Source organism: Pelodiscus sinensis, chromosome 4 (genome assembly GCF_052426305.1).
Source record: "Pelodiscus sinensis isolate ZL-2025 chromosome 4, ASM5242630v1, whole genome shotgun sequence".
NCBI lineage: Eukaryota > Metazoa > Chordata > Testudines > Trionychidae > Pelodiscus > Pelodiscus sinensis.
In genome coordinates, this window is record NC_143055.1 from 91,257,303 (window position 1) to 91,318,250 (window position 60,948).

Consider the following 60,948-nt stretch of genomic DNA (forward strand, 5'->3'; position numbering starts at 1 on the left):
ACTTGTTTTCTGAAAACACACATGTATTTTCAAATAAAATTTGCAATAATGTCAGAAAATTCACATTTTTGTCAAAATAAAATTCCAAGATTTTCCTTTGCAACATTTGCCCTACTCTATTCACTATTCAGAAACAATGAGGTAAACACTGAATGATACATTATACCATGAAATCCATGGGAATACATATGGAATAAGCTATTGATCACTGTGAATAGGGTTCTGCAAAATATCCATATGAATTTAGAGACAATTTCTATTGACCTCTCAAGTGCAGCACATAATGCACTGGCCATCCATTCTGCTGCCCAGCTCCTTCTCACAGATCAGATGGGTATATTTACTCAAGTATTCACTGCAGTAACTTTACCTCATCAAAAAATCAAAGGCCTTCGTCTATAACTCAAAAGCTCTACCGGTGTAACTGAACAAAAATTAGAATTTTCAAACTGCAGCAAATTCCAATATTTTGACATTTGATTTCATCTCAGATTGGAACGACTACTCGAAATCATGAATTTTCCTTTTGAAAATGGAAAAACAATTTCTTTTGACAGTTTCAATTGAAATGAAATAGTTCAAACAATACTCTCTGAAACAAAAGGATTCAATTTGTTGAACTGACCTAAAATGTTTCATTTCAAGTCACTTCAACATTCAGTTACATTTTCTTAGGGTGCCAAATTCCTTCAGAAGAGCTATAGTTTGGGAGCCTGAGACCTCATCATGCTCTAGGGATCAGGCTCTGTGACTGAACTGTATCTGCCATGACATAGTCCAGAGGGGAGATCATGATGGGAGATGTAGTCTGGCCAATAAGCCTGGAGACCATGGAAGCCCATGCTATAACTCCAGTGAGGCCATGTGGCACAATAGGAAAATGCAATTTAATGTTGAATCCAACTGAAATAAAATGTTTCATTATTGGTTTTCCTGACCAAAAAAAAAGTTAAAATTAGAATCACTGACATTTTTCTAGATAAAATATTTTGATTGGACAAACACCGTTATAATAAAATAATAATAATTCCAGTAGAAAATACCAGACCCGCTCTACTCCTCATAAGTACAGTTATACTACATGCCTACACTAGGACTTTTGATTAATTTGATAGATGCAAGCATTGTAGAATTGGAGAGCTTATACTTCTAGGAAACTACTCTTTCCAACCTCATCCTAGCTTTCTCTGACTCTTGGGAGAAGAATGTTAGAGTTCATCTTAATAGCAAGCCTCCTGCTTTATCAACACAGACGGAGTCTGAAATGTTACCTCTTTCAAACTTCTTAACTGAGCAACAAGCTCTCAACCCCTTTCTTCCTTCAAATGATTTGACCAATTGAAATTACAACAGCTCTCTTTCCTTTGGGCAGCAATAGGCTACTGCTTTTAACATACTTACTTTGATGATTTCCAGCTTATTTGATTATATCAAAGTCAGTCCCTAATTATTTGTTTCTCTGGGATAGAGAACTTTTTCATTTTTGCCCTGCTGGGTCAGAGGTTCCCTGCTCCCCCCTGCCTACATAATAAGATCCCATGGTTCTCTGCCCCCTAGACCTATGGCAAAGATCTCCATGATGTTTCTATTCCATTATCTTGGGGCCATAGTCATTACCAGTTGTGGACAGTGGTTTTTTTAGGGGCACTGACATCCTCCTTTCTCTTCCCCCACAAGTAAGTCATTAGCCCGGCTTACTAACCACTTGACTTGGCTTATCTAGTTTGCAAATAGGATTTGATTTCCCTCTGTCACCGCAGATTTACACCAGTGTAGGCCCTCAGACCTCTGTAGAGTTACTCCTGATTTGCAGACATGTTGCTCATCACAGTACACCTTCGCTGCTGGAGCACACATGCGGGAACCATTGATTTGTGCCATTGACCACATTACTAAAATAAATAATGCACGTTAGCCAAGCAATAGCTGTGCTTGTAAAGCAGCTGCATTTCAAGTAACAAAAGCAAAGTGTTACAAATACTGTACAAGAATTACAGCCACTAATTTCATTCCTCATTCTTATTCCTCTAAAGTTTTATCAAAAGGTAAGAGAAAACCAGTCTCACAATGCAGCCTGTCTCAGGGGTATATTGGACAGCAGATCTTTTTGGCTGGTTGTTGTTAGAAGTCCTTGACGTTCACAGGTTTCAGATCACATTAGCTCACATTGGAGTGATGGGGAAGAAAAAGCTGTAGTTTTGCCCAGGTGTTTACACTTTGATGATCCCCATAAACACCCCAGGTTCTGGCTGCCACTGGTTATTTGTCAGAACTGGAAGTCATTTGGTGTTTTTTTGGGTAGGATAATCTTTATGTCGGCACATGGATGCTTTTGTTTAGTGACATTTCCCCTATAGGTTTATAATTGGCCTTTAAGTAGTAGAATTGTGAACTCTCTACCTCAAAGAATGAAAACTTGGGCTCATGGGCAGCATGTAATGGGGGCTGGGGAAGCTAAACCTCCACAAACCTCTGCTAAATCTTCCTACCAAAGCTCCAGAACCAAGCTATAGAGAGGTACAGCGCTCCTCCCAGTTGCTGGGGTGGTTCAGGAAGGCAAGTGGGCCAGAGCTGCTTGGGCAAGCAGGCTAGTGGGTGAGCCACTGCTCAGGGCTGCTAGAGCAGATGGGTGGGCCAGCTGGGGCTGCTCATGTAGGTCAGGGCAGGCCAGCTGTCAGGGCTGGTACAGAGGGCCAGTATGTAGGGGACTTCAGTCAAGTGGCTGGGGGTCATGATGGCTGGAGTGTGCAGGCCTGTGGGCCTCCTCCAGAAGATGAGAGGGACTGTAGGGTGGGGAGGAAGAGTGAAGGCAGAACCTCAGGCAACAGGATTATCCTCATAGGATGAGTGGTTCATATTCTTCCCAGGCTTGAAATGAATTTTGAAGTGCCAAAAGCCGGCATAGAGCCAGCATGATAGGAGCCAGCATCAAGTGCCAAGTGAGAATAAGTGACTGTTGCTGAAACCCATCTGAGAGGTGGCTTTGGAGCATGAGCAGCACCAGCACATCTTGGAGTCAAACACCCAGGTGCTGTTTGAATCATCCTCACTTCATCCCCTAAGAAACAGCTTGCTGCAGAGCCTGGAGCAGACACAAAGGATAGAAGCTAGCCCTCATCCTGGCTGGGACTGGCTCCTCTTCTTCCCCGGTTCCCACCATGTGGAGTCAGAAATGACATCTGGAAATGCACACAAAGGAAGTGCTTTGAAGTGAATTTTTATTTTAGGAGGCCCAGTTTTTTGCTAGAGCCTTGCTATGTCTTAAAACCAATAATCTTATATTGTCATGCCTTTAAGCCCACTGCTCTGTAGCCACGCAGTGGTATAACAAGCCGCTTGGAATCAGAGGAGGTGGAAATGTTTTCCCCTTTACAAATCTAGTTAAATTCAGTTAAAGGTAGCTCACAAAGTCCAAACTGTCAAATCATTTGTGCCAAGTTCAACTGCGGCTTAAAGTTTTGTCCAGAAATGAGGAAGAATGGAAGCTATGGATTTCCATCTCCCCTATGGAGTTCTGTATTTTTGCACACAGCCATAACAGCCTGCTGATTCTCTCATGAATTCTGGCCCGATCCTGAGTGCTGATAGCTTCAAACTTCTCCTGAAGCAGGAACTCCAAATAAGTAGTCACATTTTGGGAAAGGGCAAGTTTTCCAGGGATAACCTCAACAGCTAACTCTACTTAGAATAAAATACTTGCATGAAACTAAGGTTTCCCAGCAGCATCTCATTCTGGCCAATGGGCACAAGAACTATTACATCTTCCAAAACGTGGAAGGACTGAAACGATGGGAAAAGCTTTTGTAGCACAGCCACCCTCCAATGCCGCCCCCTCCCCTGCATACACACACCTCCCACCCAACCCCAGTAGTTCTGCAATTTTTTAGAAAACAAACACAGCTTTGAATTTTTAACTTACCATTGTCTCTGCACTTTTCTCTGGAGCAAACCAGGCTGTGTCCAGGGAGTTTGTGGCCTGAAGCATCCCTTTCACAACATATTACATTTCCAAGCTGAATTTGAACAGTTTATCTCCTTGAAATTCCACAAGGATGTTTTCTGTGCCCCCACACTGAGCTATTTGAAACAATAACCTTCTGGGTCTCATCCTGCTCCAGGCTTCTCAGCATCTACTGGCTGCAGAACCGTGGCAGCTCCCCAAGAGGCCTGCACCAATGTGCCTTCATGAACCATTCCAAGAGGAAGCATTTCCATAAGGAACTTATGGTTGAAGTTTTGGAGAGGGCTAACAAGCAGGTCCAGGGTCAAAGACAAAGGAAAGGCATGTCGTGAATTGAGATCCAAGGCTAAGGTTTGCTACACAGCATGAGGACAGGGTTTCAGCATGAGAGTGATCACTTGCTTTGTAGTTCTTAGAACAGGAATGGCAGCTAAGGGAGGAAGACAGAGCTCAGGAGAGAAAAAAGAGTTTGAATGACTCACTTCACTTATGGCTCCTCCTGTTTGATCCACACTATGGTCTGAGTCCCCAATGTGGCACCCTTTGCTGCAGTCCAGAAACAAATTGGAAAACACCATGGCTCTGTGGCCTATGCAATTGGCCTCCATGAGCAGCTGGGTAGAGACCTTCATATTCATCCCTGCCTGTGTGAAGAACTCCACCTCTGTGCCTCAGTGCCAAGTATGTGGCACACACAGAAAGACGGGAATGGAGCACAGGGAACAAGGAGACAGACAATGGTAGAGTGCACCTGGTTTCAGTGTTCGTATTTGCTCATGCACTTTGGGGGGAATGTCCATTTTCTGTACGGTTCCAGTGTTTTGATGTGGTAGCAGCAGCTGGCCTGTCGGGCAAAAGATTAACATCCTTTTTAATACAGGTTTGTATATAAAGCTTTTTATTTTATCAAGAAAGTTTATTGTTATAACCACAAAATACCATACACTTGTGAATTTGAAACAATAAAGGCAAACATATCATCAGGTGCAATTAGGAACCAGTATGTAAACACACTGTACAGGCATCCACTCTGAATTTCATCCTACCCGTGAACATGGACTCCCAAATAGTGAAAAACCCTATATCATTAGAAAAACCTAAAAAAATCTCCGAATAGTCTAGCAGCACCTTAAAACATGTAGATGTTATCGTGCACTTTCGTGGGTACAACTCACTTCATCTGAAGAAAGCTCATAATATCATCTACATGTCTTGTTAGTCTTTAAGGTACTGCTAGTCTATGCACGTTTTTTTTTTTTTTTTAGGTTTTTCCAGTTACAGACTAACCTCTGAACTGACTGTCTTTTACCTTTCCCCATGCAACCCACAGTGATATTCAAAAATCCACCTCTGTGGTCCACAAGGGTCTGCACCTTCTCCAGATGCCCTTTTCCCTAATTAGTCCTTTCATCCTCCAAGGAGCAAGCAAACCTTCTCCTGCTAGCATCTCTCATGCAAGGATAAAACAAAATTTATGCTGATTTTCAGTCTATTCACTGAAAATACATTTTGAAAGTCTTTATCAAGGTATCAGTCACCAGTAAAAGTGAAAACCAGGCATTTCTTCAGACGGGGGGTAAGAAATGCCTCTGTCAGGATGTAAATCAAGCATTGCAAGTTAACACAATTGGAGCCCATTTCTATACAAACTCAGATGTTAACAAAGTGACTGTGAAGCCAACGGGGAAGAAGCACACAAGAGGACTCTCAGCCACATTCCAGTTAAATCCTGGCTAGCTAAATAGCCTCTGCAATTTCAATTCTATATGTGATGTTTCATTTCTTGTCCTGCCCTGCTAGATAGAGCTCTTGTGTGTGGCTGTGTTTCATTCCAGAGAAGGCTGCATTTCACTGCTGGGTGTGCATGAGTGGTAGGTGAAACTGCTGCTTGGGGAGGCAAGTATCCCCACCTGTGGCCCTGCCCCTTCTCTTCCCAGGCTCCACCCTCTCCTCACAGTCTCGCCCTTCTCTCCCCCCCCCCCCCCCCTTCACTCCTACCCAAATGTAGAAAATGACATTTAAAAACAGTCATTTTCCATTACATGCCAGGTTGTGAAGACTGGACATGCAGAAGGTACCTAATTAAAGCACTGAATATAGGAATAAAAATGTCAGTCACAGGGTTTTTTTTAATATGCCTGAAGTTGGTCAGAGATTTATTTGCAAAAGCTTTGTAGTAAGGTCAAGTCAGTTGTCCTACTGAATACAACATTAAATATTATGGAACACATGATGTAGCCCTTCTCTGTTTTATATTTTCTTCATCCGTATTTCTAATCTGATTTTATATTTTAACTATACTTTTAAGCCTTCATAAAAGTAAGGAGTCCAGATTACCACATTGTGGCTGGGCTGCACTTCTACAGTATGTCTACACACTAAAGTTATTTCAAAATAACAGCCCTTATTTCTCAATAACTTTATTAGCATCTACACAGCCAAACCGATATAGAACTAAATTCAAAATAGCAGAGTGCTTATTTCAAATTTGGTAAACCTCATTCTACAAGGAATAACGCCAAATTCAAAATAGCTATTTTGAATTAAGTGCTGTTTAGACACTTAGGGTATGTCTACACTACCCCGCTAGTTCGAACTAGGAGGGTAATGTAGGCATACCGCACTTGCAAATGAAGCCCGGGATTTGAATTTCCCGGGCTTCATTTGCATAAGGGGGGAGCCGCCATTTTTAAAACCCCGCTGGTTCGAACCCCGTGCAGCGCGGCTACACGGGGCTCGAACTAGGTAGTTCGAACTAAGATTCCTATTCCGAACTACCGGTACACCTCGTTCCACTGCACGGGGTTCGAACCAGCGGGGTTTTAAAAATGGCGGCTCCCCGCTTATGCAAATGAAGCCCGGGAAATTCAAATCCCAGGCTTCATTTGCAAGTGCGGTATGCCTACATTACCCTGCTAGTTCGAACTAGCGGGGTAGTGTAGACATACCCTTATTTCGAAATAGGGGGCCTCCAGCCTTCCCAGGGTGCCCTGGTGGCCACTCCAGCCTCAGCCAAGAACACTTCTCTCCCTTCCCCCGTCCCTGGAGCCCTTAAAGAGGTAGACTCTGGCCACAGTGCTTGTGCCAGCTCCAAGCCTGCCAGCCCAGAGCCAGCAGTCACTACCCCTGACCCAGTAGCTCCAAAACATGAGCCAGCAAGCCACTGGCTCCAGATTCCAACCCAGGGATCATAATGGCAGCAGCAGGAGGTAGCGATTCTACCACCAGAGTGCCAGCTTTTCCCTGAGCTCGTTCGCCAACAAACTCCTCTCAGTACCATCTTCCTGATACCTGCGCGTGTGCGCGCACACACACACACACACACACACACACACACACACACACACACACTTCCCCAGCACCTCTTCACTCCCAGTCCTTGACCAGCCTGCCCTTTCTGAAGGAAATCCTTATTAACTAGCCTCAGCATGTCCTTAATGGGCTGCAGGTGTTCTGATTAGCCTGTTGCTTCCCCACAAGCTCTTAATTGGCTTCAGGCTTTTCCTGATTGCACTGCAGCAGCCCCTCCCTGCTTGCTCAGGAAATAAAAAACCCTTCAGCCATAATTTCTACCTTCCATCAGATTGTGGTAGCCACCTGGTCAGGGTCTGTCACAACATTTAAACTTGCAGAAATAAACACATGATTTTAAATTAAGTCAGAGTGGTTCAGTGTGTTCATAACAAAGTTAATTGCTTTTAGAAAAAGGGGACACATTTATTTTGTGTGATTTTTGTAACAAAAACATGTTTATGCAATTGCATCATAGGTTTATATTAAAAATATGTTTCCAAAGATTTTAGGCATAACAAAGGATTTTATATCTTAGTAAGGTAATGATTTTGGTGGAAGGATCCCTTAAAACTAGTTCATCAAATAGGGAAACTCATTTGTCCAACTAATTGGAAGACTGTTGTCCCTTTAAAGGCTCTCTTCACCAGGGTTTGTGTGTGTGGAAAGGACAGTAAGGCTGGATAGAAGCAAGTTTTGGTACTGTAGAAATAAAAATTAAAGTGTGTATTTTAGAGAAGAGTGGACTTTTGAATAATTTATTTAAAAACCTATACATCTGAAGACCCAAGTATTTAAGGTTACAGCTGAACACTCAGATTGTGTATCTAAATAGCTGTGCAAGGATTTTAGAGATGTGATTTTATAATCCTCAGCAACAAACTAATGAAATATTTAAAGCAATTCTTAAACTAAGGTCCTGTAGACATAGTAATGTGCAATGGTTTTTGTCAGTAAATTCAGGGTTCGCACATGTCTGTTAAATGGTTTCATTACCACTTAATGGCTCGTTCACAGGTTCAATGTTATACTAATAGGGCTGGTAAGTTAAGAGGCTTTTCACTTTTAAGTTAACAAACCCACTTCAGAGGAAGAGTCACCAGTCTGCAATCAGCAACAGCCTCCAGAGGGAGCCTTCAGGAATGGAAGAGGGGAGTAGTTGAGCACTAAGACCCAGGGAAGGCATTGCCTCTTATACCCTCCACCCAAGGGTGCTGGAGTAATACCTGGACATAGATTGTAAACCAGATTAAGATTTTAAAATCTTGTGGGGCTTTTCATCATTACTTGACGCACCACACGAGTTTGTTGTTGCTTTGCTGAACAAACAGGTGGGCATAAGCCCTAGACTAAAAATCTGAGCAGTGCTCTGTAACCATAAAATTAGTATATATTTATTAATTAATTATTATCAGGGAGTGATGTGGGGCTATGTCTAGACTACAAGGGTTTTCAAGGATACCAGAGGGAACACGTCTTCTCTTCCGCTTTTTTTTGCAGAAGAGCAGGTGAGCTCTTTTGGAAGCCCTGTCTTCCTCCTCCCATGAGTAAGAAGGGCTCTTCCAAAAAAGGTTGGTTTTTTTTCTGAAATTGGGCCCAGTGTAGATGGGCCAAATTTTGGAAAAGCCTCTTCCGAAAAAACTGTTGGAAAAAGGTACACAAATTGAAGAACGCAATTTGCGTACCTTTTTCGGATCAAGTTCCATAGTATAGCCTGCGTGATAGAAGATGACAACTTATTTTTTACCTCACAGTCTCCCAGTATGAATAGTTATGGAAGATTTACATTTGTGCTTGACTGGTCTTTATTTTTCCTGGGTTTAAATCATCAGCTCAGCGTTCTTTTTAATACAGTTTCTCCTAGATGAATAAAAATATTTCATCATAAATATTTCAGAGATTATTATATAAGGCGTCACCTTTCCACAGCAAATCAAATTCTTCGCCTGGAGCAAAAAGCAAATGTATTATTGGGATTTTAATAATTGTTCAATGAAGTTGTTTCTAAACTTTTTACTAAGGGGATCTACCAACTTCATTTGTTGGGTTTTGGGTGTTTTGTGTTTTTTTGTTTTTGTTTGGGTTTTATTTTTCAACACTCTTTTACACATATGTACCTTTTACCACATCACTAGTCCCAACGCAATTTGGAAGGAAGGTCACAGGGCAGCCAGGAGAAACCTGAGCAGAGCCTTTGTACCAGGTCCCAAAACCCATAGCTGAGGTCCATGGCCATCCTAAAGAACAGCCCTCCCCAGGAACTCCTGTCTGCACCAGGACAGAAAGGCTATGTCTACACTGGCATGATTTTCCGAAAATGCTTCTAATGGAAAACTTTTCCGTTAAAAGCATTTTCGGAAAAGCACGTCTAGATTGGCAGGATGCTTTTCCGCAAAAGCACTTTTTGCGGAAAAGCATCCGTGGCCAATCTAGACACGGTTTTCCGCAAAAAAGCCCCAATCGCCATTTTTGCGATCGGGGCTTTTTTTGCAGAAAACACTACTGTGCTGTTTACACTGGCCCTTTTGCGCAAAAGTATTTCGGAAAAAGACTTTTGCCCAAACGGGAGCAACATACATGAGATCGTCAGTGCTTTTCCGGAAATTTAAGCGGCCAGTGTAGACAGATGGCAAGTTTTTCCGCAAAATCGAATGATTTTGCGGAAAAACTTGCCAGTCTAGACACAGCCAAAAAGTATGTGTTTGCCTACACTAGAGCACAGTGATAGGTTAATCAGCTTGGATGTGGCTACCCATCTAGAACTGTTGGCCAGATTCTGATACCCATTATGTTGAGTAACACCATACTTTACAAAAACTCCCCTTTCCTTTCAATATGCCTACCCAAAGCCATGATTCAGAACTTAAGCATAGTCTGGCAAGCTTACAGTTTGGTAAGTGTGTACATACTTTATTGAACTGTAGCTTAATGTGATACTAAGCATGAGAAAAGACTTCAGAATTTGTCTTGGAAATATTTTAACTATTATATTACATCATGGAGAGAAAAAACCCACTACTACATCATATTTTAGCTAAATGTTTTGAGAGGAATTTTGGCCTGCTACTTAGGGCATTAGTTTAGGGCTTACGAGAACTGGGTTTAATTCCCTGATCTGCCACAAACATTCTGTGTGACTAGGGGAAAGTTAGGAAACTCAAAAACTTTGAGGATCTGGAACTTAGCTTCTTTGTGCATTAGTTCCTCATCTTTAAAATGGGCACATCTTTACCTTATGAAGATATTGTGATGAGGATAAATACATAAAATATTGTGAGTCATTCAGATTCTGTGATAATGGGTGCCATCATTGGATATCTGATAATTTGCAATAGCTGAAACTATTACAATAATATAATACACAATCCTTGTCAGGCTTGATATCTAGGCTATGAAATAATCATCCATTAATATATTCTTAAATGTTGTCATTATATATAGATATCACCTTCTTACATGAGGATATAAAATAGAAAAAAATTATGTATGGCAATTTTCAAAGATAGTCACTGAAGATAGTAGCTTGAGTAAATATCAAGTTGTACCATATATAATACATCTCTCTCTCTATCTGCCTTCAGAGAGTATGTCAGTGAGTCCATCCATTTGTCTGTCTGTGAGTCTGTTTGTTCGGGAATGCCTCTTAAACTGTAAGAGGTAGAACCACCAAATGTGGTATGCACCTTCCTCTTATCCTAACTTATAGCAAGATCAGGGTTTGTTTGTGCCAGGAAAACAGGAATGGGACTGTTTTCCATAACATGGAAAGGGAGGTGGCCAATTGAAGGAGAGTGATACTGCAGAGTGACCACTGTGGGGCAACGAGTGTGAGGAGCAGCTATACAGACGTGGGGGCAGCTTCACCACCAGAACAGTGACCAGCTGGAGACAGGGTTCCATATGACTGGCCACCAGAATGAGTATGTACCCCCCTCCCATCCCAAACAGTGCCAGACTGGAGTGCAGGGTGCCCCTCCACCTCCAGAGCTATGTCTAGACTATGGGGAGGATTCGAAAGAGGATATGCAAATTCCCTGGGAATTTGCATATCCTCTTTCGAATCCTGCCCGTAGTCTAGATGAGCCCCACCTCCACCATCGTGGCTCCCCTGGGACCACCCAGGAGAGGCTCCCCCAAAGAGAGGTCAGAACCAGGAACTGTGTCCCTGCCTCCCACCAAAGGAGATGTCCTCCTGGAGGAATGGCCAGAAACAGTCCTGAGATTCTGAGCCCTGCCATCGAATCTTGTGTCCTCAGCCCCCATCCCTTTCCTTGCTCCAGCACCTTTCACCCTTGCCCTGTACCTCCCAGCACCCTGTTCTCACTCCTGACCTCCTGCTCTGACTCCAGCACTCCCCATCCCCTGCCCTCAGCCCTCCTCACACCCAAACCCCTGTCCTAACTGCTGCACCCTCACCCCCTTCACTGAGCCCTCTAGTGAGCCCTGTTCCCTCAACCACCTACCCCTGCCCTCAGTCCTTCACCCTCCATCCTCTGCCCTGAGCCCCCCAACCCTCTTAGCTCCCTCCCCCACTCCTGTACTCCCAACCCCTTTTTTCTAGCAAAAGACAGAAAATTTGCAAATATTGTATACCATCAAGCTCTATTGTTTGAATCACTTTCCTTCTTTTATTAATACAAATGTCTTTTTCCTTCATTTTTGAAAAATACAATCATTTAAATAAAGCATGTGTATTTTCCAAACAAACCCAAAACCAATTTAAACTTCACTTAAAGACCAGAGTGGCACTGGGTACATCTGCTAGTAATAATACAAACTAGGGAAAAATAGAGATGGGAGAAACTATTATTTGGTTTAGAAGTTATTGACGATATTTACTAAGACAAAAATGATTTTGAAATAATAGTAGTGAACTCTTTCTGGCCTCCAAATTTCCCTTACAAAAAAATTGATACTTATTTGTAAATAGTATTTTCATTGAAGATATGATGCATCTAGCATATCTTCACAATATAAACAGGCACTGGGAAAAACAAAGAAAGATATAGCCACTACAATAACATACAGGTTGTGACAGACCTCCATAGGCAGTCCAAAAATATCATTCTATAAGTTACAAATGACTAAGGTCATAGGCATTTTTAATAAAAGTCATGTACAGGTCACGGGCAGTAAATAAAAGTTCAAAACCCGTGATCTGTTCATGACTTTTATTATATACCCTTTATCAACTCTTCCATGCTCTCAGGCATGGGGCAGCCCAGGGCTACTATGGGCAATCTGAGAAGTGGCAGCTCTGGGGTACTCTGGGGAAGGCAATGGTAGCACATGTCTTGGACCTCCTACTGGTGCTTGGGGGGCAATTGATGGCTCACAGTCTGGAACCCCTGTTGCTGCTGAGGTGGGTGGAGTGTGTTTCTGGTGGCCAAAAACTGTCTTTGCAGTGGCCAGTGTGGCTAGCCTAAGCAGCTTCCAGGCACTGCAAAAATCATGGAGGTCCCAGAAAGTCACAGAATCTGTGGCCTCCATGACAGACTTGCAGCCTTAAATATGACTAAACCATCTGGTTTGAAACTGTTAGCATGTTGTCCACCTACAGTACACATACACAAGGTGGCTCTATATATGTACAGACAAAAAAAAATAGTGCACCAATTACTGCCATAGTCAGGCTTTTTCTGAGCCACCGTCTTCCAGGTGGCAAGTATTTATATGAAGGAAACATTATTTTTCCTGAGAAATATGATTGGTTACAAATTTACTATTTCTTGAAAATATTGTGGGTCTCATTCTCCACTGTCTTGTTCCCCCTAGAGTAGCAATTAACAACTATGCCAAGTGGGGGTAAAATGCCTCCTAAGTTAGTGCCAAAGTCTTATTTGACAACCTATGAAGCACTCAGGTGTAAGTAACAATAGAAGATATAAGGAAGGAACTGGTCCCTGTCCTTCATCGAGTCCCATCAGATGTGCTGTGAATCTTAAAATGCCTAAACCTCAACCAAATGTTGGTTCTACCTCAATTCAGTGCTCCCTCTAAGATTTTCCATCCATGAGCTGAGTGAGTTTTGTCTTGTGCACCAATATTGAGGTCATGCATACTTGTTTGGATGTGTGCCACCATTGCACCCACCAGTTACTAATAAATATCACACACACACACACACACACACACACACAGAGGAATACAAAGAGCAGACTAAAAAAATAATAGCCCTGATTTCCAATATCTTGTTCTATCCACTAAACTGTACTCTCTCCATTTCTCCGTGAAACAATGTCTCTTAAGGAATGCATTTTTGAATGGTATAATAAAAGGCCATGCTTTCTATGCAATTTAAAGATTGCATTTAGCTCTCTTGAGTAACAAACAGGCTTGATACTATTCTGATTTTAAAACTTCGCTGTTTGTAAAAATGTAAGTTTTATTAAAAATGATCACCAGCAAAGCTTGTCTCTGATCTAAATCTGAACATGGGATTTCTTTCATTTAACATCAGTAATATTCATGAAGGGAAGTTCCCTACAAGCCCCTGGCACAGCGGGTCAGTGCCCACCTCTCCCAGCCCATGGGCTTTCCCACATACCCAGTTAACCCCGCTCCTGAGCCGGGCGCTGTAGGGTGGTGCCTTCCCAGCCCTGGGAGTGCAGCCTGCCCTGCTGCAGCTGGCAGAGCACCTTCCCTGGAATTGGAACTGGCCAGGGCCACTGCTGCCCCACACGCAACTCTGGCTCTGGCCCCAGCTGGGGCCACTGCCGCCTGACATATGGCTCACCCTTTGCCCACAGCAGCCCCAGGCGCTGGAGCAGCCCTGCTGCACCATGCAACCCCGTCGACTGGGCTGCATGGCTACCCACAGAGCAGGAACAAGGGACAGCCTCACCATGGCCCGGCTGTTGCATGGCGTTGTGCCGAGCCAGAACCCACCACTCACCTTCCAGCAGGAAAGCGAGAGGTGATCTCTGCCGCACAGCCCTGCAAATGAGGTGCACAGCTATGCAGGCATGCACCTTAGAGGGAACAATACCTTGATAGACATCTACACTGTTTTCGCTGCACATAGAGAGATGCTCTGCTTCCACAACTCTCCGTGGCGGAACCACCCCTCCACACCCGAACTGCTTCACTACCATATGATATAGGGGCCTTAATTTCCATGTCTGCACTAACGAGCGACACCCACACAAAGTATGATGGCATATGCAATTCATTTAGCAATCACACAGAGTTTCTTTCTCTGCTTCTTGACCTTCAAACTCTCCCACTTAAAGTTGTTGCTTTTGGCAGAGACAAAAGCTCCCACCCACAAAAGGGGGAGAGGGTCAGTGATGAAATGGAAATCAGGCATCTGCCCAAAGTTTAGACGACAGGAAGTATAACATTTCCAAGTTATTTTTTCCCATCAGAACTAAGGGGAAAGGCCGTCATAGGCTCCGAAAATGTGAGATGTTAGAATAGCATGACCTTTGGTAATAAAATATACTAGAAATTAATAGCACTTATAAACTCCCTTCCTCAAATATTCTCAAGGCACTTTACAAAGATGGGGAAAAAAGGATCACTCCTTTGTACAAATGAGGTTATTTAGACACAGAGAGAGGAAGTGATATTCACAAGTTCCCATAGCAAGGTGTCCCCTTCTATTCTATTGCTTTTTTCCTCTTTCTCCCATTGGTCTTCCTATCCATCTGTTGGGCCTTGTCACTTCCTGAGCCTGGTATTGTCATTTGGTTTGCTCATATGGACAATGCCTAGCATTATGGGGCCCAGATCCATGATTGGGGCTAATAGTTGCTACTGCAATATCAAGAATAATAATGAATAATAATAAAAGACATCAGTTCATTCAAACAGGGGATATAGAGAGAGAGATTATGAAGACTGAAAAAGCTTTATAATGTTAACGATGACTTCATTATCTTTGCAGTAAATTTCGAATGCAACATTTACCCCAGGAAAATCTGCGTCTGTACACATTTAGACGTAATATAGTTCAAAATCTCTGTATCCTTCCATCTTCGCTTTTTCATTGAATCTGCCTCCAAGAGATAAAGGGACTCGTGCTATAATTCTTATGCATGCAAACAGGCCCTTCCAGTTCAATAGGACTTCTTCCGTGACTAACACTTGGAGAATCTGGTTAATACCAAACATAGATAGGTGGAGGGATATTTTCAGGGACACAAATGAGCTTTCATTGTTATAGGCAAAGTGGTTTTGCATATAGTAGGATAAAAATATTCAGCATGTGAGGTGAATGTACTTGATTTTCTCTTACAGCAGTTTGCGTGTTTTGCTAACAAGCCCTGAAGGGTACTGCTGCACTAGCTGCACAGTTTGAGCTTTCTCTGTGTTCATCCTGTAACGCTAGTAATGGAGAAGTTGGTTTTGTTTATTTTGGCTTTTCTTCTTCACCAACACACCAGGGCACCACAGCGGAGTCTCTTCTCTAATTTTACACTGGCGTGGGGGCAGAGCAGTCGCTTAGCACAAAAATAAATAAATAAATAACCTGCCAGCCAATGGAGCAGTGACAACAACAAAAGAACAACTTCAGAGGGGAGTGGGCCAGGAATTTCTTTGAGCCTGGAACTGCCTGAAGTTAATTGCTCACATAAGAAGAATAAACTGGTGGTGCTATAATTGAATTTTTATGGAAATAAACAGGTGGCAGATTTACTGTGGCTGTGGGGATAGCAGGGGGTGAAACTCTGCAGCCACATTAACCTGTTTAATTTAATAGCCTCTGTACTCCTACCGGGGAAAAATAATGCTGTGTAGCTAGTTCAGTCAGCTGGATGCCAAATATAAATAACTACAATTACCATAAGATTGCCCATGTGCTGTATGGGAAAGGGCTTTGTGCCAACGTCTGCTTAGTTGTCATGTTTATTAATTAAGCTCCAGGAAATTAAAAAAAAAAAACCTAAAGTTTTGGTGTTGCAAGAAAAATAAAGACACCAAGGAGGAGCAAGTGTAAGGCATAAAACACAAAGGGCTAACTGACAGTCCCCTCTGCAGTCCTGCCTGTTCAAGTAGACATTGCCAAAGCCACAGGATGTCTGTTTCCAAACTGCGAAGTGAGCAAAGTTTTGCAGCATGCTACCCCCTGGTGGTGTAGCACTAACAATACATTGGCTTTTAAAACTGACCCGTGTTAGACGGCAATCTCCAATATTTGTGGGCACTGTGCACAAAATAAGCACTGATGTTTCTGAAGCAAGCTATGTTCACCATTCAGCTATTTGTATGAGCAAAGGTGAAATGATTAGATTTAGTTTCTTTACCTTTCACCACTGAGACAAAACAAAACCAGACTGAATCAGATGTAGTACAGTATTTACATCTTACCCAGTTAGAGTGAATTGATGAAATTCAGTTGCATGATTCAAAGACAGTTCTAAGATCGTCCTCTATGACAGTGCAATTTGAGACTATAAAGGCTGCTCAGTTAAGCTCCTATTACACAGGAAATGCCAAAGTTTAGGTTCCAGGCATAACCATAATTCTGTCCACTAGAGCATAGACATGGCAACATAGTCATGATCAGTCCTAATATCATATCAAAGCATTTTTCCTGCAATTTCAGATAAATCTGTGTAACATCTTATCCCATTGTGCACTATTCTGTGTGTGCTCGCCAGTATCCATGAAAGCTCTCCAAACATAAGGATGCCTTTGACTGAGGCAAAACTTCTGAAGGAGCCATGGTTTCATTGGTTGTGCACCTTACACAATATTGCTTTGTTTGAGAAAAGGAGCCAAATCATCAGCTGGAGTCACCTGGCATAGCTCTACTGGTTTTAATGGACCCGCATCAACGGACGAGCTGGCCCAGAACACAGGAGCATTTAATTAAAATATATGTTGTACTTGCATATATTTACAATGGGGCACAGAAAAGAACTTTAATTTTGGCACTACCTGACTTTGAAGAGGTAGACTCGCAACCCTAATGTTCTCTTAATAAAAGGAATTTAAATGCAACTCCCTAGCTGTCTTAGAAGAAACTGACAGAAAAAGAAATTCCGTAATCTTGAAATATTTTAGTAAGACCCACCACTGGAACGTGCCTTCTGACTCTTCTCTTGTTTATTAGGCATTGTACAATGTATATCCTGAAACTGGACGAACCCTGCCCTATTCACCCTCTAATCATTATCAAAATATTGCCTTTTACCATATATTATGGGCAACAAATTCTACCTTTCTTCTGAAACACTGCACAATTGTTGTTCAAATGATCAATATATTAATTCTTACTAGACATCCACTAGAGCAATATTTTTCCATGCTTTTTTTTTGTTTGTTTGTTTGCATTTTTTCTCTTGATCCCCACTATTGAATCGAGATCCAGGCTATGTCCAGACTGCAGGCTTCTTTTGGAAGAAGTTTTTCCAGAAGAGATCTTCCAAAAAAACTCATTCTGAAAGAGTGCATCCACAGGAGGATCCAGACTAATTGGACGCTATCTCGCATAGAAGGCCACCCAGAACCACTTCAGGCAGGGCTTTAGGTCTCCAGGTGCTTCCTAGTGCTGGTGCCAGAGCCTAGCAGAGACACATCCATAAAGGGACCCCCTGAACAGCTGTTTCTCTGATTCTGCTGCGTGCTTGCCTACTTCTTCAAGGGACAGCAAAGCTCTTGCAGTGCCTGCTGTGGTTCCTCAGCTTCTTCAGAAGCCACAGCTTTTTCCTTTATGCCATGGAGCTGGAGCTTTATGCCAGCTGCCTTCCTGGTCCTGACCAAGCTCAACCCCAAGGTCATTCTTGGGGACCTCTTCCTGGGTGTGGGAGCAATACCCCTGATACTGCAATTCTCAGGCTACATCTACACTACCAGTGTTTTGCGCAAAACCAGCCATTTTTGTGCAAAAACCCGCAAAGTGTCCATACCTCAAGCACGTTTTTGCACACAAAAAAATACAGTAAATCAACAGCTTAGAGGGATTTTGCTAGTAGAGATGTTATGCTTAAACAAAGCACATGAGATCTTTTATAGGGGAAAAGGCAGTACGCCTCATTTATTGAGAATACAACAGTAGCATATGTTTTTCAGTCACTCGCACACACAACCACCAGACAATGGTGTCACAGTCCCACCAGACAATGTTATAGTTACCAGTCCAGAGTCTGTAGCAATCTAGTGGCCAGCTAGATCGACCACAGAGGGAGAGCAGGGCCTTTTGTTGGTCATGATCCGATGCTCTTCTGGAGTTGATGGCAAGACGAACCCAAAGTTCCATTGCAAAGCACCCTGCTTTTATAATCCTTTTTCTCTGTTGAAGACTATGGATTTTGCTGTGTCAGTCTATGACCAGTGTGTTATCTTGTTGATGTCAATCATTCCCAAAACATCTCAAAAGGCTCATCTTGTAATCAATCATCCTTTAGTGCCAGCTCCATTTTAGGGCCATCAGTCTGCCAGTCCGATCACTCTTTGACCATGAGTATGCACTGATGGTCCTGCTGATGCTGATAAGTCTGTTTTCACTCACCCTTTGCCCCTCCTTTATTTGGCCATCTGGCTCTGAGCAATAACCTTCACACCTTTATCTCGACATATACATACCACTTTCACACACAAACAATCCTCTACACGGACTTCCAAAAAAAAAAAGCATAATACAACAGTATCCCATATTGGACAAAGCAAAAAGACCTTGTAAATTAAATAGTTAAGACTTCAGCCTTCAACATTCCTCCAATGTCATTAAATAAACATAACATCAAAACTCTGTCTCTTTACTTACTAAACTCACTAAGCTTTAAAAGAAAGGAATATATATCTTACTAAAGGGCTTAGTTTAATAAAATATCAAATGTGATAATGTGTTACCTTACATTGCTACATTATTAATCCTAAAATACGAATATAAAAAGAAAAAAAATTCAATCCCAACAGAGATAGGCCTCTCCCCAACAGGAATAACTTCTTTTTGCACAAGAGTTCTTGCACAAAAAGGTGTGTGTGGATGTTCAACAGGGGTTTCTTGCACAAAAAGAGCCTATCACATTACCAGAAAAAGCCCAGGTGCTCTGACAGCCATTCTGTGAATGGCAATTAGCACTTTCTTGAGCAAGAGTGTCCATGCAGTGTGGATGCTCTCTTGCACAAGCAATGTGCTTTTGAGGGGTGGACGTACTTTTGCACAAGAGTTTTTGCAGAAGATCTCATCTGCAAAAAACCCTGCAGTTTTGACAAAGCCTCAATGGAGCGGTGTTTCTGGAGGCTGGACACCAGTGCTGATTGGTGGGACTGGCTGGTCATGGAGTGGTGGGATGACCAATAGTGGCTCCAAAACTTCTGCATGCAGAAAGCCACCTTTTTGGAGCTGTGTGCCTGGCTCAACCCTGCCCTCCAATGACACTACACCCACCTGTGGCCCACCATCCCCCTGGAGAAGCAAGTCGCCATCACCGTCTGGAAGCTTGCCACCCCAGACAGTTACCAGTCAGTGGGCAAGCAGTTTATCTAGGGGAAGTCCACTGTCGGGGCCCTCCTCATGGAGGTAAGGCACTCTCGGGATGCAGTCCCTGCACGGAGGGGTGGGGGAGTCCTGGAAAAAGGGGATCCTCGGGAAAGCAGGAGTTGGATGGGGTGCAGGGTGGAGTGAGGATGTAGGGGAAGCCCCATCCCCGGGGGGTTGTGCCATCCTGCCCTCACACAGCCCTGCTGCTGTAGGGGGGTGGCCTCATAGGGGGTGGCTCCTGGGGTGTTTGGGGAGGAGATTATGGAAGGGGGGCAGCCACCTTCCAAGGGCTCAGGCACCCCCTCTCTCATTCTCTGTTTTGTGTGTTTGTTGGTCTCCTTCTGTAGGTTGTGAGGGCCATCAACAACATCCTGCTATGCAGGGCCATCCACCTGGGAGACCTGGATCCCATCATTGCTGGATTTGCTGCCCTGGGGTTCCAGAACAGTGGGGGAGCAATTGATGGAACCCACATCCTGATCCATGAACCTCAACATGAGTGGCCCAATACATAATTCACAAGGGCTACTTTTCTATGGTGCTGCAGGCTCTGGTCGACCACTGTGAACAGTTCACGGACATTTTTGTCAGGTGGTCGGGCAGGGCACTTGGGCTGTGTCTAGACTACATGGCTCCATCGACGGAGCTATGTAGATTAGGGTTGTAGGCAAAGGGAAATGAAGTGGCAATTTAAATAATCGCCGCTTCATTTAAATTTACATGGCTGCCGCGCTGAGCCGACAAACAGCTGATCAGCTGTTTGTCCCGTTATTTCTTGTGGGATGAGGTTTACCGGGGCTTCCGACAAAGGGATTTGATGTCGGCAAGGAAGTGTCCAGACTAGCGCGCTGAGCCGACAAACAGCTGATCAGCTGTTTGTCAGCTCAGCGCGGCAGCCATGTCAATTTAAATGAAGCGGCGATTATTTAAATCGCCGCTTTATTTCCCTTTGCCCAATAAACAAATCTATATGGCTCCGTCGACGGAGCCATGTAGTGTAGACGTACCCTTGATGCCCAGATTTTCTGCAACTCAAGTCTCTTCAGAAAACTGGAGGTGGGAATATTCTTCCCCTGCCGGGACTTTGCAGTTGGAGACATGCAGATGCCACTGTGCATCATGGGGGACACAGCTTAACCCCCTCATGCTGTGGCTAATGAAGCCTTATACAGGCCACCTCAACCCCAGCAGGGACCAATTTAATGCCCACCTGAACCAGACCAAGATCCAGGTGAAGTGCCCCTTTAGCCACCTAACCGGGGTGCCTAACTAGGAGGGGGAGGGGAGCTCTAATCTGGAGCAGGAGGGGGGCTTCGAGTGGCATTGGGGACAGCTGGGTGTACCTCCTTGGCTGCGGGGACCTCATCAAACTTGGGGTTGAGTGGATCCTGTGACCACAGTGGCATGGGCAGGAGGCGGGGCTGGAGCTGGGTCAGGGATGGCAGGGGGAAGGGACATGGGCATCGCTTGTGGAGGAAGCAGAGGCATCGCTTGGGGGGCAGAGGAAGGGGGAATGGGCATAGCAGGGAGGGCAGGAGAGTGGTAGGCAGGAGCAGCAACAGAAGCCAGGTGTGCCATTATTTCCCTCATGATGGCAACATGCTATCGCACCGTTGCATGAGCTGGTCCCAGGCGCGGTTTTGCCATTCTGGATCCTCACAGATCTTCTGCATCAGGGTCTGCTGCTTGTCATGCAGGATGCAGACATGCTGCCACATCAGGTCTTCATGGACCCTGGCATGCTTTCGGGTCCCTCTGGCTCTGGCTGCTGGCTCTGGTGGTGTGACTTACCCCTCAGACCTGACTGGTCCAGCTGGGCAGAAAACAGAAGGAGAGGCACTCAGTTGTCCATGCAAACACTGTCCCTGAAGTCGTGCCCTCCTCTGTGAGCAGCGACCACCAGTCCTTGGGCCACAGGAGGGGGATGTCCCGGGAGCAAGGCCATGTGTGGCCTGCACAGCAGGCCCTGCCTCACAAGGTCCCCAAAGTGCACAGGGAACCCTGCTACCCACTTCCCCCGCCCCCCCAGCTCCTGGACAAGCAAGCAAGGGAAGTGTCTAGCCACAGTGGGATCCTCCCAGGGCAGCAGCAGAGCCAGGAGCAGCCTAGCCCTCCCTGGGACCTGCACACACCCCCGCACCTGGCAGCGCTGCCTGCTGGAGTGCCTCACACATGCAGACATGCCCATGTGCTATGTGTGGCACTCCTCAATGTGTCTGGGATCGTGCCTGTGCCTGTGCCTGTGCCTGTGCCTGTGCCTGTGCCTGAAGAGAGAAAAAAAACAAAAAAAAAATTAAGTAACTTAGTGTACTTTGAAAAAACTTAAAAAGCCAACCAATAGTTTTGCAGCACCTTAGAGACTAACAAAAAATTTATATGGTATCACGAGCTTTCGCGGGAACAATTGAAGTGGGCTGTGCCCGCAAAAACTCATGATACCATCTATATTTCTTGTTAGTGTCTAGGGTGCTGCAGGATTATTCGCTGTTTTTTGCTTTTTTTTCCAATTACAGACTAACACGGATATCCCTCTGAAATTTACTGTACTTTGCAATCTTCTAAAAAAGTAAAGATCATTTATATTTTGGAAAAATAAAGCTGGGTCTTTTATTATCCTAACCAGTTTGCCAATCCCAGACAGAAAACAGAGGCTTCTATTGCAGGCTCATGGTTAAGATGAACTTTGCTTTCTGGCGGAATATTAAGGAATGACATTAAAAACCTATGAGAAAAATGTATACGGCAAAATTTAAAATGTGGACCACTTTTTGGTTCCTACTGAAACACCTGAAAAAGCAGTAAATGCAAACTTCACGGGTTTCCTATCAAAGAATGGTTTCTAAGGGATGTGGTTTCTAAGGGATGGCTAAATATAAATAGCAAAATAAAACTTGCTCTAAACCTTGGACACCCTGATGCACTTGAAAATTTAAAAAAATCCAGAATAGCAACCTGGAAAACGTGGGTACATTCTCTGAACCATGGGGAGTCAATACTATGTCCACAAACTCCCCCAACTCAGTAGCATATTTTTTCTTTTATTGATATTAAGTTGCAATCAGTTCACTCTCATCCAATGCCTGATTTTGGCCAGATACTAGAGTAAGCCAATTAGCCACACTAAGGCTGTGTCCAGACTCCATGCCTCCTTCGATGGAGGCATGTAGATTAGCCACATCGGAAGAGGGAAATGAAGCCGCGATTAAAATAATCGCGGCTTCATTTAAATTTAAATGGCTGCCCCGATCTGCCGATCAGCTGTTTGTCGGCAGATCGGGAGAGTCTGGACGCGATGCCCCGACAAAGAAGCCTTTCTTCATCGACACAGGTAAACCTGGTTTCACGAGGCTTACCTGTGTCGATGAAGAAAGGCTTCTTTGTCGGGGCATCGCGTCCAGACTCTCCCGATCTGCCGACAAACAGCTGATCGGCAGATCGGGGCAGCCATTTAAATTTAAATGAAGCCGCGATTATTTTAATCGCGGCTTCATTTCCCTCTTCCGATGTGGCTAATCTACATGCCTCCGTCGAAGGAGGCATGGAGTCTGGACACAGCCTAAGTTGGACCACTGGAATAGAAAGATCTGAGTGTCACCCACACACTGAATACCATATACTCCAAAGTAATTCACTATCTTTTCCAATGGCCTTAGAGGAGCAGTGACAGAAAAGAACCCTTTGACATTTTTTATTAAAGGTATTCAAAGCAAATACCACCAGTACCATCTGGGTTCTCTCAGCAAAAGAAACCCCAGACGGATCCTTTGACCCTTGCTAGGGTTTGCAGCTATGTCAATGATGCCATCTTGTGCTCAGTATTATTGAAGGCAACTGAGACTTCTGAATGACTCATCATGGACCATTAGTAGCACAGGCTCTTTGTCCAACAAAGTCATTTCAGTCTCCATGCCAGGTCACTAAACTGACTAGGGCAAGGAAATCTATTCGCTAGGAGTTACCAAGTGTCATCTTCTTAATAACCTTTCCTAAAAGAGGAAAGTCAGAAAACTAGCAAGAAGAGAAGTTTAAACCCTGTTATCTCCCCTAGTAAAGGACAACATGGCCTTTTTTATTATTTCTTTTAATATACTTAATGGAAGCAGCCCACAACTCACAACCAGCTCACAATCATCAGCTCACAACTAGCTCACAATCATTTTCTCTAAATCCTGTTTCACAGTGACCTATCACTAGAGTCACAATTTATTTAAGATGATGTGAATTTTGGTCATTAGGCTCATTGTCCCCTTAAATATTTGGCAGTTTCTCTGGTTTTCCAGTGCTTAGGTCTCTTGTCTTGGATTTTATACTCAGGTAAAGGAAGATTCCTGTGGCCATATTAAATACCACTTTAAGTAATTAAACATTGGAATAAATTGCCAAGGGGGTTGTGGAATCTCCATCATCGGAGATTTTTAAGAGTAGGTTAGACATGCATCTGTCAGGGATGGACTAGATAATATGTAGTCTTGCCATAAGGGCAGGAGACTGGAATAGATGATTTCTTGAGATCCCTTCTAGTCCTATGATTCTATGCTTGATGGATGTTTGTTTTGCTTCTTTATGTAAGCATTTTTTAGCTGAAACGTGCAAAATATTGCCCTGTCAGTGTTCTTCTGCTTTATGAATCTATATACAAAATGGTCACCACACGCTCAAAAAAGCAGTAAGCATTTTCTTTTTCCATGAGCTCGCATGGGAAAATGAAATGGCTAGAATAAAAGAGGAAAAATGTGACAAGGGTATGTAGGTATCTTGTGAGTCTCATGATATCCCAAAACACATAACCCACTCTTTTGACAATTAGACCTCCATAATAACTACGGTGTGTTTTATCCCTGGTTTTCCTCTGTTGTGTTCTTTATATTTAAAGGATAAAGGTAACACTGATAGGTAACTATGTAGTATTCTATATACAGGGTTTGGACAACCTGTTTACTCAGATTTGATTTCCTCAGTGTTAGATCTATTCCTTAATCCTGTTTGCTTCCCAGCATACATCCATGAGAAGGTGATATTCCTTTGAAAAAAACTGAAAATGTAAGGCATACCCATATCACTTTTAAAATACATTAGGAAATGAACTCACACTAACAATATAATACATACTTTCATGAATATGGCCCTACACATTTAAAGTGATTTTATGACACTTGAATAAATAAGTCATAATAACTTTTGATCAGCTGGTTACCAAATTAAAAAACACCTGGTAATATTTGTTCTCTCTTCTACTCTCTTTCTGTTTCTCCTTTTTAATCTTCTTAGACCATTTTAGTTTTCTTTCTACTTTCTGTTTTGGAATGAGTGTTTGAATGTTGGCATTCAAGCATGCTTATTTTACAAAGAAATATCTTCACACGAGTAAAGTATGTGATTTCTCTGATTAAGATGATTGTTTTGTGTTTTAAATTATTTCTCTAGTCACTTCATTGAGGTAATATACTGCAAAACTTACTAAAATCCCACTCTTTATACTTCTGTACAGGGGATCCCCAATATAAATCAGGGTTGCATTCTTGAAAAGTATGATTGATTCCGAAATGATGGATACTGGGGAAATTATCCTCATAAGAAATAATGCCCCCCTTCCTCTTCTGCACACACTGCCACCCTGTCTCTTCCTGCCCAGCTCTGGCCCCTCTTCTATGTGCACCCCATTGCCAGTCCTCCCACTCACTCACAGTGTCTCCTGCACACTGCAGAATAGCTGGGAGGCCCGGGGAACGAGGGGAAGGAGTTGATAAGCAGTAATGGACAGGAGGCACTGGAGGAAGGGGTGACGCTGGCTGCTGGTGCATGCTCAGAGCCTGCACAAAAGCGATGCAAAAGGTGAAACAAATTGCAAATGATGAATACGCAGATTAGGCCGACATAAATGTGACTGTTTCCCTATCGATGAGTGGCAAATACACAAAATGACACTTAAGAAAGCATATACAGGGGATGCCCCTCTATAAAACCACATCACCTACAATTTATTGGTGTCAAAATCCAGAATGAGATGTAATTAGAACAGTTATTTTATTTGGTTGCAAATACTTGAGCTTGTTTTCTATCTAAATTCTCCCATAGCACAAAAACACGTGCATTAACTCTTCAGGGTCAGATCCTCAGCTGGTGAAATTTATTTGACATCAATGGAACTATGTGGATTTACACCATTTGAGGACCTAATCCTCTGACTCTTTTTGTTCTGAGTGCAAGAAAAGCAAGAAACCCTCAATCTGAACAGTTGTGTGAAAGCTAAATGAGGATGAATGGATGCAGAACAGTCATGAATTTTGTAACTGGAAAGTAAAGTTTGCTGCAATGGTAGGGCTTAGATTACAATATGAGAAAACTAAAAAATTGCCAGGCTTTAGGATTCTGAATTCAAACCCAGACCCAGCCTGAAATTTAGCCTTCTTTACCCTACTATGCAATCCACTCCATATTCCTGTTGAAACTGCTTTTGCTATCATCATAATTGAATCCATAAGTATGATCATTGTCACAGAAAAGAATCTTTGATCAGAACCAGTCATTCCACACCTACCTTTTTTCTAATCTTCTATGGTTATTAACATAACCCACTGGAGGGAGACTGTGCCACATTTCATGTACAGTCACTGCTGGCACTTAGGGACATTCCCATCTGTTATTTGCTCTTAGCTTTGCTTACTGATAAAACAGGAAGGACAGCTGGCTGATAGGCTTTTTGAAGCAAAAGGCTTCTCTCTTTCCTACAATTAAAGTCTATAAATTATTCTTCAGTGAACAATATGCATCCTACCTCAATTTCAGAATGACTTCTAGTAAATTAAAATCACACATCCTATACAAATTTTGCCTCCCATAACTCAGATGGATGGAACTTTATAGCTGGTGTTCTTCTTTAACGGATATATTACATTGAACTCCTTCCAGCTACAACCAGAGTGACTTTTGATTACCTAGGTCTCAAATATGTATATATTGCTCTGTGTAACTCAGATAGCATTTCCCTTACACATGTTGGCTGTGTCTACACTGAGCCACTAATTCCGGAAAAGCAGCCGCTTTTCTGGAATAACTTGCCAGCTGTCTACACTGTCCGCTTGCTTTTCCGGAAAAGCAATGACGATCTACTGTAAAATTGTCAGTGTTTTTCCGGAAAAACTATGCTGCTCCCGTTCGGGCAAAAGTCCTTTTCCAGAAAAACTATTCTGGAAAAGGGCCAGTGAAGACAGCACAGTAGTCTTTTCCTCAAAAAAGCCCCGATCATGAAAATGACGATCCGGGCTTTTTTCCAGAAAAGCGCGTCTACATTGGCCATAGACGCTTTTCCGGAAAAAGTGCTTTTCCGGAAAAGCATCCTGCCAATGTAGACGTGCTTTTTCCGGAAATACTTATAACGGAAAACTGTTCCGTTTTAAGCATTTCCAGAAAAGGGTGCCAATGTAGACGTAGATGTTGTGTGTGGCAATATAAGGGCTACATTATGGCTGAGAGACTCAGAAGGAAACCAGGGAGAGAAAATGGGCAGATTTTTAGCACCTGCACTGCTGGAAGACAGAGGCAATAATAAGGTCTCTGGGGAAACTGGATGATGTTTACTCCTCAGTGGCACTTGCTATGTTTTTATTTTAAAGTACTCTTATCTATCCAGGGGCCTCTATCTATATCATCTTTGCACACCTCTCCACTGCCAGAGTTTGAAGGTGTGTCTGCACTGAATAGGATGTGCTCACACTCATCTAGTGAAGGGATTTTTTTTCCATCTCTGTAGTAAATCCACCTCATCCAGAAATAGGAGCTAGGTTGACAGAAGAAGTCTTCCATCAACCTGGCACAACTCATCAGTGGTGTAGGCAGACTGACCAATAGTCTAGGCGTAGACCAGGCCTGAAAGCCGGTCTGCAGGCAGAGAGAGATCCTACTCATCAACAGTGCCACACCCCAGACAACACACCTGCCCACTCTGGTGCTTGAAATACTCCCTGAGTACTTGTAAGCCATCCTCCACCATGTGTTCTTGATCCTAGGATCTTTCTCCTTGGAGCAGCTGCACTGGAGAAGTTAGTAATATGGCCCTGAATGATTGTCTGGGATTTGTTTATTATTTTATGTCTTTAGCCTTAATGCAGGAAGATTCTCCTGATACATTATTAGAATGACTCCTGATTTACTCCTTCATTTGTCTGAGGGGCTGGGTCATGGGCGGTGGATGAAGCTTCTGCCTGGGAAGGCAGTAGCTCCCCAGCTTCTATTTGTGGCCACACCATACTTCACACCTATTCTGTGAAGGACATGCCCAGTGCCTTCTCCCTTGTCTCTCTCCTCTCTTCCCTGCTCCCTTCTACCCCCCAGAATATCAGTGCATTCCTGACATTTATTCTCCATGCTATGTGGTTTATACAACGTTGTTGGTTTTTTTCAGAAATGGGCTTTTTAGAATTTGCTCCAAAATATTTTCAAATATCTATGTTCTGGAATCAAACAATGAGCTAACTGGTGCTGAAAAATGGGGGAGCCAAGGACCAGAGTGAAATGTGTATCTGTTTTTCAATGGCTGGCCCGCTCTGCTGATGCTGGAGAAACTCAGGACCAGCAAGGGGGGGAGGGGAAGGTGGATGGAACTAGAGAACAGTGAACAGTGGGGGAGGCACACAGAGGAGAGGAGGAAAGAGAGGAGTGGCTGGAGGGACAAGTGGGGGATGAGGAGCAAACCCACCTAGAGACTGGGGAGGGCTACGTGAATAGATAGAGAGGGCCTGCAATAGGTGAATGGCCAGGAGCCAATCATGAGCAGCAAAAGCAGAGGAACAGGAACAAAAGAGCAGGAGGAACCAGGGACGAGGTGAGTGGCATGAGGAGGGGAGAGGAAACCCACCACACACTAGCAAAGGTGGAGGTCTCGGAGCAGTGAGCAGGCAGAAGACTGCAGCAAGCATGTGGGGAGAGGGCAAGAAGGGGAGGGGACCAGGCAGCTATCTTTGAAAGGCTGGTTGGGCAAAGCAACCCCTCCTCCCACTCCACGTACTAGCAACCGGGGAGGAGGAGCATGTGGAAGAGGCAAGGAGATGAGAAAAGGACCCAGCAGCACCTCAGGCTGGGGCAAACAAAACCTACCACCACTCCAAACATTAGGCTGGGGCAACAAAGAGGAGAGAGAAGGAAACCCCATACAAAGCAAAAACGGGAGGCTCAGCAGAGACAGGGCGGGGAACTCACTGACTGGTGCAGGGAGAGGGCAAAGGAGGAGGAAGGAGGGTGGGGAGCAGTCAGCAAGAAAGAAGCCCACTTTTTGCACCCTGGGCCAAGGTGCAGGGAAGGAGACTGGATGGGGTGAGGAGTCAAACAGGGAGGGAGCCATGCAGGAAAGAGGGGAACAAACCAGCAAGCAGGCAGCAATGCAGCAAGCTGGGTGAGATCTCTGGAGAGCAGGGCTGGCACTCATCTTAGAGAAGATGTTCTGGAGAAAACTGCAGGCTGTAGCCATGGGAAAACCTATATGACTGAAATTTGTATATGTTCTGTGCAGGTTCAGGGGCAGGCTGCTGAGGAGGTTCCCTACTACTCAGCCTTCTGAGTCCCCTCAGCCCCTAGAACCTGCCTAAACCATACTAAAAACACCCAATAGCAACTTAGAGACAGGAAGGGGATGGACAAGACCAGCACAGCCCCACCATTCTGCAGCACCTCTGCAGCCCCTGTGTGGGAAGGCAGTGTCTTCCTTTACTTTAAGGACATGTCGCCCATTCCCTCAATCACTAGGGAGGATAAAATTAGGGATGTGAAATGTTAAGTAATTAAGTAGTGGGGGCTGACACAACTTCCCATCTGCCATGGGTAGGGGGGGCTGTTCCAGCTCCGCAGGGCCCACTGTTGACAGGGTTGCTTCAGCCGTCTAAGGGGTTAAGCCCAGGTAGCTAGCAAAGATACTGGCCAGGGGGATGGGGAAACCAATCAAGATAGAGGGTTGAAATTTGAATTGGATATAGGTTCCTTGCCTGCTTTATTTGTGTGGGAGAGATACACCAGGAATTGAGACACACAAAATCATTTAAACCTAGGCAGGACTGCCACATCTCCAAGGAATTCAGGGCATGGGAGAGGACTGAGCAAAGAGAAAATTAGAAGTGAGTGAAAGGGAAAAGTGAATCCAGTTGCATTCAGGGTAATTTTCTTCATTTTGTGGTTTGGTTTAAACTTCTGTGTGTGAACCTATACTTCCCCATTTACTAACCTTGCATTGTGTCCAGAGACTTGTGTCTGTGTTTTTTTTAATTTGTTTTCCTTAGTGCTCTGTAACATCCAGCAACCAAGCATGCTTTATGATGTTTATCTTTTGTTTTGTAATAAAAATCATTTTTTTAAGGTGATGATTTGATTCTTGTGTCTGGGAAGGTCCATCTGTGTGTATCTGCATGCCTCTGACTGAGGGGTCAGCTACCAGAGACTGCAGCTTGTTTTTCTTGTTTATTTTTTCAATCTCTTTTCAAGCAAAAGAGCCTGGGGTACCCCTTGCTGTTTATCTTGGGAGTGATTTCAAGTGTTCGTGCCTGGTTTTTAGGGATAAAAAGCACTTGATGGTGGCAGCAATTCCCCAAAATCTGTGGATTATGATTCTGGGAGGAAGTTTTTGTAACCAGTATCTGTAGAGGCAAGGTTTTGAAGTTCTCTTGAGGGCCCTCACCTTCTACACTCAGAGTGCCAGAGTGGGGAACGCCCTGACAGATGTGTATTATGGACATAGCCAAAGCAGTCTTTAAGCAACTTTCTCTCACAAACACAACCATTTTTTTTTTAACCAAAGCCACTCTGTGGTGCTATTTTGATTTTTAGATCCTCAGAATGGAAATGAAACAATCAGAAATTGCTGATACTTCTGCCCTGCGTAAAAGGGTTTGTAGAGATGAATAGTATTTACTTATTTATAAAGGAACAGTAAGGAATTAGAATTATTATATACATGAGAGGAGCCAAACAAGACACCAGCAGGTAGTTTCAGTATGGTTATAGTAAAACATAATATAGCTAATGATGCAATGTGGCTTAGATATAGTGGGGTAAGATTGTTTTAAATGGAGCTTAGCCAGTTTATGCCAGCAGTAGGTCCGGCCTAGTATATTTTTACATTTTCTAGTTGAGCTGAAAACTAAATTAGAAAATTCAGATAAATTATTGTCTTCAGTGCCACAAAATGCTTGTAGAGAAAATGTGATATGCAGCCTTATATTCTTATACCAACACACATGCTGGCAAAGAAGATTTTTCATTTTTTTCTGAAGGAACGGGAATTTCTCCAACTGGTAGCAAAGACAATATTTGCCTGTTCCGTATCTAGTGTATTCTAGTGTCTAGTGTATTTATTTTGGGCTCATTTCACGAAGGAGCATAGGTTCTAAAAGATGTCTCTGATGCCTGCCATATGGGGTTATCAGCTGTCATCAGCTATAGCTAAGAGTGTACGGATCACCAATCAAAAAAGGGCAATTTGCTGATTTAATGTTTTTGTCTGTTTCATTTCTGAGTGCACTGTTTCTCATTGTCTTGCTGGCAGGCGGGTAGTGGGAGGGGGTTCTGGAACAAGCTAAAACATTCCTCTTTCAATTTACTCACGTGGTTGAGTTTAGCTCTCACTAAGCTTGTGGCTTTTCAAACTATTTTCTCAACATTTTAATACTGTTTCTCCAAGGTTGGCAAACACAGACAGGTTTAACACAAGGGTAGAAGGTAACCAATGGAACATAGGTTCTTCATTTAAAATCCAGCCAGCTAGCAAGAAGAATAGCCAACTTCACAGCAATGGTCAAGTATTAAACAGAAAATCCATAATGATATTTTCCCCCTTCCTATTGCAACTAAAGGTCTGCCGTGTCCAAGGAACATGTCTACTTTTCCAAAAAAAAAAAAAAATTAGGAAAAGATGACACTTTTTTGGCATCCCTGTAAACCTCGTTCTACGAGGAGGAAGGGATGTTCTGAAAGAGGCTTTTTTCCCAACATCTGGCCCTGTGTAGATGAGCCAAATGTTGGAAAAGCCTCTTTCGGAAGAAAAGTGGGAAAACTTTTCCAACTTTTCCCTGCAGTGTAGACATAGCCTATAAGGATTTCAAGACCTCATTGCTCTCAATTCAAGGGCTGATGACTGTTTAACCAGTGGTTTAATGCAAATAAGAAACATGGGAACAGTGGAAACATTCTCTCTCCTCCTCCCTCTCTCTTTCCGTTAGAGACTAATCAGGGCCTTGCTAAATATTGTGGTTTCTAAGTAATCACCATTGTTCAGTGCATTGACTCAGGTTTGACATTCAAAATCATTAGGAGAACATTAGACACTTTTCACTTTGCCAAACAAATATAACATATAGTATTTTTCTACCTGACCTTAAACCCATCAGTATGGTCCTGGCTAGGCACATTTTCTCTTTGTGCAACTCAGAAACAGTTGGCAAAGTGTCAGTTTTGAGAAGGAGAGCTATTTGATGGATATGAACCCTGAACACAAATTATATTCAGTTTCATTTGCTATGTAGTTTAAAGCAATATTTAAAACTTTGTAATGGAAAGTAACTTTTCCTCCATTATAATGCCTAACAGTAAATTTTAGTAGAAATCTGAATGCATTTTGGCACATGCACCATGATAGACTGATTCACAATGAACTAGTTCTGAAAAAGACAACAAATGGTCTGGTGCATGCTATAGTGAAGTACTGTAGTTTACTGCATATTGTGAGAATTCCTCAAGTGGTCTGGTAACAACTATGGCCTTTCGTGGGGGGAAGGCCTTAAACAGTTTAGCACACTTTGGTGTGTTGTGATATTGTTTAGTTTATTCTTTATACACTAGCCAATTAGCCCGTCATAAGACGGGATTTTCAGGTCTCTCCTCCACATCGGTCTTCTCTCCTGAGCCTCTGGTCTCTCGCTCCATCTCTCTCTCTCTTCTCCTCCTACTGCCTCCCCCCCTCTCTCTCAGCTCTCCTCCGCCTCCTGCCTCTCTCTCTGTCTCTCTTTCTCTTCTCCTCCCCCTCCTGCCTCTCACTCGGGGGACCACGGAGCCCAAATGGCCATTTGGGCTCTGCACTCCCCGTGCTGCATGGGGAGTGTGGAGCCCAAACAGTCGCTTGAACCACTTGTTACCACACGGCAGCCTGGCTTTGCAGCACGGAAGTCAGCCAAGTGCCACAGTGGGAGGCGAAGGGGGGCGGGGCAGTGACATTCACAGCCAGGGGGCGGGGCCTGGAGCCACTGTCACACCGCACGTCACCACCCCGCCCCCCTTTGCCTCCCACCGTGGCACTCGGCTGCCTTCTGCACTGCTCAGCCGGGCCGCCGCGGGGGAGCAAGCAGTGCAAGTGGCCGTTGGGGCCCCACACTCCCCATGCAGCACAGGCCGCTCAGAGGGAACAGCCAGCATTTCAGGCAACAGCGCCCCGCAGAGAGGACAGCTAGCATTTCGGCGTCACAGACTCTCAGACACTGGGCTACTATACATATGATTACTGTCTTTTCAAAATAATCCAAGGAAATTCTAGGGGTGGGAGAGTATATACTAATTCTCACTAATTACACAAATACATTATACTTCTAATGTGTATTAGTCTGACTAACATACGCATCCCTATCTCACTAAAATTCATTAATGTTAGTGGAGCCTTTTAAGAGTTTCAGATGGAAAGTGTTATTTGAGTGCAAATACTCTTCAGTTTTGTCTTTGCCACTAGGGTCTTGTCTGCAGTGTGGATTTTACTTTGATTTCAACCAGACACTAATGTAGCTGCACAACTGCAAACCCCTTCTATAGACAAGGCCAATTACAATTTGCATCCACAACAGAGCTCACCAAAAGTTTCATGTAGAGATAAACTTCACTGGTGCAAATCACAGCTTACAGACATTTACCCTCTCTATCTTATGCATTTGCACTAGTGCAGTTATGCTAGAGGTTGAAATCAGAACACAACTTCAAGATAGAAAACGTAAATATTTGCTGTGGCTGAATCTGTAATATTCCTCAGTCTATCCCTAGTACAGTCAATTCTGCTTAATAGCAATGCAGACATTGACAACTGCTGGCTAATAGCATAATTTTGGTGGGAACCAATCATATCCCTGTAATGTTAATGGGATTTGAAATTGGCAAGGGCTTGCCACTTACTAACAACACTCTTTGGAAGAGAGGCTATAGCTGCTGGCAGGTTTGAGAGGCTCCAGTCAGAGAAGGAAGTACTGGGATGTGCTTACCCTTGCTGCAGCCCTGTGGCTAGTGCTCAGCCCATTCAAGTGTTTTCTGCTAGGGCAGCAGCCCTACAACCCTACCTGTGCACAAACCTACCTGTGCATAGGTACCACACAGGAGGTAAGGGGAGGGATGCTGTGGGAAGGAAAGTAATGGGGAAGGGAGCAGTTGCAGCAGCCTGGATGCTGGAGCTGCCCATTACCCATCTCTTCTTGAATTCTCTAGGCTGTACCCCACTGCGGAACTGCACCTAGGGAAGGAAATGTTGGGATGGTGCCACCTTATGGATTCCCCCCTGCATCCCCCCACTACCCTCACATCCCATAGAAAGCCCAAGCAACCTCCCTGCTGTTATGCTGCCTGTAAGCAGATTTGCAGGCTGCTGCCAGGGAAGGCAGGTCCCAATGCTTTTTTCCCTGGCTGCAGCCCCACATACCTGCCTTCTGCTTATTAGTAACTGCCAGAAAATGTCAACTTTTTGCTGGCAACTGCGGAGTTGCTAATAAATGGAATCTACTGTATAGGGAATCTTTGGCAGATGCTGTAGCAATTTTCTATTAAGGCAATTGAAAAGTTCATAGGGGTGGAGAAGCCATTATAGGCCCAGTTCAGCTTGCACTAGAACTTGGACCTTGGTTTTTGGTAGGACCAGACCCATTCATGATCATTACCCTTGATCGTCATGCCCTTCTAGCATGCAAAGTTATTGGAAGTTACTCATGAAGGAGACTGAACATTTTTGTGTGTCTTCCCTGAAACCACTGTAAGTACTAATAACAATCTCATAGATTAATAGGGAAATAATGGTTCTAATGGTATGGTATGGCATGGCAGACTGAGGGTTAAAAGTCCACATTACATTTAGTATTTAAGAGACAGCTGCACCCGAAACAAAAGTAAGCTGTTCAACAAGGTTGTGATTTGAAATCAGCCCTGTCTCACGGCTGTTGGCATTGCTCTGGCTTTCAGTAATCTGTCTAGCCTCCCTGCTTCCTGCTGGACGTGCTAGTCATGCACAACATCACTAGAATCAGCAGGGACTACTTAACAAGTGCCAACTTTTATTCCAGAAGTGTGAGCCAGCTCTATGCAGCACATATGCCAGGCTCCTTCAGTCCTCTCACACTTCTGCAGAGGGGAATACACGCATCCATAGTCAAGCTATTTTGGGGAGCCATAAGGCATGCTGTGAAATTCCAAGGGATAGGCTCTGTGTATTGTTTTCCCCAACTATGGTAATAATATTTCCCTGCCTCACAGGGATGTTGGGAGGATCAACACATTAAAGACTGGGGAAAGTTTTGTGATCTATTGATGAAAAGTGTTAAATAAAATCTCGGTAGCCATTATTATTAATACTTTGACTACTAGGGTATGTTCTATACTTTTTTCTTTTTAAAAATCTAAGGCCAGATTGTGAGGTCCTCATTCACTTTTCACTCAGAAAAATCTCATCAAAGCCAATGTGAGGTTTGCCTGAGTAAAGTCTTCAAGATTTGGTCCATGTTTTTTCTGCTAAAGATTATTTAACAGGTTGATTTATCAGCACAGCAGGAAGACTGCTCATGTTGGTGGTGTCAAGCTCGCCTCTGTCAAGTTGTCTATGGGAGATGTGCACATTACCAGAAAATGATAGATATTACATTTTGGCAGGGGGTCATATCCAGATCTAAGCAGTTGCTTTTTAGACTATAGGAGTAAGATGATGAGTGAAAGCTATTGAGCATGTATACAACTCTAGCATTAGCTTTATCTATTGTGCGCACTTTGCACATACCTTAATTTTCCTAATTGAATATTTTCAATACAAATTCAGAATCATTTTTCTTTCTCAGTTGCAAAACAAAGTAGCTCTTCCTACTTACAGGAAATATTATCTGATTCAGATAAACCATTAACATTGTCCCTCATTTCTCTAAATTTATCATCCTCTTATACATCCCGCCTCTCACTCTGCCCTCTTAAATGATCTGGGAAGAGGAAGGAAACACTGAGAAAATACCTTTCACAGAATGTAGGAAGCCATGGGTCCACAATATCTTCCCCTCTATGATGCAATGCAGGTGAAGACACAGATGGACAAGGGGATGGTGCCCCGTGCAGGGATCTACGGTAAAACTTGGGATAAAGTCTCTGGATTTTTGGCCAAACATGGAGTAGGGATCAATTTCCTTTTGTATGTGTCACAATTCTCCCCAAATACCCAGCAGAATAGTGGCTAACATGCCATTCTGACATGTTGTCTTTCCATCACTTGCTAAGTGCTCCTTTTCCTTACCTCCCCTTTCTCAAGTCCCTGGATGCTATGGAGATGGAGAAGATGTTCATAGAGAAACAATCTGCATTATAGAAATTTGCTGCATGAATTGGTGGTCCATTTCCTTTACTGTATATTATGCCTGCTTGTCTTCTAGCCATGTACCCCGTCCTTCCTAATCATGGGGAAATAGAGTGCAAACTCGCCTAGGATATGAAGTTTTCTCCGTAATTCTAATATATACTGTACTGTCCCCTGGACTCGGGTCGCCAATTCTTCCCAGTTTTCCTTTATGCTATCTAATATGCCCCAGGGTTGTCGCCCATAGAGCAGCTCGAAGGGCGAAAACCCTGTAGAGGCATGGGGAACCTCCCTAACTGCAAACAGGAGGGCTGGGAGTAACTTGTCCCAATCCTCTTCCACACACTGTTTTAACATGCCATTCAATGAACGGTTAAACCGCTCCACTAAGCTGTCTGTCTGAGGATGGTAGACAGATGTTTTTAAAGTCCTGATTTGTAACAACCGACGTAGTTCCCCAATTAAATGAGAAGTCACATTGGTGCCTTGGTCAGTTAGTATTTCCTCAGGAATCCCGACCCATGAGAATATCTTTACTAATTCTGCCGCTATCGTAGGGGCTGTGGTGTTCCTCACAGGTACAGCATCAGAATACCTTGTTGAATAATCTACCAACACCATTATATACTGGTACCCTGTCTGGGTCTTCTCCAGGGGTCCTACTATATCGAGGCCACATGCTTGAAGGGTACTCCAGTCACCGGCAGAGGTACCAATGGTGCAGAGGTACAGTGCAGGACTCGCAAAAGTCTCTTGTCTCCTTATATACCCTGGGCCAGTAAAACCTCTGCTCCATTTTCTCATAGGCTAGGTGCCCTGCTCATGGGTTAGCATATGCCAATTCCAAAGTCTGTTGGTGATACCGCTGGGGGACCAGTAATTGCCGTATGGTACCCTCCTCTGTCACACCCTCCGTAACCCGATAGAGCCAGTAGTGGCATACCTCAAAGGGCGGGGCCTACCCCTGGTCTTGTGCCTTCTGTCTCTGGATCTGCCTCTTGCGTGGCTTCCTTCCAAGCTCTGTGAAGGGCCGGGTCTTCTCTCTGCTCCTGCAGGAAGTCGCCTCTCCAAGCCTCGGGTTCCTGCAGCCTTTACTCTATGGTCTCTCCCTCACTCGGCGTGAGGCGCGCCATGCCCTGGATTATCGCTGCGGTGCTACCCGTTACTTCCGAGGCTTCATCCTCCTGCCCTACCATCACCTCCTTGCATGTTGTTTCACAGCGATTTCTCCATTCTATCACCACTCTCACAAACCCCTCCCAGTCATGGCCCAATAGCACCGGATATGGTAGCTTTGGGACTACTGCTACATAACACCAACTCACATGGGGTCCGTCTTCAATCTGGATCCAAGTTGTGGGGTGGGGTGGGAATCACCATGAACACACTAGAGGTGAATGGGGAGTCCTCGCGGTATGTCATCCTTCACTAGGGCCGTGTGTATGATGGTCTGGCTGCACCCTGAATCTACCAGGGCCTCCACCTGCTGTCCCCCTATCTTCAATACTTTCAGGATCTTTTCAACTCCCAGCTCACAGCCCGACCCTTTCTCAGCTAGGGCTCAGGCGTATGTGCAGTCCATATAGGGGCAGTCCTTTTGGAAGTGTCCTTCCTGACCACACCTGAAACAAGCTCCCATAAGAGATCCTCTTTTCCCCAGACCTTTTTCTCCTCCAGTGACTGGAAATACCCGCTCACTGGTCACTTCTTTAAGGGGGGTTGACCACGCAGGGGCTAGACTCCACTCACCTCGTCCTCCTGCCCGACCTTTGGCTCCTTCTGGTCCTCCTCATGGCCGTGCTGGGCCTGTCAACCCCGCCTTTGGGAGGGGTCCTCCCCTTCCTAGCTTCCCAACTCCTTCAGCATATTCTGCTGCCTCGTAATGGTCCATTAGCCCAACTGCCTTGTTTAGGGTGGTAGGGTAACGCCTTCGGACCCACTTCTGGCCCCCGCTAGGCAGTATGTTCAAAAACTGTTCCAAAATAATTGTCTCAGCTACTTGTGCCCCTGTTTTCTTGTCTGGGTCCAGCCATTGCCACCCAGATTCTCTTAACCTCTGGGCCACTGCCCTAGGCTGGGCCTCCGTAGGGTACCGCTCCTGTCTAAACTGCTGCTGGTAGGTTTCTGGGGTGATGCCCATCTGGTCTAGAATCGCTCTTTTACTTTATAATAATGCATCACGTCCTGGTCACTGAGGCTGTGGTAAGGTCAACTGGGCCTGCCCTATTAAATAGGGGGCCAGTAGCGTGGCCCAGTGGTCTTCGGGCCACCGGGCTGCAGACGCCACCCATTCAAAGGTTGTTAAAAAGGCTTCGGGGTCATCCGTGGGGCCCATCTTTGTTAATCTAACTGGTAGCTGGGAAATACTGCCTGTATCCTCCTCAGTACTCACACCCGTCTGGAGGATCCCTTGATGAGGGGGTCCATATTGTTGTAGCCATCGATCCTGTTGGGCTTGGTGTTGCTCCGCTAACTCCCTCATGAGCTGCCTCTACTGCTCCTAATGTTGTGTGGCTAATTGCTGTATTAGCTGTGTCTGTTGTTGTTGATACTGCCTCTGGACCTCCACCATCCATTCTAGCATCTTGGCTGATTCCATGCTGAGCACCCACTCACTACTGATAATCCAAAACAAAATGAGCCATGATGCAACACCCCTGGCTGCCTTTTTTTTAAACGTTCTCCCCCTTTGTCCTCAGAGGGATGGCTGCAAACCTGCAAGGAGGTTTAACGGTAGTTGGAATTAGGAACTTTAATTCGAACTACCTAGTTCGTGCCGCATGTAGCCGTAGGCAGGTAGTTTGAACTACGGGGCATTTAAAAATGGCAGCGCCCGGAAACATGCAAATAAAGCCCGGGATATTTAAATCCCAGGCTTCATTTGCAAGTTCGAATGCCTACATTAACCACCCTAGTTCGAACTAGGGTGGCAGTGTAGACATACCCTGTTAGTCCTAGCAATGCCTCCTGGCTTCCAGTCAGGTGACTGGGAGGGGTTAGGCTCAGCCCAAAATGGCTCCCAGAGGGGCTCCTCTGCTTCCAGGTCAGTGGACAGCCACTCCGCCCCACTACACCTTCTTATCAATAAACTAGGGAAATATAACCTAGATGAGGCTACTATAAGGTGGGTGCATAACTGTCTGGATAACCATTCTCAGAGAGTAGTTATTAACAGTTCACAATCATGCTGGAAAGGCATAACAAGTGAGGTTCTACAGGGGTCTGTTTTGGGGCCAGTTCTGTTCAATATCTTCATTCGTGATTTAGATGATGGCATAGAGAGTATGATTATGAAGTTTGAAGATGATATCAAGTTGGGAAGGGTTGCAAGTGCTTTGGAGGATAGGGTCAAAATTCAAATTGATCTGAATAAACTAGGGAAATGGTGTGAGGTAAACAGGATAAAGTTTAATAAGGACAAATGCAAAGCACTCCACTTAGTAAGAAACAATTTCACACATACAGAATGGGGAGTGATTTTCTAGGAAGGAGTACTACAGAAAAGAAATCTACGGGTCATAGTGGATGACAAGTTAAACATGAATCAACAGTGTGACACCGTTGCAAAAAAAGCAAACATGATTCTGGGATGCATTAATAGGAGTGTTGTGAGCAAGACACAAGAAGTCATTCTTCTGCTCTACTCTGCACTGATTAGGCTTCAATTGGAGTATTATGTCCAGTTCTGGGCACCACATTTCAAGAAAGATATGGAGAAATTAGAGAAGGTCCAGAGAAGAGCAATAAAAATGATTAAAGGTCTAGAAAACATGACCTGTGAGGGAAGACTGAAAGAACTGGGCTTGTTTAGTTTAGAAACGAGAATACTGAGGGGACATTATAGCAATTTTCAAGTATCTAAGGGTATGTCTACACTACCCCGCTAGTTCGAACTAGCGGGGTAATGTAGGCATACCGCACTTGCAAATGAAGCCCGGGATTTGAATTTGCCGGGCTTCATTTGCATAAGCGGGACGTCGCCATTTTTAAAACCCCGCTGGTTCGAACCCCGTGCAGCACGGCTACACGGAGCACGAACTAGGTAGTTCGAACTAGGCTTCCTAGTTCGAACTACCGTTACTCCTCGTGAAATGAGGAGTAACGATAGTTCATGCCCCGTGTAGCTGCGCTGCACGGGGTTCGAACCAGTGGGGTTTTAAAAATGGCGGCTCCCCGCTTATGCAAATGAAGCCCGGGAAATTCAAATCCCGGGCTTCATTTGCAAGTGCAGTATGCCTACATTACCCTCCTAGTTCGAACTAGGAGGGTAGTGTAGACATACCCTAAAAGGTGTCATCAGGAGGAGGGAGAAAAATTGTTCTCCTTAGCCTCTGAGGATAGGACAAGACTCAATGGGTTTAAATTGCAGTAAGGGCAGTTTAGGTTGGACATTAAGAAAACTTCCTGCCTGTCAGGGTAGTTAAACACTGAAATAAATTGCCTAGGAGGATTGTGGAATCTCCATCTCTGGAGATATTTAAGAGCAGGTTAGACAGACACCTGTCAGGGATGATATAGGTGGTGGTTGGTCCTGCCGTGAGGGCAGGGGACTGGACTTGATGACCTCTTGAGGTCCCTTCCAGTTCTATGATTCTGTGAGGAACAGAGATCATATACTGGTCTCAGGAAGTAGGTGATGCAGGTGCTGGTATCTACATTGTCCCTCTGCACAGCACTATAACCCTTTCTGTCTCTTGTACATTGCACAGAAGCATAAAGCATTACAGATGGGCCTTAAAAGGTTCTATAATCTCACGTCATCTGAAATGGGCAATCTTCTCTTTACATCCTCCTGATTTAAAGGAAATTTCTTCAGCATTAAGAAAAGATAGAGCGGATGCACACAAAGAGAACCACATACCTGGATGGGACTTAGTTTAGGATAGCTTGTCCTTAAATAAATCCTATCCTTACGCTCTGTAACATTTCCTGCCTTGTTTCATCTGTTAGCCTGATTTCATCTACCATTTATTCTTTGGGAGAAATATCAAGGAGTTTGTGGATGTCCATGGGAACTTCTCCTTCCTTAGTTTCAAACTAGGTCTATGAATTATTTATCCAGCACTTTTAAGGGTGAGTCGATTTCTTCCTCATTCAATACATAAACTTCCACTGGGACTTGCATAATGTCATCGGAGTCCCTCTCTGCCCCCTCACCTTTTTTCTAGGCTTGGAGATATTATGATGTGACACTGAGCCAGAGAGGGCTAAGCAATCAGCAGATTGAGTGATCCCAATGCAACCATTACGGTTATATTAGAAGAATATTGAAATGGTAAACAGGTTCATTCCTTGTGGATAATAACATAAAATAGACTAGAACTCTTGATACCTAGGCATGTATGTTAGATCAACTGAAGATACTAATTGTATACCCATGTCATGTTAGAAGTTTAACAACGTGATCTAATCAGCTTGTAGATACGAAACTTCTGTTCCTGTCTATAATGTTTCATTATTGTAGTCTATTTGATTCAGAAATCAAAAGAGCATATTACCATTTAGATGGGACTATGGTATAATAGTATTGGCCTCATTCCTCTTTGAAAATTATAGTAAACTACCTGTGAACAGTTTGATGGTTAATTGCCTTATGCTAATGAATATAACTTGTTATCCAAGAATGCCTAGGAAACAGGCAACAATACACATTACCTATTTTTCATCTAAGGAAGGCCCTGCTGAGGTGATGGCTTGCGGTAAATATAATGAGACTATAGGTATTGGGGTGCAGGAGCAGGTGTGGGGGCTGAGAAGGAGTTTGGGTGAAGTTCCACTCACCCCATGGCACAGTGAGGCAGATGGAGCAGCCAGCTGCTCTGAGCCCTGGGTCTGCTTCACCTGTGGATTCCCAGGAGCAGGTCATGGGCTGGATTGAAATGCTTGGAGGGCCATATCTGGGCCCTGGGTTGTATCTTGCCCACACTGCTCTAATTTGTTCTATCTGTGTGTGGAACTTGGGGCAGGGAGTCACCTGGAATCAGGCTCCATCTCCTAGAGGCTTCTGCAGCCAAATCAGGAGATTGCCCGCAAACATTCCAGCAGTGCAGTGAGGTTATGGCAGACTGTCCCCTGCCCTGGCCCTGAGCTGTTCCTGAAAGTGGCTGGGGTAAGTCTCTTGTGCCCCTACAGGAGGCAGGGCAAGGGGTTGCCACACTGCCCCTGAAGCTCCAATTGTCTTAGGGGAAAAGGAACGATAGCCAATGGGAGCTGTGGGAGTGGTGCCTGTGCCTGTGGGCAGCGCACGGAGCCACCTGCCCCTCTACTCCCCCAGGAGCTGCTGCTGGATATGCTGGCCACTTTTGGGAGGTGCACAGGGCCAGGACAGGTGTGAGCTTGCCTTAGTCCCATTGTGCCATGTCATCACTTAGGAGTTGCCTGAGGCAAGCGGTGCCCAGCAGAGCCCACATCCTGAAATCATGCACCAGTCCTGAACTCGCTCCTGTACCCCAATTCCCTGCCCCAGCCTCATTGCAGAACCCCTCCCTCACTCAGAACCCCTTAGCCCAAGGCCAGAGCCTGTGCCTCAAACTGCTGCCCCAGCCTGGTGAAAGTGAGTGAGGATGGAGGAGGGATGGAAGATGGCATGAGCAGGATGGAGCCTTGGAGGAGTGGGTAAGGAACAAGGAAGGAGGCGGGGCAAGGGGTATTTGAGTTTGAGGTAGATCCAGATTGCATTCATATTCAAAAAGTGATCTTGTGTTAAAAATGATTGGCGACAACTGGTCTAAGCCCCTAAGACTGAGGTTTCCAAGTCTACTTTGGATCCACTCTAGAATTCACATGAAAGAATTTGAACAAACTGCACATGGCCAGCCTCTTGGTCAGTCCTTTGAAATGGACTCCAGAGGGATTTTTACAAATCAGCAGCCTCACTATCTCTGCTATGAAACTGAACTAGGAACTTGTTTGTATCTGTATGAATGTTGATCTTTTAACAGTAGCAACTTTCTTTTTATTTTTTTTATTAATAAATAATAATAATAATAAATCTTAGATTTACTTTAAAAGACTAGACTGTAAGCTGGCATTTGGGTAACCAATAAGCTGCTACCGAAGTTGTTTGGCTACTGACTAGGTGAAATCTAATTATGGAATAAACCACCAGCTTTAGGGCCCAACTGCCCTAGTCCTTGCAGTTTGTCCTTAGTCAGCATTATTAGTGTCACCCTTCCAGGTACCTAGAAAATAAGAAAAAGAAAATTATTGGAGATTGCCTATCTCCTAGAACTGGAAGGGACCTTGAAAGGTCATTGAGTCCAGTCCCCTGCCTTCACAGCAGGACCAAGTACCATCCCTGACAAATTTTTGCCCCAAATCCCTATATGGCCTTTGTAAGGATTGAAGTCACAACCCTGGGTTTCCCTCAGTCACATATGTTCTTAAAGTCTTTCTACATAGCACATTCATTTAATTCCATAAATTTATCTCTTTACCCTCCTGTGAATTTTTGTAAACATCCTTCTTCAAGCTATTATATTAAGCCGGCCAATCAACATTACGTGTTACACTTCAAAGTAGTCCACATGTTGGCTTTACACAGGGGAGTTATTTTCTCTTTCTGGATTCATGACCTCTACTCCTCTCATCTTCTAAGAACTCAGCCCTTTGACAATAGCTGCCTCAAAGCCAGCAGAATTTTAAAACAGAACACGCCATACAGGTTGTGCAACAGCCAAAGCTACAAGCCCCCTGGAGCATTATGGTCATTCGTTTGGATGTTCTGGAATGTAGCATCTCCTTTTGTCACAGTTTGTCATCAACATTGTTTTTGCTTGTGTTGCAATAGCATTACATGTTACGTTCCGTGTAATTGTGTTAGCGGTGAATTTCAGGATGGATGCATCAGGAGACTGGGGATATTTCCTTAGTTTTGAGAGTCTTGTCACAATGTGCCTAGATGTTCTTTGCCTGGACTGCCCTGCTGCTGCTAGCACAAGAATAAACATTTGTTTAGAAAAGATCAATGAAACTAAAATGTGTAAGAACAAGGGCCCCAGCTCTGCAACATGAAACAATGGCCGGGGAGGAAATACCAAACCCTTAGTGAAGCAATCCTCATGAGAAGTTAACTTGTATCCTACAAGAAAATAGAGTAATGCCCATTCACAACTATGTGAAGAATTCACCAGGTAGGGTTTCTTTTCTCAAGTGAATCTCATATTTGATAAACCAAGAATTAATTAGTAGAAACTTATATTCAGCTTCCGAAATGTACAACTGCATTGTGTTTCCCCAATTGTTCGTGTCTGATTATGTTTAACCCACCACAGTCCCCATTAGGTGCATGTGGACATTTTCAGATTGTTAAATGAATTGTTTCATTCCCTTGATGCTATAATGAAGTCATACCTTTTAAAAGAATGATGGTGAAAACTTCTTAGTATAATCCACATCAATGAGAATTCTTCAACAGAGCTGTCAAATGTACTATAACCTGGAGTCATTTTCTCATTTTTTAAAATGCTCTGCTAGAATTTACTGAACCAGAGCGCTCTGGCCTAGAAAGAATAAAACTCAAAGGTTCACTTCGATCTTCTGCAATCTCTTCTGATGAAAATGAAACTATATAGCTAGATTAGACAGATATATCAAGTCACCTCATTAAATGTAATGCTACAGTTGAAAATCAAGCATTCATATGTGAAGAATTTTCAAAAACGAAGATTTCTCCCATAATATTTAAATTGCAATTCCTATAGGCCAGACTCACCAGTACTCTGTGCCTGCATCCCTCTGGAAAAAGCAAAGTAACCATAAACCTTGTTTATTAAGGCAGGTTTGTGACTACTTTGCCCTGATGCAAAATGGCCTGAGTGCATTGATAAATGTTGGGGTAGGAGTGAAATTTTTAAAAGTTCTTCTGTGATTTAGGAACACAAATCCCGGTGACTTAGGGTATGTCTACACATCAAAGTTATTTCAAAATGACTTTCCTAGCGTCTACACAAGCCAACTGCTATTTCAAAATTGTTTCGAAATAGCGGAGGGCTTATTTCGAAATTGGTAAACCTCATTCTATGAGGAATGGTGCCTATTTCAAAATACCTATTTTGAAATTGGCTCTGTGTAGACAGGGAATAGGGGCTACTTCGAAATAGGGGGCCTGCAGCCCTTCCCAGTGTGCCCTGGTGGCCACCCTGGACACAAACAGGAAAGCTCCTCTGTTCCCACCCCCTCCTGGAGCCCTTAAAGGGGCAGTCTGGCCACAGTCTTTTGTGGCTAGCACCAGGCCTGCCAGCCCACAGCCACTCTGCTGCTGCCCCTGACCCAGGCCGCAGCAGGAGCCAGCGAGCCACTGGTAGACAGCCCTGCACTGCTCCCCAGGACCAATCTGCCAGCTCCCAGGAGCCTGTCAGGGGCAGGAGAAGCAGGCACCTTTCTGGTCCAGGATGGAGATCATGGACCTGATTGAGGTTTGGGGGGATGCCGCCAATGTCCATGATCTCAACACTAGATGGAGGAACGTGGCCGTCTACAGGCAGATGGCTGCCAGCCTGGCCACCAAAGGCCACATCTGACCCCAGAAGCAGGTTCGGATGAAAATTAAAGAGCTGCGGCAGGCGTATGCCAGAGCCACATGGGGCAGCTCCCAACCAGGGGCAGACCCAGAGAGCTGCACCTATTTGGACACCCTGGACCTCATCCCTGGGACAGAGGGCCCTGACCAGGGAACGGAAGAGGAGAGGCAGGAGCCGCAGGAGCCCAGAGGGAGCATGCTACACAGCCAGGACCCCCGAGCCATCCCTGCGATGTCGTCCGGTGTCATCTGAGGCCTGTGAGGCAACAACATGTGAGTGCTATCACTATCCCCGTATGCAGGAGTGGGAGGGGAGGGAGACCAGGACTGCACGCTTTTGCTGGCCATGGATCATGCAGCAACCTGTGCACGTGCAAGCACGTGCATGCCTCCTCTGGGCACGTGGCCCCAGCTGGCTGCCACACAGGGGCCTTGGCCTGTTATGTGTGAAGAGACATGACATGCTCCTGAACTGGAGGTGGGACATAGCAGGACACCCTCCCTCCACAAGCCCCATCTACACAGAGGCATGGGACATCTCCCCCCCCCCCGCCTTCCCTCCACACACACCCACACTGATGCAGCACAAGGGCATTGGTGCAGTCTCGGGGCAGCTCCCACTCCCGGGGATAGCAGGACATCCTGAACATGGCCTGTGTGCAAACACATCAGCTCTGATGGTGCAGGGAATGGTCACCCTCGTCTTGCAGAGGGGGGCTGGGATTCACCCACTGGGTCCCCAGGGATAACTGACCACTTCTCTTGTTTCTCCACAGCCACACCAGCTGCGAGTGCAGGGCGCACCACCCACAGTGCTGGGAGACAGTTGGGCCCAGCGAGATCCCCAACCCTGAGCTTCTTCTCCCCCTTCCTCCCCTTGCCTCCCCCTTCCAGCTCCCTCCTCCCAGGTTTCCCCTTCCCCTCTCTCACCCTCTCACTTCCCCTCTCCTGCCTTCTTTCCCCAATCTCATCTGAGTTTCATTCCTTCTCCACCCCAGTTTTGTTCAGTAAAGAGACTTTGTTTTCATGAACACATGTGTCTTTTTTTTTACATCAGGAAGGAAGGTGAGGGAGGCGTAAGTGGAAGGACATGAGGGAGGAATGAGGCACAATCCCCCAGTGGGGCACACGAGGGAGACTGTTACTGCTCCTCCGAGTGGAAGCTCTCCCGCAGGGCCTCCCAGATACAGATAGCCCTGCGATGGACTTCCCGGATGGCAGCCAAGCGGGGCTGCGTGTACAGGCGGGCCAAGTGGTCGGCCTCTGCCATCCAGCCTGGCAGGAAAGCCTCCCACTTCTGCTCACACAAATTGTGCAGCACACAGCATGCTGCCACCACATGCAGAATATTCCATTCTGAGAGGTCCAAGCAGGTGAGGAGGCATCTAAAATGGGCCTTCAGCCAGCCGAAGGCACCCTCCGCTACAATGTGGGCCCTGCTCAGCCTGGCATTAAATGCCTGTCAGGAAGGGTTGAGGTGTCCCGTGTAGGGCTTCATGAGCCAGGGTTGTAGGTTCTAGGTCAGCCATAAAGATATTAGCATACTGTGGGGCCATGCGTGTACCCATGGCTGTGCCACTGATCTGGAGGTATAAGTTGTTCTCAAACTGGAAATAATTGTGGGTGAGAACAAAGTTACATAGGTCTGCTATGTAATACCAAAATAATACCAAAAGAAACTACACTGTCTCCTTAAAAGCCTCCCTACAGCTACTCGGGACCAAATCCACACAGAAACACCTTCTGACCCCCAACCAGGATTGTTCTATGTACTTCCCAAGATCCATAAACCTGGATACCCCAGACGTCCCATCATCTCTGGTATTGGCACACTCACTACTGGTCTATCCAGCTATGTAGACTCTCTTCCCAAACCCTACACAACCAACAACCCCAGCTTCTTAAGGAAACTACAAAACATCGATAACCTCCCCAATAACACCATCCTTGCCACCATGGATGTAGAAGCTCTATACACCAACATCCCACATGAAGACGGATTACAAGCAATTAGAAACACTATCCCAGAGGACACCACTGCCAACCTGATAGCAGACCTATGTAACTTTGTTCTCACCCACAATTATTTCCAGTTTGAGAACAACTTATACCTCCAGATCAGCGGCACAGCCATGGGTACACGCATGGCCCCACAGTATGCTAATATCTTTATGTCTGACCTAGAACAACGTTTCCTCAACTCCCATCCCCTTTTACCCCTTCTCTACTTACGCTACATCGATGACATCTTTATGATCTGGACGCATGGCCAAGAAACACTGGAGACATTCCACAGAGATTTCAACAACCTACACCCCACCATCAATCTCAGCCTGGACCATTCTACAGGAGAGATCCATTTCCTGGACACCACAGTACAAAGCAACAATGGAAAATTAGACACCACCCTCTACAGAAAACCCACTGACTCATACAGTTACCTACATGCTTCCAGCTCCCATCCAGAACAAACCATACTATCCATCATCTATAGCCAAGCCCTTCGATACGACCGCATCTGCTCTAATCCCACTGACAGAGACCAGAAACTTCAGGATCTCTACCAAGCATTTATAAACCTCAACTATCCACCCAGAGAAATACAAAAGCAAATTGACAGAGCCAGATGAATATCTAGAAACCATCTACTTCAAGACAGACCCAAGAAAACCAACAATAGAACACCACTTGTCATCACCTACAGTCCCCAACTTAAACCCCTCCAATGCATTATCAATAACCTACAACCTATACTGGAACAGGATACTAAGCTCTGAGAGGCTCTGGGAGACAGACCCATAGTCTCCTAGGATATGTCTACACTACAGCACTAATTCGAACTAAGCTAATTTGAATTAGCGCATCTAGACTTAAAAACTAGTTCAAATTAGCGTTTTGCTAATTCGAACTAGCATGTCCACACTGAGTGGACCCTGAACTGAGGTTAAGGATGGCCGGAAGCAGTGCCGGCAGGGTATCAGGTTAGGACTTAGAGTGTGGAACTGCTGCCTCAGGCTAGCCGAGGGCTGTGCTTAAAGGGACCCGACCCCCACCCCGGACAGACAGTTCTCAGGGGTTCCCCACTTGCAAAGCAGTCCTGGCTTGGAGTGCCCTGAGTGCCCACACTCGGCACATCACAACACTCGGCCATCAGCCCGGCTGCACTTGCCACAAGCTGCCATCCAAAGGGGGGGGGTCAATCAAGGGGCTTCAGGAGAGTTTCCACCCCGAGGAGCCCGCAGAGCCAGCCCAGTCCTTCCCATCGGGGGCTCGTACCCCATTCCTCCCTCACCTCCTTCCACTTACCCCTCCCTAGCCCCCCTTCCTGATGTACAAAATAAAGGACACGTGTGTTCAAAAATAGAAACTCTCTTTATTGAACAAAACTCGGGGAAACTGGGAAAAGAAGGTAGGAGAGGGGAAGGGAGAGGGTAGGAGAGGGGAGGGCAACTAAAATGATCAGGGGTTTGGAACAGGTCCCATATGAAGAGAGGCTAAAGAGACTGGGACTTCTCAGCTTAGAAAAGAGGAGACTGAGGGGGGATATGATAGAGGTCTATAAAAGCATTAGTGGTGTGGAGAGGGTGCATAAAGAAAAGTTCTTCATTAGTTCACATAATAGAAGGACTAGAGGACACCAGATGAAATGAATAGGTAGCAGGCTTCAAACTAACAACAGAAAGTTCTTCTTCACAAAGCAAATAGTCAACTTGTGGAACTCCTTGCTGCAGGAGGCTCTGAAGGCTAGAACTAGAACAGAGTTTAAAGAGAAGTGAGATCAAGTCATGGAGGTTGGGTCCATGGAGTGGTATTAGCCAGGGGGTAGGAATGGTGTCCCTGGCCTCTGTTTGTGGAAGGCTGGAGATGGATGGCACGAGACAAATGGCTTGGTCATTGTCTTCGGTCCATCCCCTCCAGGGTACCTAGTGTTGGCCGCTGTCGGCAGACAGGCTACTGGGCTAGATGGACCTTTGGTCTGACCCAGTACAGCCATTCCAAGCTCAGGGCTCAGGGTCGGGGGTCTCAGTGGACCACCTTGATTTTCATGCCAACCTGCTCCTGGGTGGCCAGGCTGGCAGCTATGCTGCCCTAGACGGCCACTTTCCTGTGCCTAGTGCGGAGGTCATGGATGAGGTCCACGATGTCTGCACTAGACCAGGCGGGCACCCGCCTCTTGCGGACCTGGGCAGGCTCCCAGAATCCGCCAGCCTGGTCCCGGGAAGAGGCGGAGGGCTGGATGGCAGCGGGTGGCCGGCTTGAGCCGTGCCAGGTGCAGGGCCTGTTGGCTGGGTGCTGGCAGGCTTGCACCTGGCACGGGCACCGTAGCCAGCCCATGCCCCTTTAAGGGCTCCGGGGCCGGGAGGGGGGCAGAAGAGTTTCCCTGTTGTGCCCAGAGTGGCCACCAGGGAAAGCTGGGGAGGGCTAACCTCCCACTAGTTTGAATTAAGTGGCTACACAGCCCTTAATTCGAACTACTTAATTCGAACTAGGCGTTAGTCCTCGTAGAATGAGGTTTACCTAGTTCGAATTAAGCGCACCGCTAGTTCGAATTAAGTTCGAACTAGCGGTTTGCATGTGTAGCGCCTATCAAAGTTCATTCGAACTAACGGCTGTTAGTTCGAATTAACTTTGTAGTGTAGACATACCCCTATAGACAACCACCTAACCTCAAGATGATTCTTACCAACAACCACAGGACATACCACACTAATACCAACCCTGGTACCTTCCCTTGCAACAAACCCCGTTGCCAGCTTTGTCCACATATTCACTCTGCTGATACCATTATTGGACCCAACCAAGTGAGTTATAAGATCAAGAACACATATTCCTGCGCATCCAGAAATATAATCTATGCAATCATGTGCCGAAAGTGTCCGTCTGCTATGTACATTGGACAAACGTCTCAGACACTTCGCCAAAGGATTAATGCCCACAAAACAGATATTAGACAGGATCACAAAGAAAAAACAGTTTCTTGACATGTCAGCCAGAAAGTACATTGTCTCAACGACTTAATTACCTGCATCCTGCTTCAAAAGCCTTTTAAGACTGCACTTGAAAGAGAATCCTCTGAACTGTTATTCATGCTAAAATTCGACACTTTACGCCGGGGTCTTAACAAAGACTCTAGTTATCTTACCCATTACAAAGATAGCTTCCCCAATTATCACCTCCAATATCATTAGCTCACAGACATTTGCCTTCCGCTCCCCCACCCCCAGCATTCCCTTTCTGTTCTGAAATTTGATTTGTCCTTTTCATATGTGTTCATTTTTTTAATTGTATCCTTTGGTATATATGGTTGTGACTATTTTCTTCCACTATGTGATCTGAGGAAGTGGGTCTGGCCCACAAAAGCTCATCATCTAATAAACCATCTTGTTAGTCTTTAAAGTGCTACATAGTCCTGTATTTAGTTCCATTAGGTGACACTCACTCTAACAACACTGTGGGAGCAACCTTGACTTTTGGAATTTTCTAACTTTTAGAGTGCTTGATTTTTTTTTCAATGTTAACATTGCATTGGCACTTGGTGTGTGTTTGTTTCATTTTTCTTTCTTTTCTGGAAGGTGTAACCCCTCATATGGGGAATACAAAGACGATATAACATGATCCCTTTTGCATCACAGGCTTTTGTGAAACTTCTATCTGCAGTATTGTACTCTGCCTGAGGAAGGCTTTCCAATCAAAACACTGGGTGCATTCCATAGTAGTCACACATCATTTCCATTGATAAAAAGAAAATTATTAGAACTGTGGCTACCATTTTACTTCTTATTTGGGTGATTCTACAATTGTGTTGCCATTTGTGTCCTGTGGCTATTATAGGAATAAAATAGCTAATACTTTTTAAAGGGTTGTTGTTATTATTCTCAGATATATTGACAGACAATAATAGATGTAATTGACAAATTAAGTCTCCTCCCTACTCAGCAAAGCACTTAAACAGTTGCTTAAGGTTTAACATGGGCTGAGGCGCTTTGCCGACTAGTAATGCTTTTAAGCACACACTTAAATATTTTAAGCACACACATAAATATATTGAATTGGAGCCTACCAGAAGTAAACATTCTTACATTCAAAATGATGGGCACAATATATCTGTCCCTCAAAGACTGATGTGCAACCTTTCACACCTACATATCTAAGGACAGACTTCTGGTTTGCCTTCCACAACACAACAAATTGACACTAGCCAAAAGGATAATGCATCATACTTACATTTAAACCTTGCAAACCTGGCATCTTAGTTATCAAAAAGGTACAGATTAGAAGAACATATCAGAGGAAAAAGCCATTATAAAGCTTCACAGAGATAAGCCGAAAACAGCAACAGTGAGAAAGGGGAACTCTTGCTGAATTGTTCAAATTAAAAAAAAATCAATAGAATTAGGTCTAACAGCCACATAGGAGAAATTATAGACTGAACACACAGGTCTTCTTCAACCTTTACTCTGCAGGAAAGGTGTAATTTTCAGCTTCGGTATCATTCAAATATCACTGATCTCATTAGTTATAATTGATATTACTATGCTATGTGCCTGCATTACAACTTTTAACTTATCCCTAGCAAACAGGGATTGGAATTAATGAGCTCGTCTTGAGCTGGCTATCAATTTGAGAAATTTTAAATATCTAAATACTTTTTATGAATGAGCAAATAATTTTTTCCTCAGAAAGACTTCTTTCAAAATCTCTGCATTTTGCAAAAGGGCCTGATGACTGAGAGGTCATTTTACTGGTTTCGCAGTCACGTTCGTAGAATATTTTGAAACAGAGCATTTTTAGGATGTGGAAAAACTGAATATTAGATTCCAAGTGCTTTAGTCTCCCAACACCCCTATCACCTTCTTCCATCCTCCCTCACCATCCCACAAAAACCCACCAGCAAACCTATTGTTTCAATTAAGTAAATCCGAGTTATAAGTCAAAGTATAGTAAGTAGAGAAAAATATCAAAGAAAATCATGAAAAGGTGCAAGAAAGATAAATGGAGTTATTATAATTGTCATGGGATCAAACACTGCAACTAAGATTACAAACAGATTTCCATAATAAATGGCCTGTTTTCAATTGCTTATATTTGTCTGAAACTTTCAGCTTTGAAGCTGAAATCTTCTGGTCTACAATTTGGAGGTATTTTATGGCTTAATCACAAACTCAAGACTATATTAGTCTTCAAGCTGAATTAGTGAGTTTTGAATCATGCCCCAGGACCAGAGCTTCAATCAAACAGAAGCTAGCAATTCTTCATACCATTCTAATTTATTCCCAGTTTTAAAAAAATAAACTGGAGTTAAGAGCTAGCATGTGCATCAATAAATTAAAGTGTTTTTCTGAACATGTCTGGGTACATATTATCTTATAATTTGGTGTACTTTGATTTTCTACATGTTTCCATTTTCTTTCCATCCCATTGTTCCTTCTCTGCATTTCAAGACCTCAGAGTTCAGTCTTTATCCTTAATTTTGGGATTGCCTGACTTTAAGTTCTTATTTTTGCAACTTTAAAATTGTTTTTAACAGAACGGTTTTTATCATTTATTTTGGAGGGGGGGAATGTGGGTATTTGCATTTAAAATTTGAATGGAATGCAAGCAGTCCCCAGGTTACATGGATCCAACTTACATCGGATCCCTACTTACAAATGGGGTGACGCAGCACCGCACTAGCTGCTTTCCCACAGCAGACCAGGGAAACACGAAGCTAGCGCCCCCCCCCCCCCCACCCAAGCAGACCAGGGAGACGCAGAGCGGCTTTTCTCAGCCGACACCTCAGCTTGAGAATAAAGGACTGAGGGAAGTGAGGTGTGGGAAAATAAAACTGAGCTCTGGAGAAATGTTTGGCTAGAGTTTCCCCTACAATATGTACCAGTTCTGACTTACATACAAATTCAACTTAAGAACAAACCTACAGTCCCTATCTTGTACATAACCCAGGGATTGCCTGTACATTATTGCTGTATGAAAATCCCTCTAAAAACTGTGCCTTTCAAAAGCAGATGCTAGTGCTACTGTGAAATTGAAATGGAATATTTGGATTTCAAAGATTAACAACAGGAATATAATCCGAGCTGCACATAAAATCAAGTTAACCCAATACTGCTTGGCTTTTCTAGAACCTTTCCAGGCATAAATATATTCAAGAGAGTATTTGTTTGTATTGAAAAAATATGGCTCGAAGAATTCATGCACTTTACCTCAATGATCATTAAAACGAGTGATCACAAAATCCTAACTAAAAATATATAAATCTCAGTCTTCAGTGTGTTCATCAATAAAGGAACACATATACATTTTACTACTAGTTGTTTGAATTTATGGCAGTGAAATAAAAAGCTACCTTAATGCTGACTCTGCAAAATGTGCAGAAGAGGGCAGAAGAGTGCCTTGGCTATTTGTAAGAGCAGAGCATGTCATCCAAATTAAAATAGTCAAATTGCCTCACAAGTCATCTCTACAGCTGTACTATACCATACCGGTGAGAAGAGCCCAGTTCAATAGCATACTCACTTTGCAGGTATAGCACCTCTTCATAAACTTTGGGTCTTCATATTATTTCAAGCCCTCATGCTTTAATGAGACTCAGATTAAGAGCCCTGTTTGAAGAGCATGTTAGCGAAACCATTAAACCAGTCATAAAACCTGAGCAAACATTTCAAGGAGCCTACTTAATGCAGAATGGGCCTGAGGCTATACAGTGTGGTAGCAAACAAGCCGCAACCAGCATTGCCTGTGAACATTGTGTGCTGTACTACAAGAGAAGAATGTTAGCCCCAAAAGCCCAATAACTTTGAATATGCTACTGGCAGCTGCCTAATATCTTCTCTTCTTGTGCTAACAGGCCACAACACTGAAAACAAGGCATTCGCCTTTTATGCACACCATCGACCAATGAATCATCCTCACTACACCTACACGTGTATTAATGCACTAGTGTCCATTATGAAGATTTCATATTTTCCTCTGAAGCATCTAATGCTAAGTACTGTTTGAAGGCACGTTTACACTGCAGGGCAAAAGTCAAATTAAGATATGTAACTTTAGCTACATCAATCGCGTAGCTGAAGTCAAAATAGCTTAATTCAGCTCTTGGCGCTATCTACCCAGCAGGAAGTCGAAGGAAGAACATTCTTCCCTTACTCCTCATGAAATGAGGGTTACCATGAGTCGGAGTAATAAGTCCTCCAGCTCAACAGTATTTTGAAATAATGGCTTACTGTGTAGATGTGCGTTTTGTTATTTCAAAATAATGTCAGTTATTCTGAAATAATGCTGCTGTGTAGATGTACCCTGAGACAGGATACCAGTCTAGATCCAGAACCTAAGTTTTTATATTGCCATGTGATGGTGCTACCAAGCGAAAGCTGGAAAATGAACTAGCATGTGAAGATTTCACACAGGAAAAAAGGATGAAGCATCCATCATTATATTTTCCCTCAAAATGTGAACAAATTAATGTTCTAAAAGGAGCTTTCACCCCTCTCACCAGTCTTTGGGCTCTGCTTGCAGTGATGCAAACATGCCTTACAGAGATTGCTCATGCCATGAGCAGAGCAATCCTAGGCAGATGGGGTAAATAGAGATCAGATGTGGATACACTAAAATGTACCAATCATACCCCCAGTCCTTGTCCCTGAATGCTGTGCCTCTGGCTTCAAAAGATGACATCTGTGTAATATGGATTCCACAAGCTTCTGGTGGAGCCAGTCTTGTGGCAAAAAGGCTACACCTTGAGGTATATTAAGCTACAGGCATGTGGCATCGAGTAAAGACCTTTTGAAGGTGCAATTTTACAGGAGCATGGGAGCAACAAGAGGAGAAGTCAGTTGAACAGGGAGCACTAATGTGTGGCTGGGCTATCTAGCACAGCAGCTCTCATCCAGAGGTACATGTGCCCCTAGGGATATACACAGGTCTTCTAGGGGGTACATCAATGCATCTAAGTATTTGCCAACTATTACAACAGGCTACACAAAAAGCACAGAGATAGGAATTCATATTCCAACTCCCTAGCTCCTAAAAGCTCTCCCAAAAACTCTCCAGTAGTGGTGAACCATCTGTGTTTCTGTTTCCCCTTTTGGAACTACATGACAAAGAAGGAAGGTAAGAGACACACTGATCTGAATGTCCAAATTAGTCACACTTTAATTATAGACAAAGCACAAGAGCGATGCAGATCTATGGATCTATGGCATGTGAAAGCCTCCTTTCAGTGACCCGTCGTTCTCAGGTCCCTTTAGGTTGGGGTCAATGTCATTTCAGGGTCTCAAGATGTCCCTGTCTCATTGTACACCCTTGCCTTCTCCTTCAAATGACCTGTGAGACAGCTTTCCTTTTAAAAGAGTCCTTCCTCATTTCCCCCTATCTGATGACTCTCCTCAGCATCTTCAAGTCCCTCACCATGTGATCCAATGCTTGGCTACAAGTCCATCCAGAAGAATACCTTCTTTTGGGTTGCACCTGACACCTGGTCCTAGGAGACCCTTGAATAGGAGACCCTCCAGGTTAATGATTGCTGATTGCTCCATTTTAGCTCTCTCCCAACACACTGGGAATCCCAGTTCTATTGGAGATTAAAAGACGACAGTGCAATTTTACAATCAAAATAGCAGTCACAAAACAAAGTGGAATTTGCAGTTTGAAATAGTTATATACTTGCATATATTAATCCATCCCATTTGTACCCCCAATAGAAAAAAGAACAGAGCCAGGATATTTCCCATGTACTCTAGTATGTTCTTGCACCCCTTTTTGAGAAAAGTGAATACAAATGTAGTCAGTGATTTAAACTTCATCCATTCATACTGTAAAGATTCCCAGTAATTACACCAAAACTGCTTTCATGCCAACATAACAGCCCAGTATCAAATTCATTGTACAAATTGCTTCCTGAGGATGACATGGGGAGGGGGTTATTCATGAAGTATACCTCCCCCAAAAATGTTCTTGTCACTTTAATATTCATGATTTATTGGGAGACCACAAGGGTTTTGGCACTATATAGAGCAGGTTTAATCATACAATGTCTTTTTTAAGATGGAAAATGTGTGTATTTTTGTGGAGTTGAGTCCTGAAAATTTCCCGAGCCAAGTTTTGTTAGCCACTACACACTTACATAGGTATTTATGTTTTCACCATCATACAGTTATGGATATGAAGAAGAATTTCCCATCTCTCCTAGCAGCTGCTTTCTCTGCAGTCTTCCAAGAAGTTGCTTTACATTTATCTTGGGCTTTTCCCATGCACTGGCAGGTATCTTAGGTTGTTAATGGTCTTTACCAAGCATCAGAAGTCTGTTGGTGGGGCTTCAATTCACAGTACCCTTTCAGCTGCACCGAAGTTTCCCAATGTTCCCTCACATTTTTTATATCCATATATGGAATAAATTTTGTTACCTCCACTGAGGCATGTGTGGATGTTCACCACCAGCAGAATCACATGCTGTCACCTGTGGGCGGCTGGGGGCACTCTGTTAATGAGCTGGCTGGCATTTGATTTTTTTCTTGAGTAACTGCCCAAGCTCTCACCTTTCAGGGAACACTCTTGTTTCCCCTCTTCCAGATGGAGTTTTGGTAACAACCATACTCAGCTCTTTCTCAGTTTCCCATTGATGCTATTGTTCTGTAAATGTCTTCCAGTTCCACTATTGTCAACAGACTCATTTGCAATGTCAGAAACTGAAAAAATCAAGAGTGCAAAATCAAATCACCATATGGGTTGCTCTGGCTTATAATATACTCTCTCTCTTTCACTCTCTCTCATATACACATTGCTAAATCAAATTTTTCTCATAACTTCAGATTCAAGACAAATGAAATCCCCCAACAAAATAATCAAACCAAGTCAAATTGATCTCTTAAGTGAATCAATAGAAGCTTAACTTAAATGGATTGGGGAGCTTATCAAACTTGATGTAGTAAAACACTAATAAGATTACTTCCAATTCACACATATAGTACTAAATTTTCAGCACAAATTGATCTGATTACCAAGGATGAATGGTCACCTTTAATAATGGATTAAGGCTGTAAAAGCATCCCCCTTCTATTCCAAGAGCAGGTTTTCCTCTTTTGCTCCTATAGATTGTATGCCTCTAAATATTATATTCCTGCTGCTGTTTTACTAATGGTATTATAGAAAGGTTTCAGAATGCTGTGATTCTGTAATTTGGTTAGAGAGGGATATGTATATAAAATATTCCATGGTATGATTCACATTGAAGTACATTTACTTCAATGGGATCAGAAATAAACATAAGCACCAGCTTCTGCCGTATTTCACAACAAGCAGCTATTGACACTCGGCTATGTGCATAGCAAGTCAGTACTTAATGGGCCAGCTCCCCAGGGGCTGTGAATCACTGCAGTTTCATTGCCTTTATGGCACAATGAACATAAAAAGTGGAACAATTCATAGGGACAAAACCAAAAAATAATAAATCTTTAAGTCAATAATTTCACTCCTTTGCACAGAGCTATAATTTGGTAAATTGTATACAAAACAACTGAGGCCCTTTTGGAGTTCTAACACTTGCAAACAGTTGATCAGCATATAGCCATACAGGGGCAAATCCATGCAAGACAACAGCTGACATTTCCAGTTGAGAAATAGAGTTCCAGGGATGAAGGTAATCTTATCAGACTCCTGTGTACTCTGGAGAACATTGAAACTAAACTTGTGGTCTAACATTGCTGGAGTCTGTTCTATGTTGACATTTCTACAGAAAGATTTATTCTCCAGAGGTTTCCAAATTAGACTTCCTAATGAGAGAAGAGGTTCTACCTCACATTCCCCAGGGATGGAAGGAAGAAGTTCCTTACTCCCTCTTGGACTTCACTAGAGGCCAAAACAAGACAATTCAGGACAATTCAATTTTAGTTCAATAAATCACAATGTTTTAATTCAAGTCAACCTGATCCAACATGGATATTTCATTTAGATTTTCTCCATAGGAAATTTAAATATTTCACCAAAATGGAAAATTTCATTCAGAAAATTTTTGATTTTATAGAAGCTGCATTTGTGCTTGAAAACCATTTTGATGGAAAATTCTCCAACAGCTCTTCTCAAAATCATCTTTCCTCTCTGTGACTCACTTCTGATTCTCTTAACATTTTGTGATAAGCCCTATCAATTCTCTCATACTCTACTCCACAAAAATAGTGTAGAGAGGGCTGATATTTCTAATACAAAAAATGAGTCCCTCTTTATACGTGAAAGAGAATAACAAAAGGCACAAAGAAAACAAACAAATTTTCTTTAAAGAAATTTTTTTTCAACTACCCAAATGATTGTATGAATTCCAGGGTAATGTTTTAGTTTCATGGTGGTATAAAACCTATATAACATTACAGGATTGCCAAGCATGGCTTGTAACAGAAGGTGAGGCAGTATCAGATGGAGGATAAAATGTCACAAACATTTTTGAAAAAAAAAAGAAGTCCTCTTTTTCTTCTAATAATTTCAAAATTTTGATGAACATTTTAATTCAGCCCTACTGAATGCACTAGAGGAAAGATTTCCTGACTTTTATTATTTAGAACATCTTAAACAATGTTTTATTGATATAGTTTTAAATTGCAGCCCATATTTCAGTCTTACTCTGTCCATATACATTTTTAATGCGTGATTATAATATTGCCTGATGGATTCTACTTTGTGTGCCTACATTGAAGAGGTCAGAATGGATCTCCCTCCAGTAGTCAATCGGTGGCTGAGACTCTGAGGCAGGAAGGCTTCCCTGTTTTTCTAACAGCCTGACTCCATCCTGTTTCTCTTGGAGTACGTCTAAACTGCATGCCTCTGTCGTCAAAGGCATGTAGATTTGTTGTTTTGGCAAAGGCAAATGAAGCCGCGATTTAAATGATAGTGGCTTCATTTACACTTACATGGCTGCCGCGCTGAGCCGACAAACAGCTGATCAGCTGTTTGTCCGCTCAGCGCGCTAGTCTGAACGCTCCCCTGTCGACATCAAAGCCCTTTGTCGGCAGCCCCGGTAAACCTCATCCCACGAGGAATAACGGGGCTGCCAACAAAGGGCTTTGATGTTGGCAGGGGAGCATCCAGACTAGCGCGCTGAGCGGACAAACAGCTGATCAGCTGTTTGTCGGCTCAGCGCGGCAGCCTTGCAAATTTAAATGAAACTGCAATCATTTAAATCGCGGCTTCATTTGCCCTTGCCTATGTGTCTAATCTACATGCCTCTGATGACAGAGGTATGTAGTCTAGACACAGCCTTGGTTGCAACTGTCCCCAGGGTCCTATGAGTCTGGCTCAATAGAAAAGAGAGTACGGTCCACAGTAGGGATATGTCTACACAGCAGAAAATATTATTCCAAAATAACATATTGCGCATCTACACAGCAAGCTCGTTATTTCTAAATAAATTCGAAATAATGGGCTTCTTACTCTGACTTCTGTAAATCTCATTGTATGAGGAGTCAGGGAAGTCAGAGGATAACTAGGCAAATATAACTTAGATAGGGCCACGATAAGGTGGGTGCATAATTGGCTGGATAACCGTAGTCAGAGAGTTGTTGTTAATGGTTCTAAATCCTGCTGGAAAGGGATAACAAGTGGAGTTCCTCAAGGGTCTGTTTTGGGACCCGTACTGTTCAATATCTTCATCAATGATGTAGATATTGGGATAGAGAGTACGCTTATTAAGTTTGCAGATGATGCCAAACTGGGTGGGGTTGCAACTTCTTTGGAGGATAGGGACATAATTCAAAATGACCTTAGCAAGTTAGAGAAATGGTCAGAGGCAAACAGGATGAGGTTTAATAAAGAGAAATGCAAAGTGCTCCACTTAGGAAGGAACAATCAGTTCCATACATACAAGATGGGAAGCGACTGTCTAGGAAGGAGCATGGCGGAAAGGGATCTAGGGGTCATAGTGGACCACAAGTTGAATATGAGTCAACAGTGTGATGCTGTTGCAAAAAAAGCAAATATGATTCTAGGTTGTATCAACAGGTGTGTTGTAAGCAAAATTCGTGAAGTCATTCTGCCGCTCTACTCTGCACTAGTTAGGCCTCAGCTGGAGTACTGTGTCCAGTTCTGGGCGCCACATTTCAAGAAAGATGTGGAGAAATTGGAAAGGGTACAGAGAAGAGCGACAAGAATGATTAAAGGTTTAGAGAACATGACCTACGAAGCCAGGCTTCATGAACTGGGCTTGTTTAGTTTGG

General features: G+C 44.0%; 1 long non-coding RNA gene across 1 annotated transcript; it reads right to left on the minus strand.

Moving 5' to 3' along the window:
• Positions 1–18,220: 18,220 nt before the first annotated feature.
• Positions 18,221–54,417, minus strand: LOC142829587 (uncharacterized). The gene is made up of 3 exons (XR_016349461.1): positions 54,269–54,417; positions 21,826–21,931; positions 18,221–21,498 (listed from the first exon to the last, which is right to left on the minus strand). It is a non-coding gene; the product is annotated as an uncharacterized LOC142829587 (long non-coding RNA).
• Between the last annotated feature and the right edge of the window lie 6,531 nt (positions 54,418–60,948).